The sequence below is a fragment of the Cyrtonyx montezumae genome, unplaced genomic scaffold (assembly GCF_038088225.1).
Source record: "Cyrtonyx montezumae isolate F1298 unplaced genomic scaffold, pur_monq_1.0 scaffold_36, whole genome shotgun sequence".
Classification (NCBI taxonomy): domain Eukaryota; kingdom Metazoa; phylum Chordata; class Aves; order Galliformes; family Odontophoridae; genus Cyrtonyx; species Cyrtonyx montezumae.
This window is the reverse complement of record NW_027072041.1, coordinates 9,643,661-9,715,749: the sequence shown is the minus strand read 5'-3', so window position 1 is coordinate 9,715,749 and position 72,089 is coordinate 9,643,661. Positions and strand designations below refer to the sequence as shown.

The 72,089-nt window shown below is 40.5% G+C and overlaps 3 protein-coding genes across 7 annotated transcripts in view; 2 read left to right on the top strand and 1 right to left on the bottom strand.

The window, feature by feature from the left end:
- The window catches only part of AOPEP (aminopeptidase O (putative)), a 296,802-nt gene extending 293,741 nt beyond the window's left edge, over positions 1-3,061 (bottom strand). For all 5 annotated transcript variants that reach the window (XR_010622734.1, XM_065745670.1, XM_065745673.1 and 2 more), the window contains exon 1: positions 2,125-3,061. Coding sequence is in view for 4 of the 5 variants with exons in the window: in XM_065745670.1 (XP_065601742.1) it covers positions 2,125-2,930 (806 nt within the window). In the remaining variant the exon portion in view is untranslated. The remainder of the gene's footprint in view (positions 1-2,124) is intronic.
- Positions 3,062-36,074: 33,013 nt separating this feature from the next.
- LOC136054407 (fructose-1,6-bisphosphatase 1) lies at positions 36,075-45,914 on the top strand. The gene is made up of 7 exons (XM_065745680.1): positions 36,075-36,270; positions 38,793-38,955; positions 40,614-40,706; positions 41,750-41,893; positions 43,069-43,206; positions 44,417-44,536; positions 45,517-45,914. The coding sequence occupies exons 1-7, from the start codon at positions 36,101-36,103 to the stop codon at positions 45,706-45,708; spliced, it is 1,020 nt and encodes a 339-aa protein (XP_065601752.1). The 5' UTR covers positions 36,075-36,100; the 3' UTR covers positions 45,709-45,914.
- Positions 45,915-50,712: 4,798 nt separating this feature from the next.
- LOC136054311 (fructose-1,6-bisphosphatase isozyme 2) lies at positions 50,713-69,304 on the top strand. The gene is made up of 7 exons (XM_065745516.1): positions 50,713-50,999; positions 53,413-53,575; positions 54,346-54,438; positions 59,771-59,911; positions 61,083-61,220; positions 66,177-66,296; positions 68,459-69,304. The coding sequence occupies exons 1-7, from the start codon at positions 50,827-50,829 to the stop codon at positions 68,651-68,653; spliced, it is 1,023 nt and encodes a 340-aa protein (XP_065601588.1). The 5' UTR covers positions 50,713-50,826; the 3' UTR covers positions 68,654-69,304.
- The last annotated feature ends 2,785 nt before the right edge of the window (positions 69,305-72,089 follow it).

Below are 72,089 nucleotides of genomic sequence, written 5' to 3'. Positions count from 1 at the left end.
AAGCTGATACTTCAGCTGTTCTTGGGCAGTGCTTACGTTAAGTCAGGCTTTTTCATCTCCTCACACTGCCCTTCCAGCAAGGAGCTGGGGGTGCACAAGGTGCTGGGAGGCAACTGAAAAAGATCAACTGATCCAAACTGGCCACAGGGATGTCCTGTACTACATGGCATCTGCTGAACAATAAAACTGGAAGAGTTGGTCAGAGGGAGCAGGTGCTGCTTGGCGTCTACGGATGGTGCGCAATTGCAAGTGTGTCACGTGTTTTGTATACATATGTTTTTATTATTATTATTATTTTCTGTATCTTTTCTGTCCAATTAAACTGTCTTTATCTCAGTTCACAATTTTTTACTTTTTTCTGAGTCTTGCTCCCATCCCATTGAGAGGGTAAACTGCTCAGTAAAGTGTTGCTGAGCATTCTGCTGTGTAAAGCACACCACTGACAGGAAAAGTACTTCTTTAATCCTACCATAAATGTTTTTAATCCCTTTCATAAACATTAGAAACAAAATTCCAGGGAATTATTTTAGCAAATTGGGATTTTTAGTAATTGAAGAAACATGAGAAAACAGTTAATACAAAATACACTGGTAGCCTTGCTGATTCAACACTGCTACAAACACTTTAGAGTGAGGCAAATCTGCTTAAGCACTTGATGGGCTGACACAAAGTTTCTCCTGGAAAGGAGTAAAGAGAGATATTTTATATGTTTTTCCCATTTTTAAATTCTTTTATATTTATTATTAGTCAGAATATTTCAACCAAATTTTATTAAAATGGCACTGCCAATTTCTTAGCTTGAAACCCCAGTATTGTGCAGTCCCAATGAACAACTATAAAACTTTGAAAAATAATGGTTTTCTTTTTGTTCCTAGTAAATATATTACAAATACCATACTGAACACATTTTTTCTGATTTAATAATGTTAATGATTATTGTTAAAAGTTACCTACTGATGTTAAGAACTGACACAGACTTATGTAGAGATAAAAAATGTGCCTATCTGTACACTGATACATCTATATGTGCTCACCCACATTATTCACACACATATTCTATTGTGCTATTTTGCCTTATTAATACTTCTATATAACTGCCATCAAAAGTTTATTATTACAAAAAATGTGTCCTAGAGCTAAATAATCCTCTGTTCCTGATAATCAAAGTAGAATCACAGAATATCCCATAGGATCATCGTGCTGATCATAGTTTACCAGTAGATTACACTGAGTATTAGACATGGGTGTTTTTGAGAGCACTCTTAATTTACATTTGCCTAAGTGAAATGACAGGTAACGATATTTCACTACTTTAGGAATGAAAAGCAAGTATTCACTTAGACACAATTTCTTCATCATCTTCCAACTTTGCCCCCAATTTCCAAGTATCAAAGAATATACAGTAACAGCTATTAAAATCCACCTTTGAACATTACAGTAAATCAGTGGTACAGTTGTGTAAGTCAGAAGTGGATTGACAGATCCTTTCCCATAAAGACCTTATCTTGAAGATTTCTGTATAGCACTGTGTACTTTCATGAAAGCCAGATTAAAGAAAAAAAAAAAAACAGTTCAATTGCATACTTCAATGTATTTTATATACCTGGTGAAAAAGATTTTAAAAGTTTATTATGAAAGATTTATAAGGAAAAGACTGCATCTCTAAACTAAGTACAATGTTGGTAAAAGATTAGTTGTGAAGAAATTCTATTAAATGTTAAAGCGTATTGATTTTTGTGGTACGAACAGTTGTTAAAGCTAGAAAAGAGAATGCAAAGTACTAAATGAAAATAATCTGTCACATATAATTTCTTTCCTCAAATTGATAATCTCCTATTCCCTTCACACACTTACTCTAATACTCAACAATTACTTATTCCCATTTAGTATGAAGAAGCACAGACATTTAGACAGGCTTGAGGTCTGCAAGTGCTGTGGAGTTTCTTGAGCACAGTTTATCTGTAATCCTTCAAGACAGCAATAGGATTCAAACCAAGTTCACAAGAGATACAATGGAAGGGAATGCTCATATCTCCACAGAGCTCCTCAGGATTACACAAACAAACATTCTTGCAGTTGTCTTTAAAATTAACATGTGCAAAATCTTTCAGCTAATTTACATACCTGCCACTCTGGTCTGTAGTCCATGTAACAGATCTTCCCTCGGGTTTGGTTCTGTACCATATTCTTATAGCATGAGGAAAGTCTGTTGGAGTCTGAACTCCCCGTTTCCTTATCTCCAAGCTCCAGCTGCCAGTAGTAAACAGAAGCTCTCCACAGCCAGGTGCCTGGCTGCAGCAAGAGTAATAGTACAGCTGTTCCTGACAGCGATCTGAAGGTAAAGTCACAAGTTCGTGTACAATCTGATTCCTGAGATTTTCCAACTCCTTTGAAACATCCATTAGTTTAGTAGACGTGGCGAATTTCTCAATGCCTGACACAGCGGCAATATCTACCTCTTCAACCTTTAGCACAGATAAATCACAGCAGTCCAAAACCAGCAGAAAATCCTTGTTCCCATGGCTCTCTGTGTCACAGCAGCTCTTTGAACTAGAAATCCCAGAAGCTTGTTCCTCGTTGCTATGGTTACCATTTCTACCAGAAGTATCTTTTTCACCTTTACTACAGACAGCAAAATCATTATATTCCACTTCACATGAAAAGCCACTTGCATTTGACAAAGGAATGTGGCAGGGTTCTGGTGCCCCAGTTTTACAGGTTTCATTAAAGTGTGACAGGCAGCCTTCTCTACCAATACTGCTGGCTTTCCCATATCTGCTCCCCGTCTCCAAAAATAAAACTATGATTCCTTCAATAACTTGACTTTTAAAATCCACATCCAAGTTCAATACATAGTGCTTTACAAGCATGTGGCTAGTATTGGCCATTAAGGGTAAGTCATCCTTCGTGGGGTCTAGCTTTGCCTCCATGTTTCAGTCTGGTGGTCAAGTTTTACAAAACCTTAGCCATTTGCTACTTACGATGTCTCCATAAGAAGCAAGAATATTCAACCTTCTAGTGCTGCATTTTGATCAAATTATAATATAGCAGTCAGCTGTAGTTCCTTTGCTTCTCGCATTCTGTAAAAAAAAAAAAAAAAAAGCAAAACAAATCCAAGTCAGATACTTGTTCCACAACTCAAAGGAGCATTTTGAAAAATACTTAGAAGTCCAGTTGTTTTTATTATAAGTAGTACAGCCAAACAGCATCTCCATGGAATGAGATCAAGCTAGTTGCTTCAGGATTTGCTATCAAGAAGGCTTTAAGTTTCAGAGAAAATCCCATGTCAGTGTACTTTGAGACAGCTGTTATAAACTGAAGCAAACTTCACAAAAGGCCTATAGATGACTCAATTCACCTACAGAAATACTTACGATCCATTGTTATGCAACATCTAAATTTATTACTGGATCATTTGTTTCCAAGGTTCTTGTATTTATATCAAATTCTTTAGCTCAGTCATTTTCCAGCTGTGATTCAGAGAAAGAATCATGAGCCTACATCACTTCATATGTTATAAACTTTGAAGTAACAGTCTGATTTATACAAGGCAACAGCAGGGACTAATATACTTTCCACATGACAACCACTCTCATAACAGCATTTCTACTGAATTACAAGAAAATGAGTCCATTTACTGTGAGTGCATTCTTAGTATTCCTCTGAGATGGTTCATAAAGATTTTTTATATTTATAGTTGTACTTAAGTTACATGATTACATCTTAATAGCAGAAAACCCATTAACACTCAGGATAATAGCATCTTACAGAAAACAAAAGGTCTTCCACTGGAAAATATGCAAATACTACAAAAGCAAGAATGTATTAAAATACATCAATATTTTCTGCAACCACTTCAACACAGAATTTTAACTGCCACACATTCTCTGATTTGCTACGGCCACTGAGCTTAAATTGTATATTTTTATCCCACTTCAGTCCTATTTTTCCCTGCTTTCTAGACTAGAAGTCAAAGAAAGAAAGAAGCAATTTCCTGTTAAGACTTTTAGTTCTCTCTCTGCCAGATTAGTGATGCTCTCATGACACACGGCCAAGTCTGTTTTTAAGCACCTTATGTACACAGATAGTGGCTTGAGTCATTGGTTTATTGTTTCACAGCCTCATTATAGATTTCAGTGTCCAACATCATTCCTGTGGAGTTTAACTTAACGTAAGCAGAGAGGAAAACCTAGACTCCCCTTAGACTTGCTATTTGGTATGTATACTATCAAATTGGGACCAGTAAGTGAAAGGCTCAAGCCATGAAATAATTAAAGTGCTATCTGAACTAAATTCACACAAAGCACACAGCATTGCAAAAGGAGCTTCTTTGAACACTCTCCTCTACTCAGTAACAGCTATTACAGAGATGTCTTTGAAGAAAGCAGAAAAAAATCTTTCATTTTATATCAAGCCACACACAAAGGCCCATGAAATATCTCAGTAAATTCAGAATAACTTGAAGATTATCTGAAAGAGACATTGGATTTTTGGAACTAATTCTGGCAGACACTTCTCTGTTCTTTATTACAGGGTTTTCCCAATTTTTTTCTCTGAATTATGTTTCTTGATCATAACAGTTTCTATTCCAAGTGCTGTCAAAATTTACATGTTTACAAGAAAACATTTCACATCTTGCACTGATGTACATGTGTACTTTCAGAATTTAACATTCTATAGGATCAAAAAAACATATGCTCCTGCAGAGCACCAGTGACTTCACTAAAACCTTGCAAAGATGACTTATATTTGCACATGTTCATTCTGTCAGTTTGACTTTAAAACAAAGAACAACAAAAATAAATACACAGAGGAGGGCAAATCATCATGTACCCTGCAATGTATACTGGGCTCTAGTATCACAATAGTGATTTACTTCTTAAAGAAGTTTGGAAAACAGAAAAGTGGAAATAAAGTACTTAGGAAGACAAGTTTCAGAAGAATTCAACTTGCTGAACAAGAAATATTTCAAGCATATTTCCTGCCATAACATCTAACTGGGGAAATCAGTAGGGCAGTCAAATGTTGTAAATGCTGTGACATAAGCAACGTGTCCATGATGTCTGCTATTGACACCAGAGATAAAACTTGTTGTTATGAAATACTTACATAAATACAAAAAAAAAGTTAAAACTATCTTTGGTTGTATCTGCCCAATCTCAGTTCCACTACATTACACATACCTATTCCTAAAATATTAGTAAGTATCCAAAAGTAGCAAAGGACTATACAGCTAGTACTCACTCATTAAAACCAGGAACAACTACCTGCAGGGAGCTATGTCAAAACATACCCTGCATATGTGAAATATGATTTTAGCAAGTTACATTCACATAATAATGTATTTTCATCAGACATTTGCATTCTACTTCTATCACATTTGGCCTTTCCTACCCATGTAATCCAAACTCTCAGTATAGAACTAGATCACAATCCTCGTGTGAGATGTGAGAGTATAGCCATGGAAGAACATCCACATTCAGCAGTTTTACCAATAACTAATTCTTAAAAATGCTCAGCTGCTAGCAACAGTCACTGAATACACACAAATTTTTATTCTAAGAATCTATGTATATTTTAATCTTATACTGTTGTCAAAAGGTAACTTGGGAGTTATCTTTGGAAACTTGGAAGTGGAAATGCTGAGTCTGGCTCCAAAAGCTATGCCTCCAATTTCATAACACTGGCTCACAGAGGATGTTGGCAGTACAGTTGAACTTTCTCACCAATATTCCATTACATTTCGTTACCACATGACAGATGGCAGCAAAGGTGCGGTCTGACACAATAGTATCTGAGATGGATGTGTACATGAACCAAGGGTGTGTCACTGAATTCCTTCATGCTGAAAAAATGGCACCCAGTGACATTCTTCAATGCTCGCTTGCTGAATGTTTCTGGAGACCAAACAGTGCATATGAGCACAGTGAGATGGTGGGTGGTGCGTTTCATCATTGGCAACAGTGGGTCATCTCTGCTGGTGAAGACGTTTATGAGTGCAGCACGCAGGCTTTTGTTCATTGCTGGCAAAAATGCATAGGTAATAATGGTGGTGACTGTTGAAGAATTGTGTTTTGTAGCTGAGAATTTGCTCTATCACATAGTGCTCTTGTGCTCTTTGTATCTGTTATACCTTGTATGGAAATAAATAGAAGCCAGTAGTTTTGAAGTGACCTATCTATTTTGCCTTGCAAATATAATTATACACCATATTCTGAATTACATCGATAATATTTTTAGTGCAAAAACCATCATTTTTCTGTTCTGCAGAGCTGTTTTGTTTTTTTTTTTCCTGTCATTTAACTGAGAAACTGAATGAAAAGTAGGCTAAAAAGAGTAAATAACAAATGAGAACAGACAGTATTTAAACAAGAGAACAAACAGAACATTGCTCTTTTGCTTTAGGGTCAAGTTGAGAAGAAATCTGTAGAGCAGATGATCTGTGCATATGTAGTACGAATGTACCAGTCCTTCTGAAGCTGATTTATTTTCCACGTAGTCTTATGTTTAAATTATATCTGATTGCTGTATTATTAGGGTGATCTTCCATGCAGTATTAAGAATGGTGACTTAAAAACATCACCTGCTTTTAACCAAGCACTAGTAGATACCTAAACATCATTATATATAAAGTTATATATAGATGTTTAAAAACTTCCTTAAGAATTTCTTTAGAAGTACCTTAAGACATCTTTTGTTAACTATTTGACAGACTTTCAGTATGTTTATTGAGCTATAGAGATAATACCTTGTATGAGGGTATCAAGACTAGCACACTATATGTCTGCTTAGGATCAGAGGGATTAGAAAAATGCAGAAATAAACACAAAAACAAATGGATAGTAAACTTTATTTACTCCTTCCCATGACTAAAGATATGAAGCAGAATTACTGATTAACACTAATACACAACATAGAAGAAAATGATCCTTAAAGTCATTTTCTGGGGGGATGGGAGGAGAATTAAATGAATTGCTACCGCAGTAATAAATTACTCGGTAATAAATCCATCAACAAAAAGTTCATGAAATAATTATACTTTCTAATATTATTTTACTTATATCTACTATAGTAAAAAGAATTTTAAGGATAAAATGATGTTGGATTTTGTTTTGTTTTTTAATACAGAATTTGCAATAAACAAACAAACAAACAAACAAAAAATAGGCAATCTAGGAAAAATATTCAAAGACACATTTATGATAGTCACCTGAGAAAGAAAGACTATCAAAATGTTTTCCATTTGGCTCATTTCGCGTAAGAATTTAATCTAACATGAGACAAACAGATCCACTGGCTTAAACATTTTTACACTAATTTTACTAAATTAAAGTGCATGGATAAATGTTTGTGTTTCAGATAAGATGGATATCTAGTCAGTACAGCTATGTATGGCTTATAAGATACTGGATCTAAATCATCAAGGGAAAATATCTCAATTCTATACAAGAATTGAGCAGACAGGAATGAACTGTTTACTTGGCCCAAACAGATGGGCCTTTTATTATTAAAAAAAATAATAAAAATCAAGGCAATTAATGACTACATGCCAAACTCGTGTAGCAGTAAACTAGAAAATGACAGAAGTCACATTACAGCAAAATAGAAACCAAGAAGGAAAGAAAAGACAAAAAATAATGAAGGATCAACGCACTTCAATAGAAGTGGAGTACACAGTATCAGAGATAGAAGAGACTTGTTATTTTAGTTCCTTACAAAGGACACTGTAAAAACCTGCAAGTGAACAAGAAAAAAAGGTACACATAGACTGTTATAGATCCACATTTATTTAGGTGCTAGTAAACCTTTGCTTTCAGTCACTATCATTATTTCAATAATATTGAAAAAAAATAAAAATACTGGTATTATGTTTAAAGTTTATCATCTAAGCAGACTTCCCCTCATTAGTCTAACAAATATGTATCTGTCAGATGAGACAGAAAGTTTGCATGCACAGAAGCAAAGAATGTGTAATGACAAATACAGAAGCAAGAATAAAATGGAAAAAAAAGCAAAAAATGTACTTGTGCAACAAACATGCTTGTAAACCCTATGTCTACCTCTTCACTTGAACTGTAATTTCATTCATGCAAATGTAATAATTTAGGTTTAAAAAATTAGGTAACAAACAATGATTTAATCCACCCCTTCAACTTCTATTATTTCTGTAATAATAATAAGTGTTCCCAAAAATGTACAAAAATCAAAGTACAGATACTGAAGCAAAATGTTCCCAACTAAAAGTACAAAAATACAGCTTATCAAAATATAAACCAAATCAGTATGAATTGCAGCATTATGCAAATTGGCAAGTTGGGCCCAGGTACTCCAAGACAGCATTCTCCATTAATTTTCTTTCTGATTAACTGAATACCAATTCTGATGAAGTGTAACAAACTTGATTCCCAAACAGTGTATGATCACGGAACCCACTCAGATTAACATTTGTTCTTCAACATTTTTCTTACTTCCACTGAGAGAAGGACTCTGAAAGATATGAAGGGAAATTGGGCTTTAAAAATAAAATAAAATAAAATCCATCAAACAAAATAACCTGACTGCGCTAGCTGTTCATCAGATGGAAAGTCTATGTATTCAGATACTGTATTTTCCAGATGCTGATATAACAGAATGCACTTGTATGCATTCTGCTAAAACTACATCAAAGTACACAGGTATCACTGGTTTTAACTTTTTATCATCTTCCAAATGAACTCTCTATTACATTTTATGACCAAGCTATGTAACACACCCTCCCTCTGCTCTTCCCCAGAAAACCATAGTTCCATAACATTGCCATGGTCAGTGAGTCTACACCACCCATGGCATTGGCCAGAAATGTGTTACAGCAGGACAGCGTCACACTGACATGATTGGCATCCTCTGTCTTGACAGCAGAAATGTGTGCTCCTATGTCTACCAAAACGTCACCAGACTACTTTAGGTTTTGGTGAGAGTCCATCCATTAAATCTCATGGAATTCCCTTTGCACAGCCCAGAATCCAAAGTCTACTATGATTATGATCAATGTTTTGCCTACCCATTTTTACTAGGAACAAGTCCCTTCCAGGTCTGTTGTGCCCTCAACTAGGTGGGCTGGAAGCAGAGTCAACTGCTGCATGCCTCATCCCCTTTGGCTTGAATTTACTACTGGTGGAAGAAACCACCAGTCCATATTTTTGCCCATAGTCAATTAACGCTTAGACAACCCCTCCCATGTCATAGAATCACAGAATGACTCAGGTTGGAAAAGACCTTAAAGATCAAATCCAACCACTACCTAACCATACTACCCTAATTCTGACAACTCTCCACCAAATCATGTCCCTAAGCATCACATCCAAACAGTTTTTAAACACATCCAAGGATGGTGACTCAACCATTGGGGAGCCTATTCCAGTGTTTAACAACGCTTTCTGTAAAGAAGTATTTTCTGATATCCAACCTAAACTTACCCTGGCACAACTTACGGCCATTTCCCCTTGTCCTTTCACCTGTCACCAGTGAGCAGAGACCAACTCTACTCTCACTGTAAACACATTGCAGATATTGGAAGAGAGCAATAATGTCTCCCCTCAGACTCCTGTGCCCCAAACTGAACAGCCCCAGTTCCTTCAGTCTCTCCTCACAGAGCATATTCTCCAAGCCCTTCACAAGCCTTGTTGCCCTTCTTTGGACCTGCTCCAGCACCTCAATGTCCTTTCTGTATTGAGGTGCCCAAAACCGAACACAGTACTCGAGGTGAGGCCTCATCAATGCCAAGTACAGGGGGAGGATTAATTCCCTAGTGCTGCTCACCACACCATTCCTGATACAGCCAGGATGTCATTGGCCTTCTTGGCCACCTGGGCACACTGCTGGCTCATATACAGTCGAGTGTCCGTCAGCACAGCAAGGCCCCTTTCCATTAGGCAGCTTTACAGCCACTCCTCCCCAAGCATGCAGGTTTACCTGGGGTTGTTGTCACCAAAATACAGGACCCGACACTTGGCCCTACTGAAACTCATACAGTTAACTTTGGCCCATCAATCCAGTCTATCGAGGTCCCCCTGTACTGCCCTTCTCCCCTTAGGCAGATCAAAACTCCCTCCCAACTTGATGTCATCTGCAAACTTACTGAGGGTGCACTCAAGCCCTTCAAGATCATTAATAAATATGTTAGATAGAAGCAGCACCAGTACCAAGTCCACACGTGGTACTTCAGCTGTTGATGGTTAGAGGTTACAGATTCTTCCAATGCTGCTCAGATTCTCTCTCCTTGAGACACAGCCTATATTTTTCCTTTTAATTGTATACATACAGGCTTCAATGATTCTGGAATACCCCTAATTAAAGGGGTCATCCTCTCAAGATCAACGGGCATCATCACGGGAGATTCATGGTGCAGCTGAAGCCTTACTCATACATCAGTTGAACACAAGCAGTCTTTTGAACACTTTCTACTTACCGAATGTCTACCCAGCAATGCAAGAGGGTCCCTCCTTCCTAGTCTGTTAAGACCACCTGTCCAACAGGCAGCCCTTTGCATTAAGGACCAAGGGGCCCAATTGCTACCAGTAGTCAAAAATACTCCCAGTCCCCAGTATCCTTCAGCTTCCCATTCAGATAACAGTATATGGTCTCCAACAGTAAGGCTAACACTTCACATATATTCCACCTCCAGTTCCTTTGAGGAATGGATAAATCTGCTTTCAATTTTGTTAATTCAGAAGAAAAAGGAATCTCTCTAATATTCATCTGAGGGTTTAAGTCCTCACCATTTTTGTATGCATATTTGATTTTTGTCAAAGGACACAATTGGGTTGCTGAGTTTTCTAGTTAATCTAGCCTTGCCTTTATTTATTCCAGTCCTTCCAAAGCACAGATCTTTTAATTTAGGAGGACTACTGGTACTAGTTCTGTTATCATCTTTGCAAAGCAGCTGTTCCTTCAGGGCCTCCTGTAAGAGTGCTGCATCATGTCTTCCACTCTCTAATTGCCTTTCAAGTTTCTCTACCCAATTCTGCAAAGTTTTTACCAATTCTTGCAATTTTCTGTTCCCGGACTCAAGTTCCTCTATCTGGTTCTGTAGAGATTGTCTAGTTCGGCCTTCTGCCATAAGTTGTTCTCTGACCTCTGTGGCTGCAAGCAGAGCAGCACCCTGTGCTGCACGAGCATCTTTTTGCAGAGCACTACTGCAGTCAGAAACTCTTTGCAAGTTATGCCAATTCTGAAGTGCCTAATATACCCCTGATAACAAGGGTCTGGGAACCATGCTTTCCCAAGAGATCAAACAACAATTTCTGTTTTCCATAGTAGCTTCAATACTGTTCATCTCATAAAATGAAGGGTGACCTTCATGAAGAGGCACACACACATCCAACAAATACAAATATTCAAAATTACTACTTAAGTCCCCAAGAGGTATACACAAAAGGTTCCAACAATACACTTAAGTCACTAAATGCAGACTGATCTTCCCAGAGAGGTGCATGCATATCAAACAAATGCAAATACTCAACATTACTCCTTATGTCCCGGAGAAGTATACACATCAGCCACCCCAGGAAGGACAACACTCTCACTGTTGGGTATCTTGCCCCAACTATGCCACTTAATAAATGTCTTGCTTCAATTATCAAAGCAAGAGGGGATATTCTTTTATGTACCCAGATTGAGACACAACTGGGGTCAAATGTTGGCCAACCAGTTCATCATCACTTAAAGTTATGGGGAAGGGAAAGGCTGGTGTTTATCACGAATTAGGACAATAGGGAAGGGAAGGTGAATAGGAAAGACAGGAAAAGAGCAAGAATTATGTAAAGTGCAGAAAATCACCACCAAGGATCGAGCACTGTCCTGTTGTGCACTGTCCTGTCGGCCCAAGGCCAATGCAGAAATAAAGGCACAGGGGGAGGCAGCAGCAGAATGGCCGGCCTTAGGCAGCAAGCAGGTAAACAGTAGGCAGCCAACAGTGGGCCCAGGAGAAACAGGTAGGCCCCAGGTAGCAGGCCCAGGAGAATCAGGCAGCAGGCAAGTATCATGTCACGAGGCATTGCATAGTGGGCACACACCTCCTTGGTTGCAGGTGCCTTTTTTTATCCTCTTCTTCTGCCAGTGTAGTGTCATGGGCATGCACCTGTGGGCATGAAGGCCCTCTGTATGGTTCTCTCCTGAGATGTGCCCACAAAAGGCTGCTCTTTGGTTATTTAGCAGCTGCTTATTTCTAAAGACTGCTTATCTCTAGTGTCCCCTGGCCTGCAAGTCTTCAGACAGAAGATTTCTTGGACTCGTCCATTTGAAGTTATCCAACAGCAAGCTTCTAGACAAAGTCACAGAAATAGTCCCTTACACAAGGTAGTGTCATCATACTGACGATACGAGAGCTACTGTTTCTGAGATGTTTACTGAGACACTTCTGAAATGTAGTCTTCTGCAATATTCTGTATGTTCTGTACATAATATAATACCTGGATTTCATTTTTCTGAAACTGATGCACTTCAACTTTAGAAAGGCATGTTCACTAGCTGAATTATAAGCATAAAAAAACAGTAACAGAAATGGTACTGTAAAATCTTGACAACCATTTCAAAAACACTTAATTCATACTTCTACACATAAAGAAATGACAAATTATTAGTGCATTTAAAAAATATACCTCACATTCAAAGCACTGTCCTTACTGAATGCACTTCATAAATCATTAAAACATCAGTCAAGCTAACAGCGTGGTTATATGTTTTAATATTTTAATAGGCAGATATTTGCAAAGGAACAAATAATAAGAATAGCAGATGCTGGTCAATATAAATAGAGTCACTCTTGATCAGTCATCTAATGAGTTGCATAAAAACACAAAGATGGGAATGGGAAATGGGGAAGAAGTGATCCATGGTAATTGTATAACATTGCCTTTCTATTTTACACAGAAAGCACCAGCCTGAGTCATATACAAACCTGAGAAAAGCTTCCAGGTAAAATAAAACAAGTTTGCAAAGTAGACTGGATTGAAGAATAAAGTTCCTAAAACTGTCTATAGCAAAAACTATTTATGTGCGGCAATACATACAATAGAATGGACAAGGGAAGGGGAAGAAAAGGTAAGAAAGAAGTAAGAAAAAGTAAACCTTGAAAAATGTTATAGATAATACACATGATCATCTGAAATGACTGCAATATAATGACACAAGCTAGAAATATACCACACAGGACATACTAACTCCTACTTCCCTTCCACCAAATACCTGCCTCATACTCTTGCCATATCAGACAGCAACAGATTTTCTTACCATAGTTCATCGTAGAATCATAGAATTCCACTGGTTAGAGGGAACATTAAACATCACTATTTCTAAACCCCAACCATGGCAAGGGCTGTCATTCACCAGATGAGCCTGAACATTTGAACATTTCCAGGGATAGGGCATCCACAACTTCTCCGGGCAGCCTGTGCCAGTGCCTCACTGCGCTGAGTAAAAAACTTCTTTCTAACATCTAGCCTAAATTTCCACTCTTTCTATTTAGAGCTGTTCCCTCTCATGCTATTACTGTCAGACCACATAAACTGTCATTCCCCCTCCTGTTTATATGCTCCCTCAAGTACTAGAAGGTCACAATGAGGTCTCCCCAGAGCCCTTCTTCTCCAAGCTAAACAAGCCCAGCTGCCTCAGCCTTTCTTTCTAGCTAACACACTATAATAAAAGAGAAGTACAAAACACCATTTCCTAAATCTTCATGGCAAAACACATGACCATGCCAAATATGTGATCACTTTTGTACATGCCATGAGATACCACTTATCTTAGTGCACAGCTGTAGCTGTTTTGATTCACACATTTACGAACTCCAAGAGAGCAGAAATTAATGAAAGGAAGGTTTGCATGACAGAAATATCAAGAGAATAACCATATTTTAATTGGGCAAAATCAGCTGCACAAATGTTGTTCACATATAAATGCCAACACAAGTAGCAGGCATTGATCCCAAGACAGAGGCCATTTCTAACTCAGATTTTCTATTTACCATACAGCACACCAACTCACTCCCTGAAGTAACAGCCATTTAAAGCAATTATTAGAAATAGATGCCTAAAAACTAAATAGTTCTCAGTAATTTTTAAATTGATTTTCTTCTAAGTACCTAACACAGCTAACTAAGTCTTTTTAAGGCAGGCAAGAACTCCTCCATAGTTGAAAGCAAGTACTTGCTGCTGTTACACTACTGTAAATTTGTCCATACAAAAGAGTTGAGAGCCTCAGACAGAGTCACAACAAAATCAGCACACATGGGAATGAGACTTCAAAGTGAAAGTTTAGTTCTGTTAACTGCTGCTCCTTCTGAGTCGGTGAACTATAGCTGCTATGAGCAACTACAAGTTAGCAGTAGCAGAAGTTGTCTCCCATGAGTTGAGATTATTGTGCTCTTTGTATCTGTTGTCATTTTCCTGGAAATAACAAGGAGGCATTACTTTTGAAGTGACTTACAAAACACAGAAGTCTTCAGTTTAATTACAAAATACTATTTATTCAGGTATGTGTTTTGTCTTTTATGTTTCCAAGCATTCGAAGAAGACAGTGAACAGAACAACTTGTTAATCACCTCCAGAGCTTTAATGTAATCACATGTCCAATTCTCTCAGGAGGTTACACTTCTCAATGGAGTCTTACAAGGGCATAGATTCAAAGTGCACAAACAGCTTTCAGCAGGGAAAACAAAAAACAAAAAACAAAGCCTAAGAACAGCAAAGGTTAGAGCTTATTGCTGATTGCCTGTCCTTTCTCACTGTGCATTTTCACTGCTCTCCTGTTTACTGCAGACAAGTTTACTCAAAACACTGGGGCGGCAACTTTGCCCTCTAGACTTCGAGAAAGACCTTGCACCGACCGGCTCAGACGCAGGCTGCGGGACAAGGCAGGCGGCCCCACGGAGCGGGGCTCAGACGCCGGCGAAGCAACGGGGTCATCAGGCAGAGGGCTGGCAGCGAAGGAAAGCCAGAACGCGAGGGACAGACAGTTACTAACAGCCACTATCTCCACCCACCCCCCTCGTGCCCTGACGGACGCCTGGCCGCCCAACAGACACAGCTTTACCTGGCACGCTCACCACTGAGCCCACGCCGCCCCCAGCCCCGTTCCGGCGCACGTTGATGACGTCACACGCACCACCCCGCCCCTCTCCCTGGCCCCGCCCCGTCGCCCTTGGCCCCGCCCATACAGCCTGCTTGGGGTCGTAGTGGGGCGCAGCCTCTCCAAGAGCTCCTTTATTCAGTGCATGCTACAAATCAATAATAATGTTGTTATTATCAGCAGACTAGACTTCATCATACAATTTGAAAGTTGAATTTCTCAATCCCAAGGAATAAGTGATAAATAGGAACTTCCCTTCCAGACAGCTGATGGCTGATGGCAGCCTCTGAATTTCCTGGTTACCCGTACCACTCTTTGCAATCGCGTTAGGATGACAGGATGGGGAAGTGTACTTTTTTTGCAAATTAAGACAGAGTGCTCTCATTACTGCTCAAGGTAGCAAAAATCTTATTGGCGTCAGCAGGGGATGCACGTATACTTATTTATTTTCACATAATAAATTTAACTAGATACTTCATTCTATCATTTAGTTTGGCAATGAATATTTAAGTTCCTGAAGAATTCATTATTGATTAACTGCTGACATAGCTACTTTGCTTTTGTCTCAGAGCACACAGGATGATGGAGCTGTTAGCTGGCTGCTAAAGAAGCCAAAGATGCTTACAGCAGGCGAATTATTTTGCCACTCCTGTCTGCAAAAGGAATAATCCCTTAAAACCTCCAGCAGTGCCAACACTGAATCAATGCTGCAGTCTAGGAGAGGGAATCAGCTGTTAAAATCAAGAGTATGGAAGGTTTATAAATATAATGGTTAATTTTGTGAGTCTTTCTGCTTTGGAGCTCTCCTGTGGGCTAGAGTGTTAAAAGGTAAGGGGGCCTGTGAGAGCTCATCAGCATTTAAACAGTGCTTCTTCCAAGCTCAGGATCAGTGCATCTGTATGAGTAATAAATCAGAGAAGAGCTGCAGGAGACCTGTGTGAATGAGCAAGGAACTCCTGCATAAATTCAAAGAGAAGAAGAAAGTCCATGAAATGTGGAAGAAGGGTCTGACCACTTGGGAATAATATAGGAATGTTGTCAGGGCCTACAGTGTTGCAACAAGGAAGGCTAAAGCTCACTTGGAATTGAACCTAGTAAAGGAGATAGAGGATAATAAGAAAGGTTAATAATAATAATAATAAAGATAATAAGAAAATATGTCAACAACAAAAGGAAGAGTAGAGAAAATGTGGGTCCCCTTCTAATTGAGGGGGGTGTTCTGGTAATAGGGGATGCTGAGAAGGCAGAGATACTGAACTCCTTCTTTGCTTCTGTCTATGCTACAATGTCTCCCCCTTGGGAATACTGGGCCCTGGAGGCAAGTGAGGGAGTCTGGAGAATGAAAGGTTTCCCTTTGGTGAGGAGGAGATAGTCTGAAAGTATCTAGGCAACATCAGTGTACATACATCCATGGGCCCCAATTGGATGCATCCATGTGTGCTGAGGGAGCTGGCAGAGGTGATTGCTGAACTGTACTCCATCATCTTTGAGAGGTCTTGGAGAGTGGGAGAGGTGCCTGAAGGCTGTAGGATAGCCAATGTCACTCTAGTCTTCAAAAAGGGAAAGAAGAAGGATCCAGGGAACCACAAGCCAGTCAGTCTCACCTCTGTCCCTGAAAAGGTGATGGAACAGCTTATTCTGGATGCCATCTCCAGACAATTGGAAGTGAAGATGATTCTCTGGAGTAGTCAGCATGGGTTCACCAGGGGGAGGTCATGCTTGACCAACTTGGTGGCCTCCTGTGATGTCATCACTGGCTGAGTGGATGGGGGGAGAACAGTGGATGTCATCTACCTTGATTTCAGCAAGGCATTCAATACTGTCTTCTACAAAGAAGCTGAGGAAGTGTGGGATAAATGAGTGAACAGTGAGGTGGGTTGAGAACTGGTTGACTGATAGAGCTCAGAGGGTTGTGATCGGTAGTGTAGAGATCAGTTGGAGGCCTGTACTTAGTAGTGTTCCTTGGGGGTCCATGCTGGGTCCAGTCTTGTTCAACGTCTTCATTGGCAACCTTGATAAGAGGATAGTGTTCCCTGTGTCCACCCTCAGAAAGTTTGCTAATGATACAAAGCTGGGAGGAATGGCTGACACACCAGAACTCTGTGCTGCCATTCAGCGAGATCTAGACAGGCTGGAGAACTTGGCAGAAAGGAACCAGATGAGTTTTAACAAAAGCAATTGTAGAGTCTTGCACCTAGGAAGAAATAACTGCATGTAACGGTACAGGTTGGGGGATGACCAGCTGGAGAAGAGCTCTCCAGAGAAAGATCTGGGTGTCCTGGTGGACAACAGGTTGGCAATGAGCTAGCAGTGTGCCCTGGTGGCCAAGAAGGCCAATGGGATCCTGGGGTGCATTAAAAAGAGTCTGGACAGGTCGAGTGATCCTCCCCCTCTACTCTACCCTTGTGAAGCCTCTCCTGGAGTACTGTGTCCTGTTCTGGGCTCTGCAGTACAAGAAAAGACAGGGATCTCCCTGAAAGAGCCCAGCGGAAGTCCACAGAGATGATAAAGGGCCTGGAACACCTCTCTTATGGAAAGGCTGAGCAACCTGGGCCTGTTCAGCACTGAGAAAAGACTCAGAGGGGATCCAATTCATATATCTATAAATATCTAAGGTGCAGGAGGCAAAGGGACTGGGCCAGGCTCTTTTCAGCAGTTTGTTGTAATAGGATAAGGGGAAATGGAGACAAACTGAAGCATACAAAGTTATGTACAAATTTGTGTGGGAACTTCTTCACAGTAAAGGTGACGGAGCACTGGAACAGGCTGCCCAGAGAGGTTGTAGAGTCTCCCTACTGGTGCAACCTGGTCTAGGAAGCCTGCTTTGGCAGGGGTGTTGGACTTGATGGTCTCTAGGGATCCATTCCAGCCCCTACAATTCTGTGACTCAGTGATTCATATATTCTAAGCCTGCAGGTGCCCAGGCTCCTTGGTAATGCCAGCCTATGGTGTAGGGGATAAGGGAATGGAAACATCTCCTTAACTTGTCTGGTATCAGAAAAATAATAAAATATTCATTGGAATAGGGGTTCAAAGCTAATTTTCCAGTGTAAGTGCCTTAATCACAGCTTGGCAAAATCATATTCTCCTTTTCTTTAGCTTCATGAACATTTAATGATTTATGCTATATGGAAAAACAATGATAAGGGAAATTGTGAGAGTGCCTCTCAGAACACCAAGTTGAATTTGCTAATTCATTTCTAGAGGCAGAGGAAATCTAGATTCAGATCCTTGCTAAACAGAGAAATTTGCAAACAGGTTTCCCTCTCCAAAAGCAGGTGCCATTATTCTTGAATTACAGGGAAAGAAATGCAAATATCACCTTTTGTGCAGATGTCATATTCCCACTGGACAGGATACAGTACTCAGAAAAATTTGGAAGAAAGTATTTTGAGAATCATAAGCAAAAGGATTTGGTTTAGTTTTAGGCATATCTACATGGAGTAATGCAACACTTAAAAGACATTTCTTTCAGGGTTGAAACTTAAGTTGATTCAGTAACTGTTGCACGTCTAAGAATTAGCTAATGATACAATTGCTAAATTTGGACATTCTTCTATGACCTTACTCTCGCAGCAGTACTGTGATCTTGCTTTCAGGAAACCTATCTCAAGTGACAGAAGAAGATTATCTGCTGAAAGTGAGTCTTGTTCTCATTAGAGATATCAGCTCATTGAAAACCTTTCCAGCTAGTGTTCAAAAGTGAATGGAGTTTAATGGAGTGAATCATCACCAAACAAACAAAAAAGCCTATTCATTCTCTAATCTTCAAATACAATGTAAACAAAGAGTGTAAGTAAACATATGCATAATTTAATATTTTCCTTCAGGCCTGTGCGTGTTAATAGTATCAAGTGTCTCGTCACTAGCAAGCTGAAAGAAAAGGTTCAGAAACACATGGGATGCTGCAGGATGAGAATAAATGTAAGCACACAAGGATCTCAAAATGGTACTGTAATGTGTCAGGCTAAAAAACTTTTGAAACATAGCTGTAGGGAGAAGAGTGACTGTGGGGAGTGGCTAGTGATACTTTATTTCCCCTGCTTCCCATGTGTCAGAAACGAATACAATTGCATTGCTGAAGTCTTTGGGTTGCCCAGTACCCAAATGAGTACCACTCATGCTCTAGAGACATGAGTGCAACCTGCATTTTTTAAGCAAGAAGATCCAGAAAGTTGTCACCTGGGGCCAACAGGACACAAACGCTGCCTGGATTGTGACTGCATGTCTGTCTGTTCCACTAATGCCTTCACCCACCTCCCCCAGCTGCATTTGTCCCATTGCCTAGAAGCCCCAGGAGTAAACTAACATCTTTGGCTGCAGATGGGGTAACTTTTCCAGACAACACCAAAAAATAAATAGTACAAGAGTCCCTCTGTGGAGTTGAGCTCTCCATCATTTTACTCAAAATTGAAAGAATCCTTATACAGGGCTAGTGAGGACTCAGAAGAGTCTTAGAGAGCAACTTATGTAAAGGCCCAATGGGTTCCTCAGTGAAGATGAATGACCCCTCCATATTTCACTCAAGTGCTTCACTGCAAAAATGAAATTAGTACTTGCAGAGGGATTTACTATCACTCTTCAAAATTTTATGATTACCTATTGTAGTCCTTGCTATCCATTCCTAGGATTAACATGTCAGCCAAGGAGATGTTCTTGACATTACATAGTCTGACCTCTTGGATGCTGTATCTGCTTAAGAATAAAAGAAAAATTGGAGTGACACACCACATTGGCATCTTTTGCTTAAATGTTACTTGCATTATTCTACATTTTTAATTTCATTGAAAGATTAAATGTGAAACTACCTGCACAGGGATTATCCTTGCAGTCCCTTGAAGTCAAATCTCTGACTTTTCAGATACTGGAGAATGTGGAGGGTTACTCATGATTCTAACCATGAGTCCTCAATGCATGAAGCATTATAATACTTCATTTCAAATCCCATTTCCTTAGACACATGTATACTAGTTATTTTGTTTAATGTTCGTACCTGAAAAAAACCCCTAATTGCTACAGTATAGTAGAATTTAAAGTGTGCCACTGTTCACATTAGGCCATGTGTTGTTTGGAAACCCTAGACCTTCCTTTCTCCTCTTGTGCAGCAGACATTTATATTGACTTTACCTCAGCTCTTGACTGTAACTCAAAGCAATCAGTGTTTCCAGCATTCTTCTGATTGTATTTTGTTATGTAGATTGAAGTTAACAAACTGATAACAGAATTACAAATTCTACAAAAATGTAAATGTGACAACAGTAACCACATATTTGTCCAAAGTGCTACTTTTTTCTTCTGTAAGAGCCTATCTGCTTATTTTACTAAGCAAAGGAGCCTTTTCCAGCATTTTACTCTTTGCCCTGTATGGCAGATTGAGACCCAAGGAGAAAACTAAGCATGCTGTCCTATTCCCCCAATTTACAGAAAAGCCAATTAAGTCTAAGTTGTGCATTCTTTTCATTGTAGTTATATATACTCAGCAAGCACCCTATTGCAGGGTGGTCATCATCAACAGGAAAAGTCTGAAATAGAATCCAAAGTCAAAACTGAAAGGCAGTGACTATTTTTAGGAGAGTTTTTAACAGTTTAACAGCAAGCTCTTCACTGTCTGAGCAGAATTACTGCAGTAGCCTGACAGATCAGCTCCTCAGAGAAGTAGGAGAGATTATATATCATGGAAAAGTCATTTTACTGGCAACACATTGGACCTCATTTAAAATATTGGTATGAATCATCTCAGTGACCACATAATAGCTGTTATTGCCATCAAAATTCAGATCTGGAAAACAAAGACTGACATTTCCAAAACAAGTGTCCAACATCAAGTTTTTAAATTTACACTAGACAGAAGTGTCCTGACATTCAGCAATTCCCTGCTTCCCACTACATCAGGTTCTAAATTCAAATGCTACCCTTATTTTAGAGAAGTATCTTGTTTGATTTCTATTCATGGATTCTTCTTTTTACTTCACATCTCCTTCAGATGAAAGAGCTCTTTCTCTTCAGACCATGAAGCAACCAAATCCTTTGCCTTTTCCCTGCTGTGATGGTGTGCCAGTATTGCAGTACTTTGTTATTCAAGTTCAATATGTCTCTCTGATTTAACTTCTGGTAAAGGATACAGTCTTTACAAGAAATACCTGCAGCAAAATTCATTTATATGAAGAAAATAACCAGAGCCTGTACCTACTCAAAAATTCCTTGCTTATTCAGGCAGACTTTTATGTGCTGAACTTATATGCTCTAGCACTGTTAATATTTATGAGTTACTTAAATGCATGCTATTAGTTAAAAATTGTGTGATTATTGGTGAAATTACAATGTAGAACAGCACAGACCTTTTTCAGTCCCTAAACTTCTTGCTTTGGATTGTAGACTAAATTAGTGGAACTAAAACTGGGTTAAATGAGAGAACAGTTTTTTGTTTTACTTTAAATATATAGTTAAGCATTCACAGAATGACAATAGCCAAAAAATCTCTCAGTGGAGTTCTTTATTGCTACTGCAGTCCATAAGTCACAGTGTCCTCAAGTAGAATACAGAAGTTTATCTGTCCCTTCTGTCATTTTCTTCTTTAGCATTAGTGTGTGATTCACCCATCACATATGAAGCAAATTTATGTGATTTAATCCAGTGTTTGTAAATAGTTTGGCTAAACTTGTACACACTGACTACATTAAGGTTTGCCTATGATGTTTCTGCAGCAGACTGTTCCTTTTCCTGCTTTATGCCTTGCTTTCTCAATGCATCTTGCAGTGCAGGGTAGCCAGCTGCCCTGCTAGGAGCTGGATTCATGTACTTGCAAAATGACAGAGGGAGCCATGCAGAGATACAGTGACTCCTACAAATTCATATATGTGAATGAAGTCAGATGGCTACATGCTTTAGAAACATGTGCAGACCATGTAGGACCCCTCCTTGTTCCACTCAAAGGGAGAGGAGAGATGAGCCACTGACCTCCCATGGCTTGCTTGCACAGTGTGTGGGTAGTGCTCTAGAGGAGCATCCTGATGGGTCAGCAGCTTGTCCCAGAAATGTAAGGACAATCAGGTGCCAACTCTGATGCAGATTTCCCCCATAAAGAAGATGTTGCAGAAGTGGGGTGCTAAGTCTCTGCAGCTGAGGGGCATTGCTCTCTACAACTCCCTGAAAAGAAGTTGTAGTAAGGTGGGAATTGCCCCTTTCTCCCAGGTAATAGAGAAAAGACAAGAATGATGGCCTCGAATTTTGCCTGGGGTTGTTCAGGTTAGATATTAGGAAAACATTCTCCAAATGAGTGGTGAGGCACTGGAACAAGCTGCCCAGGGAGGTGGTGGAGTCACTGTCACTGTCCTTGGAGGTGTTCAATAAACATGCATGTGGCATTGTGGGATACCGTTAGTGGGTATGGTGGGATAGGATAAGGGTTGGACTAGATCTTAATGGCTTTTTCCAACCTTTATGATTCTATGTTTCCATGAGAGTTTGAATGTGCTGTTGTTGGCCAAAAACCTGCAGTTACTCCTGGTGATTTTAGGGAGTGCTGGTCTAGGCTGTGGTCTTACATGGAAGTAGCACTCTTCCAAATTTCAAGAGACTTCTGGGTTGAAAACAAACCATGTTTAGGAATGGTTAGCATGGACAGGAATGGTTTACTAAGATCAGCTCTGAAATTTGCAGGGGATTCAGAGCAGGTCAGGGTATGGCAGGGATCACCACATGAACTCTGGGGTTCAGACTAAGGTAATTAGGTGACATGCAAATCCCAGTTATTAGTAAACAAGAGGCTACCCAGTCCTGGTTAGAAGAAGTAACATTTAATCTCTACCTGGCAGCAGCCATTGGGCAAACTCTGAGCCTATAATTAACACTTGGTTTAAGAGAAATCACATGGTATGTGCAGGACAACTGGGGATCAGGTCTAGCCAGCATGATTTCATGAAAGGCAGGTCCTGCTTAATCAACATGATATCCTTCTATGATCAAGTGAACCACCTGGTGGATGAGGGAAAGGCTGTTGACAGGGTACATCAAGATCTCCCTCAGAATTCTCCTGGAGAACTGGGTGGCCTGTGGCTTGGACAGGTACACTCTTTGCTGGGTAAACAACTGGCTGGAGGGCTAGGACCAGAGAGTGGTGGTGAATAGAGTCACATCCAGCTGGTGGCTGGTCACAAGTGGTGTCCCCCAGGGGTCGGTACTGGGGCCTGTCCTGTACGTTCAATATCATTATTAATGACCTGGATGAAGGGATTGAGAGCAACTCTAGTAAGTTTGCAGACAACACCAATTTAGCAAGAAGTGTTGATTTGCCTGGGAGTAAGAAGGCTCTACATAAGGATCTGGACAGGCTGGATCTCTGGGCTGAAGCCAATGAGATGAAGCTTGATGATATCAAGTGCTGGGTCCTGCACTTTGGACACAACAACACCAGGCAATGATACAGGTTTGGATCAGAGTGGCTAGAAGACCTTGTAGAGGAAATGGACCTGGGGGTATTGGTCAACACTTGGCTGAACATGAGCCAGCAGTGTGCCCAGGTAGCCAAGAAGGCCAATGGCATCCTGACTTGGATCAGAAATAGTGTTGCTGCAGGAGGAGGGAAGCCATCATGCCTCTGTATTCAGCCTTAGTGAGGCTACACCTGAAGTACTGTGTTCAGTTTTGGGCCCCTCACTACAAGAAAGACTTCGAGGCTCTGGAGCATGTTTGGAGAATGACAACAAAGCTGGTGAGGGGTCTGGAGCACAGGCCTTATGAGGAGCGGCTGAGGGAACTATGATTATTTAGTCTGGAGAAGAGGAGGCTCAGGGCAGACTTTATAGCTCTCTACAGCTACCTGAAGGGAGGCTGTGGTGATGTGAGGGTTGACCTTTTATCCCATGTAACTAACAATATGACTAGAGGGAACGGCCTCTAGTTGCACCAGGGGAGGTTCAGGTTGGATGTTATGAAAAATGGGCTGCCCATGGAGGTCGTGGAGTCACCAACTCTGGAGGCATTCAAGAAATATTTAGATGTTGTATCGTGGGACATGGTTTAGTGGGAAATATTTGGTGATAGGTGAATGGTTGGACTTGATCTTAGAGGCCTTTTCAACCTTGGTGATTTTATGACTCTAATATTTGACCTTGCAGAATGCTGGGCTTTATGTGGCAGAAGTGGAGACGTTACCTTATTGATAAGTTCTTTCACATGGTTAACAAGTCTAGTATCTCTAGGCATTACTAGTCTAGAACTGTTAGGAGTGGAAATAAGATTTGTTAGAGGGAAAGCTGGTAAACTAGGTGGAGATAGGTCCAGAAGCAGCTGCTGGGATGAATGACAGTTTGGGTGAATTTAAGTTTTAAACTAAATTTGGGGCCCAAGTTGTATGATTAACTACAGTTGGTGCTAGATTTGGGAGGGGGCCCTAATGCTAATCTATCTGGTGATAATAGGGCCCAGATGGCAATTTTTTATACTTCGGGATAAAGGGATCACTTAATACCACATAAATGTCAGCTTTGGGTTATGAGTCAAACAGCTACAGTGTGGTTCAGGCAGTGCAGAGGTTATTGGCTAGATGGAAACTTGATGCTTGAGAACATTAAAACCTGAAATTGGACAACATTAAATCTAATGCCAGTTCTTTCTATTCAGCATCAGGTTTGACCCAAGCAGCCCTGTGCTCTGCCATGGAAAGGCAACAGGTGCTTCACTGCTACCCGAGAATCTCGTACTTGCAGGAGACAAGGGAAAAGTGTTGTAAGAGCTGGATTTAGAGAGGAGGTAAAAGTGGGAACTCAACATATTTTTGCCTTGAATGTTTAAATTTCTGGCTGAAAATTCCACCTACAATTTTGTGGGTCAGTTGAATTTGATCCCAGGGAGACACTTTGTGTGGAGAGGTCACTTTTTTTGTAAGGTCATTCTCCATGATAAAAAAAGAACTGGGAGAGGAGCAAGGACTACTTAAATGTATATATTGAATTATTCCTGATTTTCAGGAAGTCTAGGCAGTTTGTAAAAAAAAAATACATTTTCTCATTCTAATTATTTTATATTATTACCTTGTAACCAGTTTAGTTAGAAAATGAGATTAAATGTGAACAAGTTTATGAGTTGAAGATCATATTATACAAAAACACTCCTTAGAAAAAAGGAAAAGTATGGTTCTTATACAGGGCTAACAAAAATATTTTAAAAGAGAGTTAGCACTGGGGAAACTATGTGTATATTTCTTCTGTCAGCTTTTCAGTTACTGTGAGCTTCTGTATTCACAAAGCAATGCTGGTTCCTGTTCTAAAATGCTGGAATAAAAATTTGCTTCCTCTTTAGGTCCACTGTTAGCTGGTCCTCATCCCTTCTCTTTTTCCCTTCTTTCTTTTCACTTCTTCCCTGCTCAACTTCTGTATATGTATATTTTTTTAATTTTACCTTATTCTTTTGTTTCTAAAAACATTTTCCCCATCAGATTTCAATTTGAAGCACTGCCCAAGATGCTGTTAAAAAACATTTGCATGAAAATGTCACAATACCCAACTTTTTGTCCCTCGTTTGCTGTGAGCATTCTCAAGAGTTAATCAACCTTTAGATGCTAGACTTGGGATAGCTTTCTAATTCCTATTTACCTATTAACACTTATAGCTATCCACTTAAATAAAGCAGGTTGAATGGATGCTTCAGGATCCACCTACCTTCTTGTGAAAGGAAGAGATCTTATATCCTATGTAAACAAAAGCATCCTTTGTCCTTGACATATATGTTGCACCAGACCTCACAGCTTTTGTCTCTAGATGGTGGTCTCTGAAGCAGGATGTGTGTACTCCAGGGAGTGCCACAGATAATCCACTATGGTATTGAAGGAAAAGATTTTTCTTTAAAATTCATAGATGTTAAAATGTCATCCTTCTTTAATTTCTATTTTTCCTTGTGCTTTTATATATAATTTCTATGATACAGTAGTATAGTACTACATGTATATAACTTATACATATGTATTTTGGGATTGTTTATGCATAAATTTTTTAATTAATACGGGTATGTGGTCAATATATGTTTTGAGACCACTGCTTTAGAGCACCTAGTTCATTTGGAACACTATGTGAATGTTTCATTTGTTATGAGTAAAATATACATGTAACTCTCTAAGTAGGTCTAAATCTGTGGCATGAAATAGGAATCCAATCAGCTATTATAGAACCAAGTATCTTCTTCCCCTACAAAGACAGGCTTAATCGATTTCTAGCTGTGCCTGGCTGTGCAGCACTTGCCTCATCCCTTGCAATTAAGACACAGTAGGTAGGATCCTTCTGTGGCATCAGGATTTCATGTCACAGATTACGCACAGAGCCTATTTAATTAGTTTTGGTATTCAGCCTGCAAGTGTCTGAATCAGTAATCTGTTCTTACAGGTGTAAGTGCTGAATGTGCAAGGACAGCTTCCCTTCTTTTCTTGACATAAACTTGAAGCATTAGGGATATGTTATGTGGTAACCTCACCCCATTTCAGCACAGAAAATGAGCATTCCCAGTTCAATATACGTTATTCCTACATGTTGCTTTTTGTTTCCTTTGAATGTTTGCTTCTGATGTGTTAGCAGCCATTACCAAAATGCCACACGATGCAATAGCCAAAAATAACATGCAAATTGCAAAGGATAAAGGTGTCAGAGAAGTTCTGAATGACAGAGGAAGCTTTGTCTTTATAAGCACTGTAGCAGATCGTTTGAAATCAAGGCACATTCACATCTTCCTGTTTTTATCTCTCTTCTCTCGTTCTCAGATGGTGGTCTGCGTGGAATAAGGTCTGTGCTTTAGTTTCCCATCTGCACAGGACCAGCAATTCCGTTCGTCGCTACAAAATGATGCCCTTCCCCTGACTCGCCCCAGCTCCACGCTGGCGGGGTTTGCTCCAGAGGAGCATTGCCACCTGACGGCCCCGCTGCGGTGCTGCAAGGCGGTCCTGCCGCGGCCGAGCTTTTAGTGGCCTTTTTCTCTAAGGAAGCGTCCCAGAGAGGCCGTGGAGACACTCACCCTGGTGTTGTTCAGAGAACGTTTAGACATTGTGTTGAGAGACATGGTTTAGCGAGAACTATTGGTGATAGGTGGACTGGATGACCTTGTAGGTCTTTTCCAACCTTGGTGATTCTATGATTAGACTTCAATTTTTCCTACATTGTCTTATGATTATTTTCTTCTAATGAATATCCTGTTTTCCTGAACAAGTGGCAGGAGAGCAGTCATTTTTATATTTGCAGTATGAAAAACCGTTTTCATCCTTAATTGCTTTATTTCTAGCTTCTCTTTGGAGACATGATGCTGAAATCTTTTGCTCTGCTTTTGCTTCTTCCTTCTCTGGGCCTTCTGCTATTTGCAGTGAGAAGGTACCATCCCTTTTAAAAAGAAGAGACCCTAGATAAGGATCACTGCAGAGTTCATAGTTCAGCTAGAGACAACATCCAATCTTAGCTCTTGCTGGGCATCACAGGTCTTTGAGCCAGTCAAGATGCCTCTGATATGCGCAGAGAAGAGGGGGCCTACAGCTCCTGCTGAGTTTGAGATTTATCTGTGCATTTTTTCTCTTCTTCAAGAACTCATTAATAACTGGTTGCTTTACAAAAAGAATACAATAACATTTTGTTTTCTTAAAATGGGATTAGACCACAGGGCAGCTCCTTCATGTTCAGATTTGTCTCAGATAATACTCATATTGGAATCTCTTACTATTTTGTCAGTCAGTTTCGCCTTCTTTATGTGTCCATACTGCTCTCTTCAGCCTCACAGAAATGGGTTCAAACAGCAAACTCTGCTGCTAGAGTGGCAGTGTCATACTCCCCTAGTATTCCCACACTCCCTGCCACTCAGAAATATCCCACCTCAGGTCAGACCTCCAGGTGGTGTTCTTAAATAATTGTTTAATTTTTAACATAATCTGAAACATTAATGACTCACAGCAATAGGAGGACTCTGGTTTGATCATCTCACTGAAATTCAAAATTTTCAAGAGCTATTGTAACTAGCTCTAGAGCTCTAGGGAAAGAAAAAAAAGTGAAAGGGAGGCTGAAGAAGTACTGGAAAGTGTCCTCCCCAATCTCCACCATAGCCAAGCACTCCTAGAAGACAAAACAAAGGGTCTAATTACTAATAGCATTAACAATATTGTTTTCATAGCCCAAATATGACTGCAATGCCAAATATTCACAAAATATTAGTTACTTGGCTGCCAATTTTATCATGATATAAGCCAGAGCCACAGAACATAGTAAAATAAAAACCTTAATCCAATCCCCAGAGATGACAAGTACAACAGGGAAATTAAGCAGCAAGCAAAGTGCTACACAGTATAGTTCCATGAGAAGACTCTAAAAGAGGTCCATAAATAGGAAGAAAATCAACATCATGACCAGCAATTATCAAACCATCACAACACCCTGTGTTAGCATGCTCCAGACAGGTCTGCTGTTCTCCCAACCTTCTGAACCTCACGCTGAGCACCAATTTGACTGCTTTAGTTTAATCCTTTAGTTGACTGAGCACTACAGTCTTTCACTCATTCACCCCTTCCCAGTGGGATGATGGAAAGAATTATAGAAGGAGTAGAACTTGTGGGTTGAAAGAAAACTAAGATACAGAAAAGGAAAATAGTTACGACTATAAATATGTGTATATATGAACATATATAATAAGTGGTGCAGAAGCAATTACCACTCTCATCTGATGCCCAGCTAGCCCACTGAGCAGCAGAAGAAGCAATGAAAAACTCCTTCAAAACTCCTCCTGACTGATGTTCTCACCCAGCTCCTCATGCCCTTTGATACAAATGGCCTTGGCTCTGTGCAAAACTGTTTAGCAGCAACTATAAATGGCAGTGTTATCAACATTGTTTTTTCTCCTAGAACCAAAACATAGCATCATACCAGGCCCTCTGAAGAAAACAATTTCTTCCCAGCTGAAATCAAAATAGCGTTCCTAATCCTGTCACAGATGTCAGGGAGCAGGAGGGGAATGGAGTGCAGGAGGCCTGGCTCAGTTGCAGCTGCCACTGCAGAGCTGAACTCAGGGTGACACATGTGCCTCACTCCATTTTGTTGTCTAAAGCAAATGGGGATCCAACACGCCTGAAAACTGGAGAATGAGGAAGCTGAAATATACTTCCCAGAGAGTAATCAAAAGCTTGATTCCAGCATTGCTGCCTGTGCCACTTTCCCACCACACGACACATGCTGCGTTTCTATTACTGGCCTTATGCTGTGTGATGAACTGGCACTGCGAACTGCAGCAACACATTTGAAAAGCAAATGCTGCTGTTTAGCCTACACCCACCCATTCATGCTGACATGAGTCATGAAAATAAATTCTAAAGAAGTCTAAAAAATTACCCCTCCCATTTCAGCCCAAAGTATGTACTCACACACACGTGAATTCAGTATTACCATGGATTGTTTGATCAGAACAAAAGCATGTAAGGTCAGGGAGAAGTTATACAGTATGTTCATCAATCAGCCCTGATGACTTCTTTTCTGTGTTGCACTACTGCATGTGAGTTCCAGCTGCAGATCAGACCAGGTCCTGGTGTACATAAAACACAACAGTGACACATCCAAGACTGTACTATCAAAGGAAGTGTTTTTGCTACTACTGTCATTGGTAAAGTGAGGTTACTTGCAGCAGCAATGGGAAAATGCAAGATAAAAATCTAAATTTAAATCAGAATTTTATCACTATCTATAGATATATATATATTTATTGATATGTATCAGTTAATTGAAAAGGATTAAGCAGCTGTTTATTTACCTTATCACAACCAAATGGATTCTGTATAGTGAAGAAGAGGTTTTTTTCTACTCCCCTCTCACTCCCATTTCTAAAATCATACCACCTCACAGAAGAGCTCAAGCTGTATGGGCTGAACTTTCTTGCTACTTATCAAGAGCTGACTCAGCACGTACTTGGCATCTCCCCTCTCTCCTCTGTGTAGTCTGCAATTCCATCATCAAAGAAGTATCAAGTAAGCAGTGCAAGAGGGAAAACACAGAGAAGGTCAGAAGGGCAGTTACTTCTTTTGTAAGTGCTTCTTTTTCCTATTTGCTCCTTCTGTCTCTCAGACTGTGTAAATTCCCAACATAATCAACCAGATGTTCATTTATATTCAGGTTTCCTCTCTGGACCAGGTTTAAGTCTTTTCTTCAATCTTGTAATCTCGACTCTTTATATTACAAGACAGCTATCCTGATTAGCTAATGCTTAATCAGAATTTAGAAGCCGTGGCAAGGAATTGAAGCTATGGATAGAATTAATTTAAAAAATGTAGAGGTTAGAAGTCATTTTAAGTAGCTTTGCTACCTGTACTTTTGTCATGTAATAGAAAATAGTTCCTAAAGAACAATAGATAATAACTATCAGCAGTCAGTCTCCTTTCTTGGCCACATAATTCACAGGCTTTCATGAAAGAATACCTTTGTGAACATTTCTGTATCACTCTCTATAGTCTGTATCTCACTAACAGTAGTTTCTGATCAGACCTCTCACACTGCAAATAAAGCTGGAAAGGCCAACCACTGTAATTTCATTAAAGACTCGTTACTGTACTGGTAAACACCTGTTGTTATATGGAAACTCTCTACTAAAGTAACATTACTAAAGTCAAACAGACACTCAAGTCAGACCCTCACAGCTGAACCTTCTGTGCTACCATTCATTTAAACTGTGCAACAGGATCTGAAACACCTCAGGAGATTGCTCTACAGGTTGAACTGACATAACTAGTTATTTATCTAGCAATGAGATACACAAGGACACTAATGATGCATCTGCCCAGAAATCTGCCATAGGACCAGGGTCTGAGCAGATAATTTGATCTTTTCCAACGTGTTCTACTTCTGGCAATTGCTCTTGAATTTTTACACTTCTTGTTTAAATATAGAAAGGCAAAGTTTTTCAATTCGATTGTTGCACTGTGAAACCATATAATGCAACCATGGCATTATGTTGATAAAAAATATTTCTTCCTGCAAAAGGAAGAGTCAAAATACTAACTCTACCATTTGATTGTCTTAGTACACAGTGCACTGAAAATTCCTCAGGTTACCAGCAGTTTTTGAACCTTGTTAACGTAGTCTTGCAGTGATTATTCAACATGCTTTTGCTTTAGACATTTTATAAGATGGGAAAGTGATAGCACAAGTAATTTGAGATAGCATAATCTTTGCTCTGTTTAGAAGGTAGAATCTTGTGGAAACAGTAACAAATACAAGGTTTTAAAAACGACAATAAAAAATTGCCAATCAACATTTGTTTTTCAGATGCGTACTTTCTTTTCAGCACATAGTATCTGCATGTTACATGCTTTGTCAGCTCACGGAGAAATCAGAATCAGCTCTCAGAAGCGCCGGCCCCGCAGTGCGACGCTGCTTCCACAGGAGGGCAGTGTGCAAGCGCGGCTTGGAAATCCCTTACAACTGCATTTATATTGATATCGGCTTTCCGGTTCAATTGGCAAAGTAATTTAACATATGTTAATAAATGAATCCCATTTTGTAGCCAATATACTAGACATTAATTTCCAGTTAATTTGTATTCGTAATTGCATCCCTTTTAAGTTTATGCCTTCTGGTGTATTTCACCTGTTTTCACAGATGTGATGTGCTTTGCTGTCACAGACATAAATAAATACTCCGGGATGCTGGCCCAGCATGCAAATTAATGTAAGAGAAAATCACTGAAGCTAAAAAAGAGGAAAGATTGATTGCTTGGATATAAATTCACCTGGGAATTCCCTGCATAACACTCTCCCCTGCCTGACACTCTCCCCTGCCTGAAGCTCTGTACATAGTACTGCATTTTCTCCCAATCCATCTCTTGTAGGAAATGATGACCAGCCTCAGACTTCCCCTTCATAATGTCCCATCCCACTTACCATGACATGGTGAGATAGAAATGCTATCTGTTAGCTATCACCCTGTGACAGTTAGATCTGACTCTCACATCACCCACCTGAAAAGAAACATTTACATCTGTCAGAATTTTGCACAAACAGAATTTTTCTCAGCAAAAGTGGGATCTATGTTTCCCTTCCAATGTGGACATTTACTTCAGGGGAGAAAAAGCCTTTCTGAAATCACTTTATTCCCATTGTCCTTTTGTCTGTCACTTGAAACTACAAAAGGCAAACTTGGTAATAACGTATCTAGGAATTATTACGTCTTATTTTCAACATAATAATAATACATGTTAAAATGTTGAGGATTTGCACAATTACAGCTCTAGATCAGCTGTGAGCCATGCCTAGTTGGATGTCATCTGTTAGCAAACAAGACCATGTTTTCTTCTGTACAGAACTGACAGACAGTTTCAGCAATGTTTAATCAACCAGCACTGACCCTTCTTCTCAAATGACAGAAATTTGTTTTCAATAAATGTTTAACTACTGATTTCTAGAGGAAAAGTTCAAAACATGCACAGACTGCTTTTAATCCTATACTACTTTTATAGTTACATCATAGCATGGTTGCTGTAGGAATCTTCATGTGTTGAATTGTTTTACAGTCCAAGACACTTGCATTCTCTCTTTTTTTCCCCCACTTTGCTCCTGTTATTTACACTGAGGGAGCTGGCTGATGAAGTTGCCAAGCCAATGTTCATCGTATTCAAAAGGTCATGGCAGTCTGGTGAAGTTCCCACTGTTTGGAAAAGGAGAAACATAACCTCCATTTTGAAGAAGGGAAAAAAAAGAAGATCCAGGGAATTACAGGCCAGTCAGTCTCACCTCTGTGCCTGGCAAAATCATGGAATAGATCCTCCTGAAGGCTCTAATAAGGCACATGGAAAATAAAGAGGGATTATTGGTGGTAACTAACACAAATTAACCAAGGGCTGCCAGACTTAGTGGCCTTCTATGTTGGAGTTACAGTGTCAGTAGGTAAAGGAAGAGTAACTGACATCATCTACTTGGGCTTGTGAAAAGCATTTGACACTGTCCCACATGACAGTCCTGGTCACCAAGATTCAGAAAAATGAATTTGATGGATGGATCACTCACTGGATAAGGAATTGGCTGGATGGTTGCACACAGAGAGTTGTGGTCAATGTCTCAGTGTCCACATGGCAACTGGTGATGAGTGGCGTTCCTCAGGGATCAATGTTGGGACCAGTGTTATTTAACATTTTTGTAAGCTACGTGGACAGTGGGATCAGCAACTAGGCAGGTGAGACCAAGCTGAGTGACACAGCTGACATGCTAGAGGGAAGGGATGCCATCCAGAGCTTGAGAGGTGATCTCATGCCAACCTCATGAAGCTCAACAAGGCCAAGTACAAGGTCCAACCCCTGGGTCAGGGCACATATACAGGTTGGGCAGAGAATGTTCCTGAGGAGAAGGATTTAGGGTTGTCAGTTGAAAGATTCAACATGAGCGAGCAATGTGCACTTGCAGCACAGAAAGCCAACTGTATCCTGGGTTGCATCAAGATAAGTGTGACCAGCAGACTGAGGGAAATGTTTCTACCCCTCTGCTCTCATGAGACTCCACCTGGAGCCTTGTGTCCACTTTTGGAGCCCACAACACTAGAAGGACACTGAGTTGTTGAAGTAGGTCCAGATGAAGGCCACAAGGACAATCAAGGGGCTGTAGCACCTTCCCTACAAGAACAGGCTGAGAGAGCCGGTGCCCTTCAGCCTGGAGAAGCCTCTGAAAAGACCTTATAAGTGGCCTTCCAGTACCTGAAGGGGGCCCACAGGAAAGCTAAAAATTGACTTTTTATAAGGGCAGGTAGAGACAGGATGAGGGGAAACAGTTTTAACTGGAAGAGGGTAGATATAGACTAGATACTAGGAAGAAATTCTTTACAGCGAGGGTGGTTCGAGCAACCTGGCCTAGAGAGAGGTATCCCTGCCTGTAGCAGGGGGGTTGGAATTAGATGATATTAAAGATCCCTTCCAACTCAAACCATTCTATGATCCTGTGATCTTTTGGCATTGCCTTAAGATATCTGAAAATATTGACAAAGAGGCAAGAATTACACCCATACTACAGCATTCATAAAATTACTAAGTTCTCTTTTAGTAAATGCAATTTGAGAATTGATCAAAATCAGATAGACCAGTGTTGTTGTCTAGGTAGTGCAGGAAAACTAGCCAAATGCCTCAGCTAGATAGCCATTTCTCACAGTTGGGAACAAACTGTACAGTACAGATTATGTCTGAAAAGTTGTGTGAATATTGGACTTACAGCGCTAAGCTTTACATTCTCACAACTAGCCTGTCCTTGACCACTAGATCTTAGTTATTTAATGAGAAGTCCACTTTCTACATGATAATAGAATCCCAGAAATGACCCATGTACGGGCATACTCTAAGACCACGGACATGAAAACATGTTGCCTTGACTTTATAGAACACAGAATCATTGAATGGCTTATATTGGAAAGGATCTTAAATACCACTGAGCTCCAAGCCCCTGCCATGGGCAGGGCTGCTACCCACCACATCAGGCTGCCCAGGAACCCATCCAGCCTGCCCTTGAATGTCTCCACAGGGATGGGGCATACACAGCTTCTCTGGACAGATTGCGCCAATGCCTTACTTCAGAAAATTATGAGCATGATATAACAGCTAAAAATAATTAAGTTACCTGTCCACAGTGGAAGTGCACACCTGGATGGACCAGTATGAAACCAGCACTCTTTCAGTTGACTCTCTCAATTCACAGTTTGCTTGTCTCTACCTAACTTCCATGGTGGGAATGTAGGAGAGAACTCTTGCCCCAGACACCTCATCACCACCAACAGGAAACAGCTTTCTCTCAGAACTTGAAGAACTTCCCAATAACTGTAAAGAAGGTAAAACCATAGGTTGCAACTGTTCTGATCAGACCATGACTATTTTATACAGAAGTATAGCTTTTATTACAGGTTACTGGTGTATTTATTAGGGCCTTCACGATTAAGCTCACAGATCAACACTTCCAGGTTTTTGCTTCCATAACTCCTATTTCCAGGCTCCTCTAGCTCACTTGTTTCTACACAATTTAAGCTCTCATCAAACTCTGCAGAATACTTGCTATTAATTGTTCTCGACTATCAATACAGATGGATGTAAAGAGCTAATAAGAATGTTTTATAAAAGCTCGAAAATCCACCAGTACCTCCAAGAAACATCTTTATGATTCTAGTCTGTAATATTAAGTACTGAATCATCCCATTCTAAAAAGCACCTACTTACAACTATGGTTTTCAGGCTTGTCTGTAATGCCAGGCATGGCTGAATTAGGCCAAAGCTGTGTGCACCTGAAGTAATAGGTGTTTATGCATATCTCTGGTGCAGGAAAGGTATAGATAGAAGAAAGCATACATTCCTGTGAAGATGTGCCCTGCATTTCATAGTACCTGGAATGTACTATGTGTACATAGTACCTGTGGCTTCAGTTTTACCACCTAAGGCTGTGCCTTTCCAAATCATGAATTATCATAACTATTGTAAGTACTCACAATATCTTGGACTCATCTCTTTAGATAATTTAAATATCAAATAATGCGCAGTTGTGGAACTCTATGCTGTAACAAGTGGATCACTCACATACATATTTGTATTTTTCAGATTAACCGTGGGAAAGCTTGTGCATGGGCTCAACTGCTGAGCAAGCCTGGTTTAGTGCGTGCATTTTTCTGATCAAATAAGCAACAAAATGTACTTTTTGGTTTCACTGCACAGTTCAGAAGGCTGCAACCAAAAGCAGTGGGATTCAGCAGGGTCCCAGCTCCCTAGTTTCGCAATAGTATTTCATAGAATCACAGTAGAATCCATTTGGAAGGCACCCACATGGATCACCGAATCCAACTCCTGTCCCCACATAGGACCACCCAAATTCCAAACCCTAGGTCTGAGAGCAGGGACCCAACACCCCCGCTCCAGCAGCTCCACTGGGCGGCCCCGGGGGCGGAGCGGGGGGAGGGCGGACGGGGGGCGGTCCCGTGCCTGGGTGTAGGTGCGGAGCCGGCGACGGCACCGCGGTGCGCGTAGACCCCTCGCTGTCAGCATGACGGACCGCTCCGCTTTCGACACCAATGTCATCACCATGACCCGCTTCGTGATGGAGGAGGGCCGGCGGGTGAAAGGCACCGGGGAGTTCACGCAGCTCCTCAACTCGCTCTGCACCGCCGTCAAGGCCATTTCCACTGCCGTGCGCAAGGCCGGCATCGCCAACCTGTGAGTGACATCTCCTGCCCCGAGCAGGGGGTCGGGGCTGCCGGCGGGGAACTGCGGGAGGTGGGATGGCCTTACGACATCGAGCCGTACTTCCGTCGGCTCTTCCGACGTCCCTGTTGCAGCAGCATCTCAGACAGCATATCTCCCCAGGAAGAGCAGGCTGTTACCCGCTTCTCGGTCCCTGAAGCAGATGCTGCTGCTGATAAACCCTTACACAGACCTTCACCGAGCAGGTGCAGGTGTCGTGAACTGGAAAACCAAAGGAGCATGCTGAAAGGCAGAGCCTATCCAAGTACAGCTGGATTATTGCCCCCTGTAGTCAACAACTCAGTGTCAGAGCACCATTTTATGCTCCGTGGCACCTCTTCAAGCTGTGCTAATTTTTTTTTTCCACATCACGTTGTAGCAGTGTGAGTTTGAATAGATTCAGAAGTCTTCCTCAGGAGCAGGCTGTGGCAGCTAGCAGAGCTGGCACCACGGAGCATTGTTCCAGGAGCATCGAGAGGAAATCAGAGTTCACAAGGTGCTAAAAGAAAAGCAAAACTATTGTAGATAACTGCTTTTCTCTGTGATATAAATCACTGTATTGTCAATATAAGCTACTTCATTACCTAATGAAAGATGTAGCAGTACCATGCTACCTGCACACTATGTATACAGTGGAAATGGTTGAAGGCAATACAGAGTAGTATTTATTACAAAATGTATTCTTACTGTCAGAGAGCTGAAAATTTTGGTGAAGTTAATAACACAGAAGCTACTCCATGAGACAGTAAGGAAATTCCACTTTACATATTTTTGAATTACTTTGCTCTGTCTTGACTTCTGCTGTTATACGACTGCCATCACCTTCTCATTGTTACATGCTAGCCCCTTGCAGCACCTGCTCTGCTGACCTGCTGACCGCTGAGGACAGAGGTTTCCCACTTGTGCCCTAGTTTGTAATGGCTGAGGTCCCATCCCTCTTGTCTCCCTCTGTTGCTGAGCTGAGCTGTCACAGGCTCCATGTGTGTGCCCTGTGTCCCTTGCAGGCAGCCTGCTGGGCACATCCCCTACCAGCCCCCAGCACTTGGATGTGAGGTCTGTAGCTTCTGGGCTCACGTGGAGTGTACTCCCTGCTTTCCTCAACCAAGTTAGATTTTGAGTTACATCACTGTCTAGAAACACTTTCACACTTGCAGGAAAAAAGTTCAAGGTGTCATAGAAGACTCAAAGGCAGACAGATGCATAGAGAGTCATGGCAGGCCTTTTTATTTTGTCTCCTGTATGCAGCACATTACTGCATTCCTAAGTTCAGCATTATTGCAAAAAACCTGAATTACCAGTATTCAGGATGATCAGTGGCTGCAGTATGTAAGATAAATCTCCATGTGTGCAGAGCTGGGTCTTGTTTTTCTCTGCTGAGAGCTGAACTTCCTGGTCTCCCTTCTGGGACACTTTCAACATCGCCTATCACAAGGTCTCCCAGTACTTCCTGATGTCAGACAGCAGTTCTGATTAGCTGGCAGGGCTTTATTTGTGTTTTGTGTCTGTGTTTCTCAGTTTTATTCCCAAAGAAATGTTTGGTACTTAAAGTGAAAAGCTGAAAACATTGAACCGTAAAATTGTTGATTTAAGTGTGAGCAAAGCGTTCATTTTGGAATATGTAGGAGGAACTGCTTACCAAGAGCAAACTGCATTGAGAAGTTATAGTGTAACTAGCACAGCCAGATTCACTTGTTAAGTATGAAGTTTCTAGCAAAATCTTAGCTTTTACTGGAAGCAGCTGTGACAGTGGAGATAGGATGGAGGGACAACATTTAGGTCTTACAGTTAATGTTAAGCATCAGTTTCATAACTCAGCCTTCACAGCCTGCTCTGGCTATATTTGTCTATATTTCAGGGACTATTGAGAAATGATTCCCTGTTTGGTGTACCTCACCTTCACAGAATCACAAAGAATCACAGAACTGTAGGGCTTGGAAGGGTCCTCTAGAGATCACGGAGTCCAACCCCCTGCCAAAGCAGCTCCCTAGCCCAGGTTGCACAGGTAGGCGTCCAGGTGGGTCTGGAATGTCTCCAGAGAAGGAGACTCCACCACCTCTCTGTGCAGCTGTGCCACTGCTCTGTCACTGCACTGGGAAGAAGTTCCCACACACATTTGTGCAGAACTTCCTATGTTTCAGTTTGTGTCCATTTCCCCTCGTCCTGTCACTGCACACTGCTGAGAAAAGTCCAGCCTCATCCCTTTGCCTCCTGCTTCTTAGATATTGTAGACATGAATCAGATCCTGTCTGAGTCTCCTTTGTACAAGTGTCTTCTAGATTTTTCATGACACAGGTAATGTTAACAGGTCTCAACAAGGATCCATTGGACAGCAAATAAAAAAACAGGTGCAAAAACCTGATCACTCTTAGTTCTGCAGGATGTTGTCCTCTTAGTTCTGCAGGATGTTGTACAAGCATACACTTGTCAGAAATTGAAAGCTTTGGAAGCTGCGGTGCCCTCCTCTGACTAGACATTCTCTCCTTACCTTACTGTAGGTATGGGATTGCTGGTTCTACCAATGTGACAGGAGATCAGGTGAAGAAGCTGGACATCCTTTCCAATGATTTGGTGATTAACATGCTCAAATCATCATTCAGCACATGCGTTATTGTGTCGGAAGAAAACAAGGATGCTGTGATAGTGGAAGCTGACAGAAGGGTTAGTAGCTTTAAAAAATTCTCAGTATTCTATTTCAGTTTAATCTTTACAATAGTATCTTTTCAAGTGTGGGAAATTCAGACTGAGCAAAACCTTTCAGAGAACATGTACTTTTCCACACAGACAATCAGCTTTCAGTTTGTTTTGTAGGTGTGTGTGTTCTTCTGTCCCTGCCCCCTCTGATATTTCTGTTCCCGAGGCTGGATTTTTAAATTTGTTTTTCTTTGTTGTTCCTCTCTACCTTCTTTGTTCCCCCACTTTTTCCTAACTGCGAAGAAAGTGTTTTTCACGTTTATTCCTCCTTTTCTCTCTGTGTCCATCCAGCACTTTTGTAAAGGAGCTATATCAGTAAAGCACCGAGCTTGTTGCAGTTTAGATCTTGAACTTTCCTGTTTAGGTAAATTCTCCCAGGAGCCCTGAAAATAAGATTTTGCAATGACACAAAATATCATTTTGACTTTTTGGTCTTAACTGTATCTCCTAGTCTGCACATACTTCTTGAATGATGGTAGTTCCTTTTTGCTATATTATATTCTGGTGTTTAAAAAAAATCTGAGCGAAAAGTTTAGAGAAAATAAACAATAAGCATAATTCAGAAAGTATAACATTTGTTTTGTCGAAGCAGTTATCTCCTTTATTCTTTGCTAAGAATCCTTCAAAATGGATTATGTTGGCATTGGATGAATTTTAGATCTGAACAGATGTGATTACAGATGCTCGCAGATCTCTGAGGGAGGATCAATGCTAATGCTTTTTTTAAAACAAAATGTGAGCTAATATAGTGCTTTTATCAGCATTTCTGGGTTTAAAAAGGTTTTTGGCATACAGGATTGAATTAAATGAAAAGCAAATGTGCAAACAAAGTATGTGTGATTATTAGCGATTGTGGACAGAATAAGGGAAAAATGAGCTACATAAAAAGTACAGTGGAATCAGCTGCTTCCCCTGTACTAGCAGATTCCTTTATCTGCAAGAATCCTTAATATGACCACAGGAAGAAACTGTTCCTCTCTGGGGGAAAGGAACTCCAGCCCACAGGTTAAAACTGAGAACTGGCTGCAGTAATTTCTGAGTACCTGTCCATTTCTGAACAGGGGGCTTTGTTAAGCTGTTTGAAGTGGAATATGCAGTAAAGTGTATAGTTTCTGAATGTCAGGTGTTAAAGTTGTTTTTAATGCCTCTAATTTTAGCTCTTAATAATAAAAAAAAAAAGGGTAGACCTTCTTATATTTTTCCTTAAAATTCAGCATGCAGTCTCTTTAAAGATGAGAAAATGTAGCTTAAATAGTAGATATTAAAGGATGTCTATCAAAATGGATCAGCTTTAACTTGATACATGAAGCTAAACTAATTACTTAACTTTTTATATATTAAAAAAAAAAAAAAAGAATACAAAAACGAGCTTTGTTGTTTCATCATCTGTTACTTACTTTAAGGATTCCCCACGATCTACTGTGACACAAATCACAGTTCTAATCAATGAAATCCAGATCAAAGACCTTCCATTTATGCAATTCTGTTCCTTCATGATCTATAAATGCACTTTAATTTATACTGATTTGGAAATGTCTGAGAATGCTTATCTACTGAATAGTTTTATCTGTAGGAGGTAAGTGAATAATGTCATCAATCTTACTGCTCCCCATTATATATTTTAGGGTAAATACATAGTGTGCATAGACCCTCTGGATGGATCATCTAACATTGACTGTCTTGTTTCCATTGGGACAATCTTTGGCATCTATAGAAAGGTAAAATGTTTTCCTATAGGATAAGAAAAAATATTATTGTGCACCTTTGGATGAAATAGAATTGCATATGAAAATGTAATAAAACCTAACTGAACTCCTTTGTGAAAGAGACCTTCCAGGACTGACTAAGTTATATCTGCTGTTTCAGACACTTGCATGAAAGATTTGTAAGGAATCTGCATCACTGTATTAGAAAATGAACATTAGAAGAATGTGGAAGCCTTGCTGATATTTAATTAGACAGCTAGAGGAGTCACCCCTTACAAACATAGCTGGAATTAGATTCATCAATAATTTTCTTGAGGCAAAATACCATGTGATTGTTATTTACATGAGAAATGTGCTTTTAGGTTTTCTTTGTACTAATAGTTACGTTGGCCTGAGGACAGGCTTCAAATGCAAACCACAGCTGAAATATGGCATGTGCATTTGAGTGTCTAATTCATTCTGAAAGGCAGAAACCTCGTCTGAGAAGCCTGAAATACTGGACTTACATGACAAAAAATGGGGGAAGCAGAAAGTCAGATAAAAACACACCCAACTGTCTGTTTTAATCATCTTTTGTATGTTCTCATACACCTCAAAGTAACTATTTCCAACTTAATTTTTGGATGAAGCAAAGGAAAATAAAACAACCCTTGGCGCTTTGCTCAGCTGTAAACTCCATGAGTCATGTTTCATTGCTTGCTTTTCAACTGTGCCTTGGAGTTTTGCTTCTAGCTCTGTGTTCATCACCACCTACAAGGAGGTGCACAGCTCTATATTATCACCTTAATCCTTTCCTGTTTCCTGCATTCCAACAAGGCTTATATAAGAGCATTTCCAGATGAATGTGTTTGTCTCTTCCATATAATTTGTGCATTATATGTAATGTATACAATAATAATAAAACACATCCATTAGGAATCCTAGTTGTAGGCCGTGCAAGCACTTGTGCCATGTGTTGCGTGGATATGCAGTAGAAGATTATCCCTATTTCAGAGCCCAGCTATATTATATATCAGATGAAAAAATGAAGTAATTTTTTTGTGCTCTTATTCTAGATATCCCCTGATGAACCTACTGGAAAAGATGCTTTACAACCAGGGCGTAATCTCGTGGCAGCGGGTTATGCTCTCTATGGGAGTGCTACCATGCTGGTACTGGCCACTTCTGCAGGAGGTGTCAACTGTTTTATGCTTGATCCGGTGAGGATGTATTCTGCTTGTTTGTTTGTTAGGGATAACATGGTGCTATCTGTAAGACACGTTTGTCCTTCAAAAATGTCAGAGGAGCAATTTTCAAATTAAAGCTGATGTGGAAAAATGAAGTACATTCCATAACTTGTCAAAACTAAGATGAAGAGATCTTTGCATTCCACCTGCCTGCTGCAGTCAGTGATTCAGCAATGGAAAGACAGTCAAGTCAGTGAAGTAAATATGCAGCATGTGTCAAATAATGTGGTACTTAAAACAAGCTATGCAGAATGCAGCTGAGAATTTTTTATGCCTTTTCCCTTAATGCTAGGGCCTTAGAAAACTGTTGAATCAGAGATTCTTAACTTTCTTCTGTTTTCAGATCTCGCCATGATGACAAAAGAGTAAGTGATGTGTGTGAATGTGTTAGACACTGTAGAACGCATTGATGTATAAGTTTTAAAATCAAAGACATATTGGCCACAGCAGAAAGTGGTTTGCTATAATAACCCGTCTTTGTGTTAGCAGTTAACCAGCATGTGCCTGCATTAAGGTTTTAAAACTTGCAGTGGTCAAGAAGTGGGAAATATAACGTGGTGCTCCCTGTAAAGAGCTTAATTAGCTGCATGTGTTTTTGTTTATATTCAGGTAGAAGATTTAGCTTTAAGCATATGTGAATGTTATTTTGTTTGCTTTTAGCACTAACATAGAAACTCACATCAGTGAAAACTAAACAGCCCAGCCCTTGGTTACAGAGATTCTAACACTTCTAGTTAGTGCAAGGTAGAACAACCTGCAGTATATTAGTATCTATTTGATAACATTTGTGCAGTGCTTCAGCTGGCACTCTCAGTTTCTGAGCTCTTCATAGCCATTCCTTCATTTTGAGTTTAGCAAAAGTATGTAGTGCTAAATGAATTTACAGGCAACAGCATTATTATTATTATTTTGTATAGAAAACTGACAGAGAGCTGGGTAGTGGTAGTATAAAGATGCTTGCATGACCCTAGAATTCATGCTCTAAACTGCATCTAAACAGCAAATACTATTTTTTTCACAGGTATTGAACCATTAAAGAAAGGAGCAGCTCTAGTAATTATTTCCTAAACTGTGTGTATGATTGGCTTTCACTTTATAAATAATTGAGAAAACAATATTAACAAATTATTTTTCTTTCTTAATTTTAGGCAATTGGAGAATTCATTTTGGTTGATAGGGATGTGAAAATAAAAAAGAAGGGGAATATCTACAGTCTCAATGAAGGCTATGCTAAATACTTTGATTCTGCTGTCACTGAGTATCTAAGGAAGAAGAAATTCCCTGAGGTAAAGAAAAGCTTTCTGATGACAAGCTACACCTAGTCATTCCTACTTTAACACCAGTCACTGTCTGATTTATGAAGTTTCAGAGCTTGTTTTTAGTTTATCTATTTAAAATGTATCCATGTGTGTAGGACTGCTGGTTAGTGCAGCTGCCCTTCAGTACTGCGCTCCACCTGTGCTTTTTCTTCTTTCTTATTTTTTAATTTTTCTGTCCTAGCCAGGGGCCTGAGTAATTGTTCTGGGGTTAAAACGAGGCATTTAGATGGTATAAAAGAGAGGAAGTCTCATCCGGTGATGAAGAAACATTTTCTACAGGCACGTTAGGTTGCAGCTGCCCCACTGCAGCATCCTAGATTAGATGGGGAAGCTGAGCAGGGATGTAGGCCTTGTGCTCAGTGATAAGATGGTCTGTGTCCCCATGGGCCTCTCACATGAAAAGTTCACGTTGTTTCAAGGTCTGCTTTGTGGATGTGCAGCTCCCTGGTTATCAGAGGGCTTGAAGCTGTGATACCACAACACTACGCACAAAAACATGTCCATTCTCATGCCTTCCTTCTGTGCTCACTGCAGTTATTCAGTGAATAACTGTGTCAGCATGTAGTACTGTTAAGTGTTCATCTCCACTCTTAACTTACTCAAACTTACTCAACTTGCTTTAAACAAAAACTGGTATTTTCTTCTGCTGACTTGCAGGCTTAATGTGCTGTTTACCAAGATACTAAAATGATACTAAAAGATAATATCTGCAGTGTAATGAGGAATTATTAGTAAAATATTAACTTTCTGTTGACGGAAGTGTGTAAAAACTGAAGCAAAAGGGTAAAAAGAATTACTACAGATCACTTCTTCGATTTTATTTTATTTTTTTTTCTTTCTCATTACAATTGAATAAAAACCCAGCCTCTGTTCCCACCACTTGATTCTATTTGCTATTAGAAATGCAGCATTTTCCAAAGGTTAGAGGACTGATGCAGAGCTGGGCAGCATTTCCTGTTGTTGGCACCACCACTCATCTATTCTGAGATCTGTCTGTCCATATCCTTGGCTTTTCTCAATTACAAAATGAGGAAGAAACTGAATTTTTAACCTAAGCTACTTGGAATACTATGAATTGCAACATGGAGGAGTCAGATGTTAAAAACACTAAAAGGAAGGAGAAAAAAAATAACCTGATGTACTCAACTGTTACTTATATTTGATTGTCTTCCTTCAGGATGGCAGTTCGCCATATGGTGGAAGGTACATAGGATCTATGGTGGCTGATGTGCATCGCACACTGGTGTATGGAGGAATCTTTTTGTATCCTGCCAACTCCAAAAGTCCTAAAGGGAAGGTAAATCTGCATAATTCCGATTACAGAAGGTGTTGCATTACATAGATATTTCACTCTTGTGGATCAGTATTTTTATTCTAGAATGTAATTCTTACAACTTGGTAGCTGATGTGCACATAGGACCCAGTCTTTGCACACTGTCACAGGAGACAGCAACCTGTTGTCAGACACCAGTTTAGGTCTGCTTCTTGCCTGTGTCAACTGTCCTTACTTTTCTTTATATTCATACTTATAACAGATTATGAATCATTAGCAGGAACATACTAGGGGATGTTCTGTTTAAGCAGCCTGCTCCATGCATGGGTCTGCCCAAAACTTGGTGTCTCCAGCTAAATGAAAAATTACAAAGCAAAATAAATGGCTCACGCTATGCTGAGATTCCTATTACGATCTGAGATATCAGGAGCTTAAGTGTAATGTGCTCCTTAAGAGAAGCTCTACTGAACAGAAAAACCTCTGCATCTTGTTCTTAGTTGTGCTGCCTCATCAGGAGGAACTGTGCCTGGCTGCTTCTGCAGGGCAGCAGGCAGTCCCTTGTGGAAAAGCACGCTCTTGGGGGCTGACAAGGTGACTATTTATTCAGCAAGGACCTTTCATCTGTTTTGTAACTGTCCATAAATTATTACTTCAGGTTGCAGATAAGATGCAGTTACTCATTAGAGAAACCTAATGGTGTACTCAGGGCCAATGTTTTTCTTACTGCACGATCTGCTGCCTCGTTAAAGGCTATGTCTTACATAGGAGATTTATCTCTGTGTAAAGAGCACAATTCAAACATGAACTATGGAGAAAGCGCTCAAACTGAGCAAACCCAGCATTCTTTTTGCTTTATTTACAGAAAGAATCCACACGATTCTGGATTCGAGTTTATGTTAAATACTGAGTACTTCAAGTGTTGGCTTTAAATCAATTGCCAAATAGTTATGTGATTGTGAGCATTGTCTGGATTGACCATTGCCATTTTGATTTTTGTCTTGCAGCTGAGACTGCTCTATGAATGCAATCCTATGGCTTTTGTTATTGAGAAGGCTGGAGGAATAGCAACAACAGGGCATCAGTCAATACTAGATATAGTGCCTGAGGATATCCACCAAAGAGTGCCTGTTGTCTTGGGATCTCCTGATGATGTGAAGGAGTACCTGGAAATAGTCAAAAAGCATGCAGCTAAGTGAAGAAGGCCTGCTGCTGTAACTGTGCGGATGGGAAGAAATGCCTTAAAGCTAAACCAAAGAACACACTGCAAATCTGAACTGTCAGACCTTTGTAACAAGAAAGGGGATAAGCCACATTTTCGTAAGATTATTTTTAAAGTGCAATTGTACTGTACAACAAAAGGCATTAAAGGATTGTATTAAAGAATGCATTTAAAGAAAAGCAAGGGGAAAATACATTTGTGGGTTTTTTTTTCATTTATCTTCTTGATTATACAGTTACTGATGAAGTTACTGATGCTACAAGAAAATACTGTGCTATGTTAATTGATACCTAACTTCCTCATACAAACAATACAATCACCAGAATATCTTTTCTAAGAATCTTGCAGCCTCTTACACTGAGTGATCCTTCCTCCACCATAGTTCTTTGATGAAAGTATAAATGCTAACATGGATGATTCCACATTTGCAGAGCGTTTCACACTGTTTCCAGGCTCTTTGTTACTCAATGAGTTACTCAATGTACTTCAGTGTGGCCTTATCCTAAATGAGAGTTAACAGTTGTGAAATACATATACCAGTGTATGGTAACTCTGACACATCCTGTTAATACTGCCAGCTAGTTCTCTGTCAGATCCAGATACATTAGGATGGGAAATGGAAAATGAGGCTTTCTGAAGAGGGGTTTTGAATTGCAGAAAGAGCACGTGCAGCTTGGTACTACTCTGCTGTGATGGTATGGCCATCATTGCCAGAAATTAATCCGGTTGTTTGGTAAGAAAAAGAACCCTCACCTGGTGTTCTTTGTGTTATTTTGAGAACATGCATTACCACAGAAGGAAAGGATTGTGCTGTGTAAGCAGAAATAAACTGTGAGGATTCCCACAAAGCATGCCGACATTTAATGTGCTGATTCAGAGCATGCTGCTGGGAACACAACGTTGGTGCTTGGGACCTAGATGGACTGTCCACCTGTCCAGGTCTGCAAATGCCTTATAGGGTCTCAACAGTCCTGACTAACCTCTCTCAGCTCATGCTTTGCCTGTGCTGTAGCTTGCAATGTTGTGAAGACCTGTGCCTGGCCCTAAGCAGCACCAAGCCTTCTGCAGGCCATGCTGCAGTCTGGAAAACAAGGAGGCAATCAGGTGGAAGAGGACTAGGCTCTGTGTGGCCAGGCATGTGGGACAGCTGGACTGCTGCCTGCCAAGTCACCCTTGTATCCCAGGCTATCCTCTGCAGGCTGTCTTGCTTATGCTAGGTCAAGTGCTGCTCCCTCTGCCAGCTCAGGTTGGACACCACCCACTGGGGTGTAGCCACACTCTCACTTTCATAAAAGAGAGAAAATGTAGTCCTTGCATCTGTCTTATCTTCTCTTTGTGATTTCAAAAGGGAGAGGGAGTCTCACATTCATTTGGGATGATGCATCCGTGCTGCAGCTCTTCCTGGGGGAACTGCATGGCCCTTTCTCCTAGGACATTAGCACTTCAAGAGGGCCCCTAGCTCACCACACCAGCCATAGCAGGTACGGTGCTAGGAAGGACACCTCTGATATTCTGGATGCTGCCCCTAGAGCAAAGTGTGTGACTGTTTCTGCAGTGCATAACTTATTTAGACCCTTAAGATTTTAATCCAGTATGTTCTCAGAGCCATAATTGGACACTTCTATTTAATAGACTAATTAGAAGAGAGCTGGGAGCCCTTACAGTTGTTGTTGTTGTTGTTGTTTTTTCTAAGACAGATAGCACCCAACAGCAAGTCATTTTATCCAGCTATAGTAACTCCTCAGCTGTATTCTGCCATCAGCCCCTTCAAGAATTCCTTGGGCTGCATACATCTATTTTTAAGACAACATACTGGCAACTGGGAAAGGTTATAGAAAGAAAAGCAATACTGCCTGTGCTTACCAGAACATTTTCCAATGTTTTGTGTTTTTCTTTTTTTTTTTTTTTCCCCTGTGTGTTGACATTTTGTAGTGAGTGTTTTTCATCTTAAGAGTTGCTTCTTTCTTTCTGTCTGTAATACATGTACACATGACAGAAAGAGCTCCCATGCAGCTACTTATGGGGAGAACCCCTCCATCAGCTCACCCGCAGTTCCTTTGCAGGGCTATCTCAGTGTGTCAGAGCTGTGCAGAAAGTCTTGTTTTGGCAGGGCATTCATTCAGCTCCTGCACTACCTCCTGCCCTGCTCAGATGCTGAACTGTGGCATTTGGTGAAAGGTCACCAGCTCTAATTTCAGCCAGCACCATCTAAGCAACTAACATTTATGAGCAGTTAGAAGAGGTGTCACCTTTACGGTATGGGATAGCCTATACACCAGTGGGAATCAGCCTCATGAGCTCTTGTGTAATCACTGTATTAGGAAACAAACCTGCAGATCTGCCAAATTAAGCTGATTTTGTTTGTTTGTTTGTTTGTTTTGTTTTGTTTTGTTTTGTTTTGAGTATCCTTTCTGTCCTATTACAATCCACTTAATCAACTGGCTTATAGTCATCACACATTTTAAAATCAATCTTATTTGTATCTCTTCCACCTATTAAATAATAATACTTCATATATCTCAACAGTAGGCTTTTTGTCATTTAGAGGATTCTCCACAGTATTTATCACACATTTATCTCAGCCAAGATCAGCCAGGGTGAAGATTTCCTCTTTCCCATTCTTTTGCCATTGGCCAAGTTTTATTCATTTATTTCTCTTCTTACTCTACTGTTGGCTGTAATGTTTCTGGTGAGCCTAACTGAACTACCCACTACCTGAAGAAAGCATTTGGGAATTTTTCAGTAAAAAAATGAAAGAGGGAAACAATGACCTTTGAACACCCATTGAACTGCTAACTCTAAAACAAACAGTTCAGATGTTGTTCTGAACTTTGTCTTTTTGATCCGTGTACAAGATCACTTGGAATCAACAGCAAAGAAGGTCTACACGTGATGTTTTTGACAAATGTTAGCCATAGTACACAGATGCCCATGCCCTCAACAAATCTTATTTGCTAATTAGGTACCACTGTGGTACACAGCAAGAAGATTTTGCATTAAGAGCATTTTAGTACTCCTCATGCTGAGAACCGCTATGATGATTATAACTTAATAAATAACTTAATAAATAAAACTTAATAAATAACTTGCAGTATGTAGTGGTGGTTGTATTCTAAACCAGCAGATCTGTTTACATGCCTAATGTGAATCTTTCCTCTCTTTTGTTCACAGGTGCATCATGAGATACCCCACAACTCTGTAAATAAGTTAATTTTTGGTTTTGCTCAAAGTCTCTTGAAAGAAAGAAGGGTTCCTGTCCTGGCAAAAAGTGTTCTGGAATATTTGACCTGAGATACAAATGGCCTCACAGACGTTCAACTGGATCACAGAAAACAGAAAATGTTCCAAATAATTTTAATTTTCCACCTTCATGCCTTTGAGGATAGAGTGGAAAATCTGCCTGCTACTACATCTAAGTTGCCGTGCTCAGCAGTCCTCCTTGCCCTGAGAGTTGCACATGACAGGGCAAGAGGCAATGGGCACAAACTGGAACACTAATTTTCAGCTGAATGTGAAGAACAACTTCCTTACTGTGTAGTAACAGAGTACTGGCACAAATAGCCCAGATAGGTGCCAGCCAAATAGGCTGCGGAGTTCTCTTTGGAGATCTTCAAAAGCTGTGGATGTGATCCTGTGCAACCTCCTCTGCATGTCATGCCTGAGCAGCTGAATATGGTTTCCTCCAAAGTAGAAAATCTTTGCTTTCAGATGTACCACACTTGGGGAAAGAGAGACTTTTAGGAAAACTGTGAGGAATTATGAAGTGTAGAAAAGGATTGAAAAGGGACATCAGAACTCTTGGCCTACAGCTGCAGCTCCTACAAACAAAAATAAGGCTAAAATAAGGTTATTTGGTTTCAATGATTGATAAAAATTAATCTCATTGAAATTTTCTGCCTTAAATTCAGATTTTCTAATTTTGTTGTGGGCTTTCCAGACCTTCATCTTAAAAATAAGAGAGTGCTACCAGTAAGTAAAATGAAGATTGCAACATGTGATTGCTCTGATTACCTCCTCTGAGTGGAAGAACAGAGCTGCAATTGAGAGATGTAATTCCCGTGCTCCAGATGATAGCATGTGCTAAACTTACTGCATTTCTACCCGCCTTCATGCTAGTGCCATGTGATCCAGGTTTATTCCTTGCAAGATAATGATGGCAGAATTATCTGTAGCATAACTGCAAAGTGAGCCATACCTACATTTGCATAGAAACACAGAACCATGGAATTATGATAGAGCTGAGATAAAAACAGGTAAGTATCATGTGTAGATGAAGGAAGGGATAATTACTTATGAAGCTTCAAGCCATAACTCACTCAGTAATTTTCATTTATGTAATCAGTATAATATTAGAAGCAGCCTAGACTGAGAATTAAGCCATTAAAATGGGACTGCAGCTGCGATAAGAAGCACCTTTAATAGCTTCATGTCTAGATGCTCAGTGCTCCCGTTCTGTAGTTCATAACACAAAACCCCTTGGAGTACTCAAGGCTTAGACCTGGTTGAGCCCTTTTCCATGCACACTGGATTAACTTCCAAATCTCTATACTAGGTGGTTAAATGGTATTCTGGCTTCAGATGCAGAGCAGTATTTTGCCCTGGGAAGTGCCGAGCAGCCTGGCCCCTATGCCAGCACTGTGGAGGGCCAGGAAGGGATGGCCAGGCAGGGGACAAGGTGATGACAGGGCACCAAATTGTCACCCCTCTGCTTCTGGCACTCTGCAAATTGTGCAGGGCTTGTCTTGCTTAGCCTCTCTGAGCCTGCTGCTGCAGGAAGACTGTGTTCAGCCATGAGGCTAGTGAGAGCTTTTGCTAAGAGCAGCCAGCGTACCACAAGAGTGTGTTGTGAGATGTGTGCCAGGAAGGGGAATGTATGGAGGGCAGCGGAGCAGTGGCTGCTTGGAGGAGCACGGTGACATCCCAGGCACAGCTATTCTGGGACCTCATCACATGGTCTCAGAAACATTTGAATAAACTACAACTGGCAGCACAGCCAGGAGCTTCCCCTCAAAATAAACCAGCTGCTGGGCATCTCAACACAGCTAGAAAGCACCCAGTCCAGCCAAGAAGATAGGGGCACAGGTATCCAGCAAAAATGTCGGACAAAACCCCCTTTGAAACAGACATGCTGACTCTCACACGGTTCGTCATGGAGAAGGGACGACGAGTCAAGGGAGCCACCGGGGAGCTGACACAGCTGCTCAACTCCATGCTGACTGCCATAAAGGCCATTTCCTCCGCAGTCAGAAAGGCAGGCCTTGCCCACATGTGAGTCCTACTTAGGTGTACGGGGAGGAGGAGGAGGTGGAGAGGCAGCTGCTTGCACCGCGTGGCAGGGAAGAGGGCAGTGTTGTCCAAGTGATTGTGGGAAGGAGGTCAGGGAATGGGTTGTTAGGACTGGTAAGCAAGAGATCTCTCCTTTTGGAGCATTTTCACATCAAGTGCAAGATAAACAGTGTTGATGTTGTTCTGCAGTATGCTTCCGGACTTTGCTGTTCTCTTCATTATGCTTTGTAAATGTCAGCACTGATGTATTTCTAAATTTATTGTGAATGTGCTGAACATCACACTGCACTGTTTCTGCTGGCAGCCAAGCACAGGGCTGAGCAGTGCCATCCAGGGCTTCTTCTGAATTGAGATAATAGTGTTCTGCCTGACTGCAGTGTAAGTAAAGCTCTAAAACAACAGCTCTGTGAGAAGTACTGTCACACATGGGTACACTGCTTCCTTGGGTAGTGTCTGGGTTGCAGGTGGAGAGTCCTGAAAGGCCCTATATGAAAAAGAAATGGAATAATTTGGGATGTAGTCACTTAGAAAATAAAATAAACATTTGCCTTAGCAAAATCTGGAATGAATTGAGCTGTTCTTCAGACAGCCAGGTGAGAATGACCTCAGTGTCAGCCTTTTATCAGTGATCTCTCAGAAGCAGCTCAGGGAGCTGGAGAATTTTAATAAAATCCTTGTATTTAAAATCAAATTTTTTTATGTATTAAAACATTTATTTATATACATCCCTGTGTATGTATGAATGCAGAAAGAAGACAGGGAAGACAGCCATGTAAGAAAGGCAATATTTGTAATTTATCCTTTTTTTTCTTTTCCTGTGGTAACGCCACAGCATACAACATCTTGGCGGCCTTATATTTCTGCTGAGTCCTCAGTGATCTCTGCCAACCAAAAATTCAGTGTCTCAGTACTGCCACAGTCACCTGACAGGTGTGGACCATAATTTGTAGACAGGGAACCAAGTCAGCCGTAGACTCGGGCCTTTCTGCTGTTTAAATGGTTAAATTTGACTCCATTAGGTGAATCTGAGCTGTTCTGCCTCCCTGACTTAGAGGAAGAATTGCTTTCCCTAATTCTATCTTTCAGTATACCACTTCTAAGTGGAGAGCCACTGTTTGATAGACTAGAGGTGGCATAGTCCCCTTGCACATGGGACACACAGACAGTCTAGTACTACAAGAGTCTCCCTTTATAACGCTAACATCCGTTATATCAATAAGCAAAAGCTTTTTCTATTAACAAAAGCTTTCTTATAATTGCAAAGAAATATTTAAAATATCCAAACACATGGATGTGTAACATGTATCACTCAAATTGCTGCCACTAGCCATGAAATTCTGAAAATTTCTGTCACAAACATTAAACCACAGTGACTGGTTTCCATTCATCGGTGCCTTCTTCTCATCAGCAAGACGTGGGATCTTAACATTAGAAAAATGCAGCTAGAGAGCTCTTATTTTTTCTTGCTTCTCCAAACAGGAGAAAATGAAGTGACTTTGATGTCAGACATCTCAGCATGAGCTTTTAACAGTTTTGCCTTTTAAAGATGAAGGACTTCACAAAGCTATAAATTTGGTTTGGGAATCTGCCTGGAAACACGGTAATTGGAGATCGGATGCTTAGCATGCCCTGAAAATCGCATTCCTTTCTAGTGCCTCAACTCAGGATTCCAGAATGGTAATATCTGAAATGCTCAATACTTTGGGAAAGCTCAGGCAGCTTTGAGTGAGAGAAAAAAACCTGTCTGCAGCAGCTAATGCTTGCTGCAGACCTACACCACAGGGATTAATTTCTTCTTTTTTTTTCTTTTTAATTAATAAAAATTCTGTCTAGATTTCCTTTATGTTTCTGAGCTGCCCTGATCCAACACGTGAGGTTAAAAGAGTTCTTTTTGTTTCATACATAGATATAAATTTCAGACATACATATGTATTACTGTATTCTGCATAATCAGTGTACTAATAAAATCAGAGTATAGAATGGAATTATCATCCTAAGCTAGCCAGCAATCACTGCATGACATGGGTGAATGAACTGAATAAACCTAGAGGCATGGCTTAGAATGGTTTGGAGCTGTCTCTGAAACTTCTGTTTTTGGGGATGGATGGTGTGGAAATGTGGGATGGAAGGCTCCTGGGAAATCTGTGCAGCTGTGTGCGAAGCAGGTGGGACCAATGGTGAATGTCATTTCTCCATCCTCAAAGCTGCCGATGGCTCTTCCTGGGGCTTCAGGAAGGACTGGCAGCTGACAGCAGAGCTGTGGGCTCTGCTCTTGGCTTCAGAAGCATCCACAGGGGAGCAAAGAGGCCCCACTGTGGCCTCAAAATGATTTCATCACCTTCTCCCTCGTTCACACACACTGTTTCTAGAAGCAGACGTTTTCCCTTCTCCCCAGGTTCGGCATAGCAGGCACCGTGAACGTGACGGGGGACGAGGTGAAGAAGCTGGACGTCTTGTCCAACTCCCTGGTGATCAACATGCTGCAGTCCTCCTACAGCACCTGCGTCCTGGTGACGGAGGAGAACAAGGACGCCCTCATCACCCCCAAGGAGAAGCGGGTGGGTGCTGCGGGAGCCGCGGGCGGCAGGGGGCACTCGTGCTTCGGGAAGGGGGCCGGGGAAGTCACGGCTGAAGAGCTTTGGGGGGAAGATTGTGATTAAACTTTGGAGGAGGGGGAAAGAATTATTTCAGAGCTGTCATCGCACCCGGCTCCCAGACACGTGCGTATATTACACATTCCCTAGGCGCTGGTGTTGCAGTTTTGTTTTACAGTAATATTTAGGCGAGATAAAGTGAGTCGGGAAAGCGAGGCAGAGGCTGGTAGGGCTGGGTTTTGCATTACAAGATCGGAGGGAGCACCTGACTGCTTCACGGGTCTCCCCGAGGAGTGATCCTGTTGCTGCTTGTGCTGACATAACCGGCTCCTGCCTTTTGGCTTTTTTCTTCTGTCTTCAAACCACGTGTTACCAACAAGTCCTTGGGATTTGAATGTGACTGACCAAAGCACGTCTACTCAAGCAAGATGCTGTCTTCCAGAATGGCTCCTCTCCTCTGCTCTCAGACTTCTCATATGACCTGGAAACACAGGGCTGCGCTTTCCGTCAGCAGACTTGTGCTGTGTGAGCAGAAGTGCTCTTTCTCCTATTTCCCTGGCAGAGGAGGCACAGTGCTGCAGGGCCAGCTGAGTCCACGGCCCTCTGCTGGGCCTTGTATGACTGGAGGGCTGCACGCAAACGTGGATGTGGGACTTACCAAGTGAAGGGAAATAGCAGTGCACGGCAACTGGACAACACAACATTTAATGCTTCCCTTGCCCTTCCTGTTTTAGGGTAAATACGTGGTGTGCTTTGACCCTCTGGATGGCTCATCCAATATAGACTGCTTGGCACCTATTGGAACAATATTCGCAATCTACAAAAAGGTAAGAGAACAAACAAAGCACATGTGGCAGAGTTCTCTTGGCAAAAGCAAAACAACTTGGATGTATCAAGGTGTATCAACCTGCTTGTTTTCCCTCCTTGATCCTTGAAGCGACTTTGTGCTCAGTAGAGCCTTGCAAAGAGCAGCAGAGGTAGAGCATGAAGTTCACCCATGCTGAAGGGCTTCCTGAATTCCCTGGAAGGGGACTCTCAGACCTTGTAGGGTAGCAGCACTTTCCCACATGCTGGCACCTAGATAAGACTGTCCCGCCATCAGGCAGCAGGGTAGCTCACCTCATGCAAGAGGGCTGAGGGCTGTCACATGTCTATCAGTTGGTGTTTGTCATGCCAGATTTTGACCAGCATGGGTTGAGGCCCTGCCTGGTCCATATCACTGCTAGTGCTGCAGTAGTCTCCTGGTATATATTTCCATACTGGTTGCAGATGGTTGGTTATGCACGTGCTAGCATTGGAGGACACCCGAAGCCAGAAGAAGCTGTCACCTATGGCTTCCAGGGCCTGGCCAACAGGTCCCCTTCCACAGAGTTGGACAGACTAGCAACTGTGCAGCCAATTAAAAATTCTAATTGCTACAGTCATACTGAGTCTTGTGACTCGACTGCTAATCTCCCAGCAGTTGCTGTTTTGCTTAAAGTCTGAGCTCATGGTCATATGACATTACAAGAGACCCTCAGCCATCATTATTTTGAGGAAACATTTGCAGTTCGCATGACTGCAAAGAAATGCTTGCAAGCTCAGGCACTACACTTCAAAAGTATAAAGATGTGCTTTTAAAGTCCTCTCTCATCTTTTAACTCATCATTTCCAGATAATCTTTATCTTTACATTTATGGTAGACAAAGGCATCACTGCCGTTGAGCACACATCTGCTGATAAATCAAATAGTCATGGCACAGTCTGAGCAGAGTCATGGCACATGCAAAGTGCTGGCATATGACTGACCATGATTTAGTAGTAGTTGGGTAGGGATAGTGATAGGAGGATGGTTGGACTAGATGATCTTGTAGGTCCTTTCCAACCTTATGAACCTATGCATGGTTAGTGTGGTTAGTGCCAGCACACTCCACAGATTCCAGAACAACATACCCTGTATGGCTTGAGGGACTACCTCCAGTAATTCTGACATGCCCCTTTCTGCAGGAAAGAGCTTAGCAATCCATGCCACATGTCCTGATTGTATGCGAAGTCTCAGTCATTCCATGTATTCCTGTAAAGACATCTAAAAATACTGCCGTTTTTTCCTACATTAAGGTAGGCAGTAGCAGTGGAGGACACTGTGTCACAAACATGAAATGTTAACTTTCTGTTTAGAAGCAGGTCTAGGTTGCTCTACAGAAATGTGAAAGCAAGTGCACCATGTGATTCATACACCGAGGCAGGTTGAAATACAGACCTGACTTCTCTATTAGCTTTAGCTCACCTGCTGAGGCATATAAGAACTGTGAGATGCCCGACCTTCCCCAGGTTTCTGTGGCAGAACAGAAACTTTTCCTAAAGAACTTGAGTCCTTTCCAAACACCAAGGTTTTCAGTTCATTTTCTGATCTTTCTGTATTTGCTGTCATTCTGTCAGGTATTAATGCTTTTGTTGTAAATACCTACATTGCTGTTTTTATTTTTATCTTTTATTTCACGTGGGTGGACACAGTTTGGAACTTTAGAAAGAAAAAAATTTAACCGTTTGGTGTAAATTCTTCATATCTGAATGAAAATACTGCTGCTGTGATAAAGATAGTTTTTTGGTTACAGGAAAAACTTATCATGTTAGAAAGTGTTAGAAACAACACTGCATCCATGGACTTCCACTTGGATAACGCTTGGATGTTAGAATGCTGTTTCAGAAGTAGATGGCAATTAATATGCCTTTCTCTCATATAAGACAATTTTGCAGCACTTCAGGACTATTTAATGCTTTAAAATAAATAAATAAGGAGAACTTTATTAATTATTACTCTAGGGTTGTTTATCCCATGGAATGAGAAACATTTATTAAAGAAACTGTAAGTTTATTTCCGTCTGTTTAAAGCACATGAAGGCTGTTTCAGAAAAGCCAGAATTACTGTAGTTCCAGACCCTTAGCACCTCTGATATTTAGTGCCTTGCAGTTCTCAACTGTCAACTGCACTGCAGATATTCCAACATTAACACCTTAATTCCATTCCCAAAGGCACACACTCCTGAAATATTACCTTGAGGATTATCAACACTTTTCAATAAAGATCAGACTTGGTCAATATGTTTCAAATCTGAAAATGATTACCTATTGCTGCTCCTGCTTCAGGGCCACCAATGCAGCCCCAGCTACTGTCACCTCCTGCCAGAAAAGCACTGCATTTGTTTCTTAGAGAAACCACCAGGAAGTAAGTTCCATCTTAGATTTATTCAATTTTCGACCTGGATTTTGCATTCCAAAGTAGGCATGTTTTTGTTAAAATGATCAGAAAAGTCAGAATAGTGGAGCTGAAGGGCTTGATCAGAATAAGCCAACTGAGGGGCAAGATCTTGGCAGTCATTCACTGGCTCTGAGGTGCTTGTAGCTGGTGGAGTGTCAGGATGTGGTGATAGTAAGTACATTTTCCTGGGTTCCTTCTCTATTTTTTTTCCATGCTACTGAACTAACTATGCAATTCTCAATTTGCTGTCAACATACAGACTATGAAGCTCTAATTCTTAGTTGAATTTTGATTTTAATTTGTAACTATGCTCAGTGCATCAGATGGCTTTTCTTCCTCTCCTCCACTGTCATGAAGACAATGCTTTCCTTGTTCCTCTTTCCCCCTCCCACTTCACATTGTCCCTCATGGGAAAAGTGTAAAGATTCAAGGTAAATGTGTATTCATTAAACACATGATATTGATGGAGACATGGAAACAATTGCTTCCCAAAGCTACTCCCAGTGCTGCTGTGGGCAAATCATGTTTTTCGGCAAACCTTATATGTAAAAAAATTCAGATTCAAATAGCATCTGGGGTACCTGTATAGCCGGACTCTTATCTTTCATCTGCTTTGTGTCAACAAAGAGCAAAAATGGCTGTGTAAAAGCTTGTAATAGCTTCTAAAAGACAATGTCTATTTCAGTCATTTGCATAAAGACTTAAAAAGAAATTTCATTACCTCCATCTCATAGTCAAAACACAGTAGAAAGGAAATCCATCTGTGAATCAGACAGAAGTGAAAATATTCACCAGCTATCAGAGTGAGTGTAAATCCCAGGTTTGTTCCACAATGCAGGCTCCTGCCAAGCTCCTGCAGTGCTAACAACGAAATACCAGCTGATCACTGGCTTTTTTACATTCCAACAAGCTCTGCAAAATATTTATTTGAGGCTGAACTTTTTTTGCTTCCTTCTGGAAGCCATTTATACACCATGTTCTGAAAAACAAACAGACAGAAGGACACCATAAAAAGCATAGTATGTTTGCAGCTACTTTTACTGTGTAAATATGTGTTTAATTCCGCATTTAATGTTGCAAACGATCCATCTAATATAGGCGTATGGTCAACCAACGTCATTAATGTTGAGATGTATGTGCCAGGGGGATACAGTTTTGAAAGTGAAGATGCGATGAAGGATACAATAAATTGGCTCTTAAAAGGAATTGTTTAGCAGATGATTAACAGCTAATCAACTAGTAAACAGTCTGTATTTCTAGCTCTGATATGTACAGACAAATTTCTTTTAAAATTCCTTACATGCTTGTAACCTTTCTGAATAAACAGTTTTGCACAGAATAATTCTAAAGGACTGTATACCGGGTGTATTTTTACATACTATATTTCATGAATATTTAATTGGCACCTTTTTTTTTTTTCCAGAGAAGATTTGACAAAATATTATTAAAAATAACTGTGAACAAAATGTAGCTATAAAGTCTGTAAAATAAAGTAACAAATTCTTTCAACCAAAATCTTTCAGTTGAAAATAAATATGTTCTGATGAGAAGTCACTGTCATCGGATATTTTCAAAGAAGTACTTCTGATGTCACATGCGTCTGCTTTGCTATAGGTAGTGGTATCCTATGGTGAACAGGATTTCTAGGTTACCCCAGTACTTTTACTTTGCTGAGACCTGGTGGAACCTGTGAGAATTTCTTGCCAGAGCAGAAAATTTTTATTTTTGTTGATGTGGGAGGTTGTTTTTCTTCAGAAATAGCATGGATAGACGTTCTTGATTTTTTAAATAACTAACTTGATATTTGTAAAATATTTGATTTTCTGCACAAAACATTCTCCAGTGGTTTTTATATTTTAATGTGATATTTTGGGCTAGGCCTGCTATTTCTATTTAGCTGCTACTCAATCTAATTAAGTCCATGCAAACACTGAGAAACTGCATGAATTTGAAATGACAAAATGCTAAATCAGGACCCCATTGAAGGGTCTGAGCAGATTCTTATTTTAATTCCCAGTGAATCAGTATCAAAACTTCCACAAAAAATCCACCACGAGTGACAGCCTCTTTATGAAGCATCAGTATCAACCATTCTTGCTCATGTTGTAGTCAGGAGGAGCAGGCTGGAGCCTGCCTTCCAGTGTGCTTTCACCAATCTCTCCTAAACTATTGCTGAGGCACATCCCTGGAGCTGGCTAGAAATTTTTGTACCTGGTCTGCTTGTTGGGTTCATCAGTAAAAACTGCAGTACCAAATGGCATTATGAGAGATGGAAACTGATGAAAAGCCTGAAGTAAAATGCCATGTGAAAGTTCTGTGCAATTATGTATACAAGCCTACATAAGCACGCATATTACTTAAGTAAAGATGTTTATTTTGTTATACATATGTATAAGCTCTTGTGCTTCAGTTATGTATCTCTTCATCAGCAGAGACAAAGGCATGATCCTGGCTTCACTGCCTTGCAGCATCTGCCATTTCACTCTGCTCTAATGGAAGCAATTTCTCTGCAGTGCAGGGGATGCAGTATTAATTATCACACTCACCTCACTGTTAACTCCTTCAGACTGATATCAGAATGATTGCTTATGTTTAAATGTATAGAAAATTAGTAGCTTTGTTCTCAGATTTGCGATATCTTGAGTTAATATACTAGGCTGCATTGCTCAGGTATGAGGTTTTGTGACAGATATCATACTGATTGCATTACATGCCTGAAATGACAAATTCACACTGCTCTGTCCAAGCACGCACATTTTCTTGTATTGAACTTGCCTCGAGCTAGTGAGAACAATCTCTATTTTGATTGCTTTGAAGGGTAAAACACAAAAAGGAAATCTACCCCAAGCTGTTGTTTCAGTGTTGTTTTTATCGTTTCTTATAAGAATTTAACCTCCAGTCCAATGGTAATTTTTCTGTAGGAGACAGATGGTGAGCCCTCTGAAAAAGATGCTTTGCAGCCTGGGCGTAACATTGTTGCTGCAGGCTATGCCCTGTATGGCAGTGCTACACTGGTTGCGCTCTCCACGGGGCAAGGAGTGGACTGCTTCATGCTGGATCCGGTACAGTTCTGGTGTTAATAACATTGCCACAGTCTTTTAGAGCTTCCCATGGTTGGGTCTGCCTGCTTTTGTTGCTCACTGTGTCTGTAACCTACATAATTTATGCTGTTATCTTTTCACCTTCCTCCTGGAGCATCCCACTGCCATCTTAATCATGCTTAATAATTCACAATTATGTAGGTTGCACTGCCTCTGCTTGATGTCTTTTTTCCATGAGTTAGATTTTAAGTTATGAAGCATCTGGAACCCTGTTCATTCAAACCAGACTTCTGGTTTGCCTAGAGAAACACTTCAAAAAGCTCGCTCCAAACAGTATCTTTGCCTCAACTGGAAGGATTCCTGCTGTTTTCTTTGTTTTGCTTCTTGTGTGATATAGAACCTTAACATGTTCAGCGTTTTGTCTGGGCCAGGGAGCATTTGTTGATAGAGGTCAGGTGGAGTGTTGCCTGAATTCCTGACAGCACTGTAGTTTTATGGCTAAGTCCTCCAAGCTGCAACCCAGCAATTTGGAAAAGCTGAACTGTAACCACACAATCAGACTTGTGCTGCTCATTGCTGCTCAGCCCTGCAAATGTTGCTGGAGGAATGAAGGACACTGCGTCTTTGAGAAACCGACTTTAGATTTAGACAGTAACACAGGAGTTCTTTTTAATAAAATGGTGCATTATAATCAAAACTCATCTTAATCTTTATAAATAAGCTCTATCCAAGCAGGAAGAACTGGGATCTGAACAGACCTGATCTGGTTAGAGACAGGGTGGAGGCTGTGCTCCAACTGCAGACAGCAGCATCTGGGAGGAACCGACCACATTCACTTTAAGACATTTACACAAGACAATCAAGGGGAGTTCAAAAAACAAAGGAGAACATAATTTATTCATTTGTAACCTCGTAATCTGTGGACGCAAATATCCTATACGTTTTCAGGGTTGGCTGGTGTGGCTAACTATGCTAGCTATTGAAAGCAAATTGCTTTTTGTTTATGCTACTGGTGAAACAAGTTTTCATTAAACAGATTCTGTGCTTTCTGCTCTGTTTGAATATTGCAAAGTTGTTCACAAACCTGGTGCTGAAAGGGCTAAGCTGTGCTAGTATTTCTGCAGTCTGTTAGAGGAAACCAACAAAGCAGTCTGCTGCTTGCTCATAATTGATCTCCCCTGTCCTTCTATAGGGTCTTGGAGAATTTATTCTGGTTGATAGAGATGTTAAAATCAAGAAGAAAGGGAAGATTTACAGTCTCAATGAAGGTTATGCAAAGTATTTTGATCCTGCAATGACGGAATACTTAAAAAAGAAGAAATTCCCTGAGGTAAGAAAATACTAGCACTGTACTCAGTATCATGATTGCTGGTCAGTACTGCCTTGCATACAGTCCAGAGTAATGGGAAGGGATTTGAATATGTCTCTGAGTTTAGCCCCTTGTAAACTTTTGGTCCCATTTTGGGGATGTCTAGTGCCATGACATCTTTTGTAACTTAGATTTTAGTAAATAAACTCATAGCCTGTTCACTACTGCATGGAAGAAATTGTGCTGTAAATGAAAACTCATTTAAAAACAAAACTAAAAGAACCCCAAAACAAACAAACAAAAAACCCAAGGACAGCTCAGAATCCATAAAAGGATTATGTGGACATACCCTTGTTTTCTAGCATAGCTGAATATGCAACTCAGTCATTTATGCAGCAGGACATAATGGAGTTGGATTCCAATCACAGAAAGGGCTATCAGGGATCTAGGTGGCATCACCTTCATCTTCCTGTACATGACTGCATCTGGTAAACTGCATGACTGCATATAGATCAAGAAAATACTCATGGTTTGGAAAAAAATAGGGCAAGAGTTAAGTTTCACCACCCTCTATTGTTAGGAAGATTATACTGTAATCTTCAGAGAGAGAAGGGTGAGAACATCCCTTGCCTGATGAACGTTCTCATGAGAGTATGCAGCTCTCTATGGCTGGTGCAAGAAGGACACAATATAGTCTCTCAGTGGGGAAATCTAAAAGCAATCTGGAAAGCATAGCTATGTGACCAGTAAGTCATAACAACATACAGTGAAATGTCGTCACTCAGAACTGAATTTATCTAGGAAGATGATTTTAATGCTTTCCTGTTAGAAAAGCTCCCGGGAGAGCATTTTCACAGAGCTTGTGTAAAAGCCAGTGTATCCATTGGAAAACTACAGATTGCCATGCCATATAAGATTTCAAGACACAGTATTCTGAGAAGCTCATGTTCAGCTGAAAAACTAGATTTACTACATTGAGGGTAGTGGCAGTGCTGATCTCTTACCAAAACCTGTTTCCCATATTGCTTAGATTGTCACTGCAGAGGGAATGACTTCACATCATCTTATATATATTCCTTGAGATTATTTTGAATTGTGGAACTTTCAAAGTTATGAGAGAACTGGAAGTCCAGTGTATTACTTCCTGAAAACTGGCCAAGCTAGGAAAGAGAAAGCTATCTGTAATCATTCTGCTTACACTATGTTGAGATATGTGTTCATTATAATGGACTGACAATGGATTTATTTATTTGTGTTTCTGCAAACAAATCAAGTGTTTAAGAAACAAAACAAAAACAAACAAACAAAAAAAAAACCCTGCATTAAATCAATTCATTCTGTTTTCCCTCTGCACTGTATAATGGATACCACTGTGCTAGAAATTATTTTTGATCAAATGTCATTCCAGTCTTTTCATCCAGTAATGGTTTTAGGGCTGTAGCACCTGGTCGGCACCAATTGCCTGTTGAACCCCAAAACATTCTGTGTCCATTTCCTGTCTGTTATTCCACTTCATTTTTATCTTAACTTAGAATCATAGAATGGCTTAGGTTGGAAGAGACCATCCAGTTCCAACCCCCTGCCATGGGCAGGGTTGCCAACATGAGATCAGGCTGCTCAGGGCCCCAGTCAGCCTGACCTTGTACACTTCCAAGGATGGGGCATACACAGTTTCTCTGGGCAGCCTATGCTAGTGCCTCACCACCCTCTTTAAATAATTTCTTCTTTGCAACTATTCTAAACCTAATCTCTTTTAGTTTAAAGCTGTCAACCCTCGTCCTGTCACTGCACTGCCTCATAAAGAGTCCCTCCCCATCTTTCCTGTAGGCCTCCTGTAAGTACTGGAGGAATGTTAGAAAGCCTGACCATAGTCTTACCCTCTCTGGGCTAAACAACCCCATGATGCCCAGCCTTTCCTCATGGGAGAGGTTCCCCAGTCTTTCTGCAGCAGTGTGAAGTTGAGTCCTATTGCAGCTGTTGACTGTGAGTCACACTATGGAGACTCCTTGGTTAAGGACTCATCTTTATGAGTCCTTAATGCCATCAAAAGTTACCATCAAGGACAGGAAACTTTCTTTGGCCAGCCAGACCAGCTGTGTACAAGTGATGTAAGAAAAGCAAAGAAAAGCACTATGTTTTTTCACCATAAATGTATGTAAGAGGGAAGCATGCAGTCTGCAGTCTATTGCTGCTGTAGTCTAGAAAGGATTTCTTCCAGTTCACTCTCCTTGTTGTCACAGTTATGCAAGAAAAACATAGTCTTGAGCTGCTGCTGCAGAGGAACATAGTTTTCAGATATTTGTAGAATAAAGAAGTGAGAAAGTGTCTTCAATCACAACATGAAGAGAAACAATCACAAGACAAGACCTGTCTGTAAAAAAAAAAAAAAGAAAAGAAAAGGGTGAAACCAAGAGCAATATAAACTTCCTCAAATGCCACAAATGCAGGTGAAGGAAACATCAAAGTTCTCCAACTCTTTCATTCACATTGCAAAGCTCCCACTGGGCAAACACACTGCTTGACACTATTCAGATCTTTGGTTGAGTTTCCCTAGCATTCTTGCTGTTACTTTGATTGAGAATAAAGGCTGGGGAATATGACAGCAATTATGCAACACCTATTAACTTTCTCATTTGTAAGAAAAAGATATGGTTGACCAAACTGGAGAAACAAGAAGTATCTAGTAATTGAAAGGATTTTATTCCTCCTGAGCAGGTAGCTGGATGCTAAGGGAAGTGAAAATTTTGTTTCAGTTTGTGGTTCAAGTAATTACTGTACCAGAATGCAGTGATTTCTCTTCTGTATTTTTCTGAGTACAAAGTGTTTCTAGGACCAAAGAGGTTTCTAGAAAAGGCATTTCTATCAGGGTAAGAAGCAACACAAATTCTTACTGGACTCAGATTAGGCCTTACTTTACATGTGAGGTAGGTATGTACCTTTATATGTACCTCACCTAGGTACATATAAATTGTGTAAATGACCTGCATGCGAACAAGAGATCCAGCACATCCAAAAGTGTCTGATGCTTTGCACACAGGATGGTTCAGTTGTGCAGTTCATGCTTATGAAGCTGTATGCTTGTGGGCTGAAAACTCCTTATCTGATAATGTCATAAAAGTAGTTCAAAGCATGGCCTGCTTGTGACCAGTATCCTATGACTTTTTCTATCTTTTTCTTTTTTTAATAAACTTTTCTTGTACTCCTCTCCTGAAACTCTGTAAAACTCTTCCTTTGTTTGCCTGTTTGTTTTTAAGAGAAGTTTAGACTATAATAATGTATTTCCATGAAAAGTTTATTTTCCAAAACTACATTTGGTCTCTCTTTTATCACCTCTGAAGATGTTTTCGTCTGACCTCAGATTTTATTAGCTATGAAGACTTAAGTGCTAACTACTATGAGGTAGAGAGGCTATTGTTTGAAGTCAGAAGATGTGATTGTTTGAGTACAGGCCATGGAAATTTAGGGATTGAATACCTAAAATCATTGCTCAGTTGTCTCTGGAAGTAGTATGACCAAGACCCAGGCTTAAGCAAAATGTAATATAAAAGCTCCAAGTTGTGTCTTATCCAATGAGTTGTTTTGTTGTTTTTTTTTAATTGTCTTTACAAGGAAGAATTATGGAAAGTAGCATAAGAGCAGCTGAACAAGGATTGTGGCTTAGACTCGAACAATTCTCCATTCCTGTTTTACTACCAGCTGTAACAAACATCTTAGTGTCTCATGCTGACACTTAGAACTCAAGGTTCTAGTGTTGTATTGCATTATACTGTATAAAATCATGAGAATCTGTTTGCGTTTTATAAGACAGTGAATATCAAGACTTCATAGCATAGAACAGTTAGATAAAGTGATTGCAAAATAGAAGATGATTTTCTGTATCTGTATTTTCCCCTTCTACTTCTGCTTTTCCTCTTGAATTTTTTTCTCTCCTTAGGTGACCTTATGATTTTGCTGGCTAACTTGTGACATCTAGGCTCTTGGAGCTGGCATTGCTAAACAAGTTCTCACTTCATATGTTTCTCTAACAGTAGTACTCATTGAGGTCTTTTATTAGACAACTGATCCAGATAGATACAACATGCGGATGTCTTTTAAAACTTCTAGCATTTCAACATGTATGTACACTGATTTTCTAGGGGAGGCCAAAATTCAACCTCCATTTTGTTGAAGACAGAGTGAGACATATGAAGACTGTTAGACTTCTTGGCATATGAGCTTTCAAAAAGCTTTTATTCATTTTACATCTGTATTGTGTATTTCTCCTTTGCAAACGTAGATTTATGCTTCATTTTTCTTACAGTGGAGCTTATTTTATTTGTGCAGGTCACCTTGCTTTTCTTCTGAATTTTATATCTTACTGTTTTTTTGGCCAGCAAACCTGAAACCAGAGTGAATATCTCCCCTATTGCTCTCACTAAAATGACCTTTCCTTCAGTAATGTCAGTTTCTATTCTGAGAGCAAGGAAAACTACATTCATGAATAAATTCCTCTTATCTTCCAATCTAAACTCCAGTGAACTCTGTGACCAACTTCACAACTTAAAAATAAGCTAGAAGGAAAAGGCTGAGAGTCCTCTGGGAACTGTCTAGGCTTGTAGTGAAAAGCGATATTTATCCTCACGTCCTGGCTTAGGGACTGGTGACAGATCAGAAGTCAAATGGGTACCTTGTTCTGACCACATGAGGAAGCTTTCTCTCTTTTTTCACAGGATAGCAGTTGGTACCAAGTTGTGCACTCAAATTACAGATAACCTAGTTTCCACACTGTGAATAAAGCTCTTTAAAGCACTTATTTTATAATCTAATTCCTAGGTCTTACAAAAGTCTAAACTTCAGGCTGGTTTAGGCCTTTACCGTGTCAATAAGCAACAGACTATTTAAGTCACCCTGATACCTGGTTTATAATAAAAAGACATTTTCCTGTGCTACCAGCTGTCTAGCCTAGTAGATATAATGCTTTATTTGTATGTTTTTCAGGATGGAAGTTCCCCATATGGTGCTAGGTACGTGGGCTCCATGGTAGCTGACGTTCACCGTACACTGATGTATGGTGGGATCTTCATGTATCCTGCCAGTCAGAAGAGCCCCAAAGGAAAGGTAAAGCTTTTGACTTCTTCTCTGGTAATCTTAGTCAAATGAATACCTCTGGTTTTCTTGGAGATGCAAAATAATCATTTAGATATACAAACAGATAATAATTTCTCGTCTATGGAGAGTATTGTTAATAAACATGATAGTCATCAATCCAGTTTAATCAAGAAGTTCAGACAATTGTTAACTTAGGCAAGAAATGTTCCTTTCTGTTTTTATATTACAGACTGATCAATGTTTTTCACCAAAATCAAAGGGTTTACTCATTTTTCTAATTAAAATAATGTCAGTATGATAGAAGCCACTGAGATTCCTATCCACAGCTTGGCAATAAAATGCTGATCAAAAAGAAACCTCTGCCCTTTCCGTGGCACCTAGAGTTCAGAGGGGATATACTGAACTATCCAGGGTTTTGTTCAGTGCTAGCCAGCTGAGTTTGCCTGCCTGCTGTTTCCAAAGGTACTGAACTTATTATCACTAGCCCTGAAAACACAGGTTTCTATTAACTGAGCAAAAACTCAAGTCAGTGGAAGGTGAGACTTGTGTGTATTTAGATAAACAAATATGCAAATACCTGCATAGAGCACACTGTCTTCCTGCAGTGCAATGCAATGCAGTGACTCCACATGCAGCGTAGTGACTTTATGAATGTGCTGGGCCATGGACCATAGTGAACTTCAGCTTTTCTCCTGAGGCATCAGATACCTTTATTATCAAATTTCTAAACAAAGGTATTTTAAAAGCAGTTTGTGTATATAGCTGACCTGTGGACTACAAGTAACCTGCAGGCCATATTTAGAAAATGAGTGGATCAGCGTGTAACAGATTAAGCACAGCATTCTGATTCCAAGACCTTCTTCCTCCCATGTCAGTACCAGAGTTTAAGCCTTATATTTGATTGCATTTACATCCTTGGACAGAAAAGATCTCCATGTCTGGTCATGCAAATTTGATTTAAATATGTGATAGAGTAATTACATTATTGCCTGAAGGAAAACCACTTTTCTTCAGCCATGTAGTCACAGTTAAGAAACAAAAAACTCAATGCATGGTTCCACACTGGTGCTACTGCTGTTTTCTGCCTCTTTCAAAAGCTGGCCATGCACTAAGAACAGTGAAAGCTATTGGACCTGTGTTACCTGCCAAATGGTGTTCTTGTACCAGAAACAGCATTTCAGTGGGCTTTAAAGATAAGAATGATGGTAATACATGTTATTTAGGTTTGTGATATGTCATGGTTTTATTTCAAACACAGTGATAAAGGAACTATGGCTAGCTAAGTCTTATGTCCAACCCATTTCTCTACCTCTCTCTACAGCTGCATTCTGCAACACTTCCTTTTCCTCAGGAAACATTTTCTTTTGCACATGTAAAGAGTCTTTTAAATACAATGTGAATTAACAGAGTAGAACAAGAGTAACTCAGAATGTCAATGATATAATGAGCTGAAAATACAGAGGCAATATCTGTTAGAAAATAACTAGTTGTCATTTATATCCTTACAAATATAGAATATTTTGGCATATGTCCTAAATAAGTTTGCATTTAACTGGAACACAAGCATGAAAGAGGTAACACTTTTAAGGTTGTGAACAAATACTATGGTCTACCTGTCTCGACCTTAAAAGTGAAAATTTACTTTAAAAGTTACTCTAATCTACTGGTCTCTATTCACATTTCTGAAGAGTTGCAACCAAAACCTGACATTTGAAACTGGAAGCATCAAGTTTCAGACTCCAAAATATCCTGACCAAATGCAATGTGATTACCCCACGCTTTGAGATAATGAATAAAGCCTATACATTAGAAGAGTCTTTGTCTTTCCTTCCCCAATAATATTACCTTAGCTGGCTATAGCGTTTTTGCTTATGTCTATGGGCTCAACAGCTACTTTTGACATCTTTCACAAAACACAGCTTCACTGATGATGCACAAGAGTGTGTCAGCTTGGAAACCATGGTTCTGATGTGTGGATGTCAAGTCAAAATATGAAGACTGAAGGGAGATGAAAGGAGGAAAGAAGAAGGGACTGATGAGGGAGAAATATTGCTTCTTACATCATTAGGCACTTCATACAAAAATGGCCAGAATCACAGGTTACATTCTGGTAATGCACTTTTGATGTAATTATCCCCAGAAATAGTTATGTGTTCCCTCTTTCTTTCTAGCTCCGTCTTCTCTATGAGTGCAACCCGATGGCCTTCATCATTGAGCAGGCAGGTGGGATAGCAACTACAGGGACAGAGGCAGTGCTGGATGTGAAACCTGAGGGCATTCACCAGAGAGTTCCTCTCATTCTCGGTTCTCCAGATGATGTGCATGAGTATCTTGCTTGTGTACAGAAACATCAGAAGAGCAGCTAAAGGCTTTTCCACTTCAAACCTTGCTATTCTGTCTTTAGTGCACAGTAAAAATATTCCTTTCAAGTTGGCGGATTCTAGCATTTCAACACCCATCTCTCAGTGAATATCCCCCCTGAATGAGAGCAAGAGAAACAGTGAGTATGGCTGATGGGAAAAGCAAATGTTTCATTTCTCCATGCAGACAAGAGTAAAAATCCTTTCATTCTGATTTATGCAATGCAAATGTAGAAACATAAGCCTAATTAATAAACAGAAGCTACATACTTTACATAACATTAACAAAAAGAAGGGAATGGCATCAGCACCCCCATTTGATCTGAAGCTAGACATCTGACACTACATGATGGCATTGTTTGAGACATTATTTTCATACCAACATTTACAATACCATTATCTGTTCTTTCTGCCAGAAATTTTGTTGTAGGTATTTTTTATTTCATCAGCCCTGAAAAGACCACAAGCCTTGTACTGTTTGAAACAGTGTTTTCAAGCTCCAAACGATCTATGTCATGGGTAATTAATAAAGATGAAAAAGTAGTGACACTGATAAGGAATGTCAGTTTTTATATGAATGGGAAGATGTCTGATGTTATGTACAGACATGTAACTGTCAATGGCACAAATTAAAATAAACCATTGCTGCAAATGTGACACTGGAATCATACCTATTCTCCATTTATAGTCCACTGCAACAGAAAGTGAGATATTGACCCAAAGCCATTGTAGCACCTCCATTTTCCTCTAGTTTGAAAGGTTCTTATTTCAGATTGACATTTGCCTTGTTATATACTTTACCATTCCTAGCCAGTTCTACTCCTGCCCTACTGCCAAGTCTCTGGTTGACACTGACAAAGGAGATGTGGAATGAGCTCTGAAACTAGCAAGTATTTATTGAGCAATGAGAGAAAAAAAAAACTCAATCATTGGAAATATGTAATTATGTTAAGCAAAAAAAGAGTGAAACCAGATATTTAGGTCACTTCAATTGTAAGGCACACCAACTCCTTTGTAACCCCGGTCTCCTGCAGCTCTCATCAGATGGCCATTTCTTTTGATCATCTTATCTTAAGCAATTCCTGCCCCATCTGCTAATTTCCTGCTCCATGCCCCCAGCCATACTCAGATGAGGTTTTATTAGGAACTCACCATGAACTGCATTAGGACATGGAAAGAAATTAAAAATACTCCTGGCAAGAAACCCCAGTGGTTATTTTAATATTACAAGTATGTTCTATTACTCACAGAGAAGTCTCATATTGAATAAATGCAGATGTAAAATTGTATGGAATGACAATTTACCTGCAGGCACTGTTATCACAGAGGCTTGATTGTGATTTCAGTACTGCCTCAGCACTCTATCTACAGGTCTTTATGTCTTTGTAAAGTTGTGGCAGTGTCACCCGCCTAGGATCAGCAGGTACACCATGTACTTGTTACTCTGTCATGTGCTTCCAAAATATCAACAACAAAACATGGCAACACTTAAATCCTGGATAATGAAGTGGAAGCAGAAAAAGTTAGGAGGGTATAGGTGGCAGCCAGAGCTATTGTACCACAGAGAATGTGATTGTGCAAAATGTGCATACAGTCCTAGGCATCTTTCAGTGCAAAGCCCAGCACAGTGTAATTGATGTTTCAGATGGTTGCAGTTCTGATAGCTGCCGATGCTCAGACAACACAGCTCACCATCAGTGGGTTTCTGGGTGGCAAAGTGAGATCAGTATCTGCTCTGAACAGAAAGTAATCTCAGCTCAATAAGCAGCCTGTACAAACCCCAAACACAGATTAAATAAGCATGAACTTCCTTTGGTGCACACTGTGGTTTTTCTTCACCAGGTCCAACTTTATCCTACATAACCCAAACAGTATTTTGATGTGTTTACATGGTTCCTGTTATGTGTGGCAAAACTTGCCACTGGCAGAGCAGGGGAGAGGGACAAGGGGAAGGGCACAGCACTGGAGGCAGTGCAGCAGTACTCCAAACAGGAGCTAGCACTAGCTCACACCTCCATGCCTGGAGATGGCCCTTTTCATACTGCCAGTCCAGAGCTCAAAGTTTCCCTTCCCCATGTCAGACCTGTTCAGGCTGTTTCCTCAGAGCTGTCTGGCACAAGCCACGGGATTGTGGTGCAAGCTGGCTACCCGCAAAGCCCTTGTGCTTGCTGAACCACAACTTCTCATGTTCAGCTGTGTGAGGACATCTGGACAGATGAGAAAATGATTCACAGTATTTCATTTTCTTGAGGATCTGGAAGTCACATGTAGTGATTGGAGAGGTGAAAAAGACGACACACCAGCAGCTGCCCACAGAGCTGATGGAGAATAGGGAACCCAGTGCCACCAGTGGTGACTGAGCCCAGGCTGAAGGCACACTGTCTCTGCTTGTGGAAGAAGCTGGTGCTTTACATTATGCCTCAAAATTGCACCAATTTCAAGATGCATTTTCACCTACCTTAGATGTAAAATGAAAACAAACTGGCTACACTAATTGCATCCAAAAACAGAAGAAAACATAGAGACCCCAACTGCTAATAAACAAGCAGTTGTTTTCCATGCTACTTGGACTGTGAATTAAGCTTGCCTGAGTAGCCTGGCACAGAGAAAAGCAGCAGCCTCGTGACTAAAATCACAAGGCTGGGAGTTACAAACAGGTCTGGGCTGGTGTGGGTCCAGCAGGTAGCTGCCTCAGAACCCAGTGCAGCAGAGCTGTAACTGCAGGCCAGCAGCAGCAGCACAGCCCAGCTTAAGACTCCAGGGGTCCCCAGCACCAACCTGAGAGAGCAAGAGGACTGAAACACGGATGCTGCTTGAAAATGGCTTTGAGCATTTGCATCATACATCTGTTTTTTACTGTTTTCTACAGATACATGCAGGAAGTTCTCTCACTTTTTAACACAGCCAATTGATATTTCTAGAAAAATCAGACAGAAAAATTTATCTTATATAAAATGGAAGCAGTGTATCTCAGGACAATTACAAAGCCAGTTAACTTCAGTTTAACCAGTTGGATTAAAAAATAAAAAAGGGTGATCGGTGCACTTAGAGCAGAAGTGAAAGATTCACCAGGGGAAAGATGACAAAGTTGTGAAAACCTGAGACTTTAAAGTATGTTTTCCATACATAATTGGGATCTATGTATTCGTAGACTTAAATGTGGTTAAAAATTAACATATTGACTGAGGGCCTTCATACTAACAGTCCTTAAGAGGAACAGGAACTCACATGTTTTTAGGAGACAACGCCTACTGCTCCATGCCATCATGGACAGTGCTTGCAAACTACATTCATTCCTACTGGAAATGCTTTCCAGCTTTTGTTCCTTGTTTACTGCAAAAACAGATCTGGTTTCAGCAAATGTGACAACAAAGACTGAAACCAAGCCTGTATTTGTGTATACGCATGACTCCATTGAGCTGATTTTAATGCTTGATGGAGC

Bases quoted from the DNA above. Each gene is read 5' to 3' on its own strand.
- LOC136054311 (XM_065745516.1), top strand. From the start codon at position 50,827: ATGTCGGACAAAACCCCCTTTGAAACAGACATGCTGACTCTCACACGG. The intron at 53,576-54,345 runs GTGGGTGCTGCG...TTCCTGTTTTAG, and splicing joins TCACCCCCAAGGAGAAGCGG to GGTAAATACGTGGTGTGCTT. The intron at 66,297-68,458 runs GTAAAGCTTTTG...CTTTCTTTCTAG, and splicing joins AGAAGAGCCCCAAAGGAAAG to CTCCGTCTTCTCTATGAGTG.
- LOC136054407 (XM_065745680.1), top strand. From the start codon at position 36,101: ATGACGGACCGCTCCGCTTTCGACACCAATGTCATCACCATGACCCGC. The intron at 36,271-38,792 runs GTGAGTGACATC...ACCTTACTGTAG, and splicing joins AAGGCCGGCATCGCCAACCT to GTATGGGATTGCTGGTTCTA. The intron at 41,894-43,068 runs GTGAGGATGTAT...TCTTAATTTTAG, and splicing joins ACTGTTTTATGCTTGATCCG to GCAATTGGAGAATTCATTTT.